This window comes from Misgurnus anguillicaudatus, chromosome 12, assembly GCF_027580225.2.
Source record: "Misgurnus anguillicaudatus chromosome 12, ASM2758022v2, whole genome shotgun sequence".
In the NCBI taxonomy this organism is placed as follows: Eukaryota; Metazoa; Chordata; class Actinopteri; order Cypriniformes; family Cobitidae; genus Misgurnus; species Misgurnus anguillicaudatus.
Genome location: NC_073348.2, coordinates 32,685,100 through 32,757,188, shown reverse-complemented (window position 1 = coordinate 32,757,188; position 72,089 = coordinate 32,685,100). Strand labels below are relative to the sequence as shown.

At 37.7% G+C, this 72,089-nt stretch overlaps 4 protein-coding genes and 1 long non-coding RNA gene across 6 annotated transcripts; 3 read left to right on the top strand and 2 right to left on the bottom strand.

The window, feature by feature from the left end:
• The first annotated feature begins 9,126 nt into the window (after positions 1-9,126).
• On the top strand, positions 9,127-11,142 carry ovca2 (OVCA2 serine hydrolase domain containing). The gene is made up of 2 exons (XM_055208013.2): positions 9,127-9,511; positions 10,477-11,142. The coding sequence occupies exons 1-2, from the start codon at positions 9,346-9,348 to the stop codon at positions 10,989-10,991; spliced, it is 681 nt and encodes a 226-aa protein (XP_055063988.2). The 5' UTR covers positions 9,127-9,345; the 3' UTR covers positions 10,992-11,142.
• Positions 11,143-11,367: 225 nt separating this feature from the next.
• Positions 11,368-15,532, bottom strand: LOC129446756 (uncharacterized). Its single transcript, XR_008645268.2, has 3 exons — positions 14,203-15,532; positions 13,410-13,537; positions 11,368-11,956 (listed from the first exon to the last, which is right to left on the bottom strand). It is a non-coding gene; the product is annotated as an uncharacterized lncRNA (long non-coding RNA).
• A 13,769-nt stretch (positions 15,533-29,301) lies between these two features.
• On the top strand, positions 29,302-47,223 carry smg6 (SMG6 nonsense mediated mRNA decay factor). The gene is made up of 19 exons (XM_073874433.1): positions 29,302-29,489; positions 30,194-32,408; positions 32,607-32,799; positions 33,184-33,294; positions 35,732-35,838; positions 35,924-36,002; positions 36,133-36,243; positions 36,790-37,002; positions 37,623-37,684; positions 37,777-37,922; positions 39,699-39,815; positions 39,966-40,138; positions 40,214-40,429; positions 42,696-42,863; positions 43,051-43,206; positions 44,912-45,056; positions 45,138-45,355; positions 45,557-45,638; positions 45,726-47,223. Exons 1-19 carry the CDS (start codon positions 29,399-29,401, stop codon positions 45,854-45,856), a joined length of 4,734 nt encoding a protein of 1,577 aa, XP_073730534.1. The 5' UTR covers positions 29,302-29,398; the 3' UTR covers positions 45,857-47,223.
• A 1,363-nt stretch (positions 47,224-48,586) lies between these two features.
• zdhhc20a (zDHHC palmitoyltransferase 20a) lies at positions 48,587-63,322 on the bottom strand. 2 transcript variants are annotated; one of them, XM_055208018.2, is made up of 14 exons: positions 63,164-63,322; positions 61,943-61,969; positions 60,815-60,909; positions 60,222-60,342; positions 59,881-59,950; positions 59,774-59,806; positions 57,985-58,105; positions 57,101-57,136; positions 54,466-54,598; positions 53,407-53,533; positions 52,609-52,692; positions 51,360-51,469; positions 49,214-49,261; positions 48,587-48,842 (listed from the first exon to the last, which is right to left on the bottom strand). In XM_055208018.2, exons 1-13 carry the CDS (start codon positions 63,279-63,281, stop codon positions 49,218-49,220), a joined length of 1,119 nt encoding a protein of 372 aa, XP_055063993.2. In that variant the 5' UTR covers positions 63,282-63,322; the 3' UTR covers positions 48,587-48,842; positions 49,214-49,217. The 2 variants fall into 2 exon arrangements, with proteins under 2 accessions (XP_055063993.2, XP_055063994.2); XM_055208019.2 differs by lacking the exon at positions 57,101-57,136.
• A 3,821-nt stretch (positions 63,323-67,143) lies between these two features.
• LOC129447100 (uncharacterized) lies at positions 67,144-71,151 on the top strand. Its single transcript, XM_055208693.2, has one exon. It carries the CDS (start codon positions 67,420-67,422, stop codon positions 69,904-69,906), a length of 2,487 nt encoding a protein of 828 aa, XP_055064668.2. The 5' UTR covers positions 67,144-67,419; the 3' UTR covers positions 69,907-71,151.
• Positions 71,152-72,089: the final 938 nt, after the last annotated feature.

Sequence of the window (72,089 nt, the reverse complement as noted above, 5' to 3'; positions counted from 1 at the left end):
TGTGGCTAAAACTGGTACTGCAATAACACAACTGGTGGCCAATACACAAAATGACAACATAAACATCAGTTGAGGGCTGCAACTCCACTTTTTAAATGACAATATCCTGGCCAGACCACTGTTGTCAGTGATATAAGTATTTGAAATGAAAATGATTTCTTAATGACTAGTGACATATCAGGGCCATTTTATGATTTATTGATATACATTTCTTACATACTGTTCCTTTAACCAACTAAGCAGACTGAACAGCCTGTAAATGTGTCTGTATTTAATATGTTGTGTACTGTATAAATTCAGGCATCGATCGTAATGAGGTTGTCCCAGTCAGTTTTAATAAAGCGAGATATTAATATCAAAGAACCCCAGCTGTTTTAATAGGCTACTGTATACCATCCCATAACTGCACTAACCTGAGCTATCAAACAGTGTAGTGAGCACTTATTATATGGCCAGGTGTGAACGCAAATAAAGGCCAGAGGGGAAGAGAGACTGAGTATAACTAAAAGTGACAGTTCACCCGGGCTGTCTGTATACGTGTATGCAAATGAAGCTGATGAGTGAGAGAGAGAGAAAGAAAAAGAGAGAGATTTAGATATCAACTTGAATGTACTCTTTTTAATTCCTGAGTACACATTCCCGGTTTTGTTCTGCACGATTAGGCAAATCATGTCATACCACAGGCATTAGAGCCACATAGGCAGCTGTTTCCTAATGGCACACCATCATAACACTTACGTAATCTCAGAAATAACACATCTAAAATGCTTGCTTTATATAGGCAGCATCTCTGCATGGCACACAATAGACCTCGGCATGGGAGACTAAGTTAAAAAAACTTACAGACTATATCTATATTTAATTTTATACGTACACTGTCAAAAGAAAGACATATAAGCTGTCAATGGGATGGTACCCTTGAAAAATGTCCTAATAGTGTATGCACCATTTAGGTACCCATTTGTACTTTTGGAAAGGGTACACGCATAACCGCACAGCTTTTGTCCCTTTATTTTTTAGATATACCCTATATGGTACCCCATACCCTACAATTGCTTGGTTATAAATGGATGAACCTAACCTAACCCAAAATGCTGGATTGTTTTGTGTATATAAACATTTTCTGTGTCCAATTCACTGTGTTTATCCTTCATTTTTACTTAATGCTACGGGTTAAAAATAACCCAGCATTTTTAAAGGGGACATATTATGAAAATCTGACTTTTATGATGTTTAAGTGCTATAATTGGGTCCCTAGTGATTCTGTCAACCTAGAAAATGTGAAAAAGATCAACCCAGTAGCTTAGTTTTGGTAAACCATTCTCTGCAAGCAGTAAAAAAAATAGGTCATTGAAATTTGGCTCTCCTTAAAGCTGTTTGCACTTGGCATTAACATGCGTTTTCATGGATCGGATCACAAGTGGACGACGTTAATGCCAGGAGTAAACGGTGTTCAAAACGTTTTGAGCTCATCGACCACTTTCAACCACATTCAGAGGTAGTTGAAACCCCTTTCGATCGATTGCTTTTGTATTGTAAACACACATGTGGTTGAATGTGATCGAACAGACACATTTATATAATCTGAAGATACTGAGCACAAAGTTTTACGTCTTTTCTGACTTCTGGCGCAAACACACTGCGAACAGCGCTATTTTTAGCCTTTCATTGATAAAACTAAAGCGGCTGATCTCCGCAGTTTCATCGAAAGTCGCGCGATTCTATTTCATCAATTGCGCTGAAAATTCAGAGAAAGCTCTAACATATGCATGTACAAAACACTGTGCAGCATCTTTACTTAATACACAAGCAGCGGACTCCGACATAATATTAGTTCGTGTCCATATAAACTCACCATTACTCCCGCTCGCGTTTAAATGACAGTGGAGAGACTCGCCCACCATCTTGACAGACCACCCCCTCACAGTATTCAGGACAGAAGCGGTCGAAAGTGGGCAAAAGAGACGGATTTAAATACCAGGTGTAAACATGATGTGTCTCTCTTGTCCACTTGTGATCCGATCGATGAAAACACATCTTAATACCAAGTGAAGAGTTTCGTTGCAAAACGAGATAACCACCGTTTTTTTAATTGTTCAGAAATCTCGTTTTTTGGTTGTGCATTCCAATTAATTTCAATCCAACTGCAGTTGGTTTGTTTTGACTTAAACCTTCATAACTTAAAAAATACAGCTAAGTAGCACCATAAAACAAAATAATAACATGATAACATAATAATAAACATGTTTTGACAAAAATGTTAAAAAATGGATTTATCTCGTTTTGCAACGAAACCCTTCAAGTGTAAACAGCCCCCTTGTGATGTCAGAAGGGGATAATATCGCCCCTTAATCTGCGCTATGCTACCCAGTCCCACGAAATTATGTACCTATAATCACATTATTTTTTTATTATTTTTCGTGATACTGTAACGAATTTCCACATTTTTTTTGTGATCGTATCACAGATTTCTGTTTATGTGTCATTGTCACGTATTGGTTACTCAACTGCTTTTTCTTATTTTCAAACCATTGTCGCTTCGGTTTAGGGTTAGATTTGGTGTTTGCGTTAGAATGTCACTTTAAGTTTTGGTTTATATTATTTTTTCGGATTTATTTAATTTCTGATTTTTAAACCATTGTCGCCTGGCGTTAGGGTTAAAGTTGGGTTTGGGTAAGAAAGTAATTTTATTTAAATCTAACCCTAAACCGAAGCAACAATGGTAAGAAAATAGGAAAAAAGTTCAATAACCAATACGTTACAATGACACAAACAGAAATTCGTGGTACGATCACGGAAAAACACAGAAATTTGTAACAGTATCACGAAAAAGACTCAAAAAATTACGTGACTATAGGTACGTAATTTCGTGAGACTCCAGAGGTCAGCTCATTTGCATTTTAAAGGACACACCCAAAACGGCACATTTTTGCTCGCACCTACAAAGTGGCAATTTTAACATGCTATAATAAATTATCTATATGGTATTTTGAACTAAAACTTCACATATGTACTCAGGGGACACCAAATATTTATTTTACATATTTAAAAAGTCTTGTGAAATGTCCCCTTTAAACTGTATTTACTGCGCTATTGAAATAAATTTGAATTAAAATTGAACAACTGATTTATAAATGTGGGTATTGTTAATATTTCATCTATGAATAATGGATGTATACCTGCTTCAGAACTTGGCCTAAATAAATAGGCAGTACAATTGATGTGCCCATGTTTTGAAACAATCCTATGATGCTTTAAAATGCCACCTGTGTACTCACAAGGGTTCGGTACAAAGCGAAAGTGTTTCTTTTAGTAATTTTTCATCAAAATGTAAAAACTTGCTCAAACGGACAATATTACAAGTCCCTATTTTTCAACCCTTCCCTCCAAACAACCTGTCACACAGAGATGTTTTACATCCCAATTTAAAAAAATCAAGTCCTCCCTGCATTCTTCTCTTTGAAATCTTGTTTCATGAATGCTGTTTCATGCCATGTCTTGCGTATTTGCATTCCAGGATCGGTCTTGGCTACAAGACCGCCTCATGAACTAATTTCAGACAGGGACCTGAGCTGAGATCAAACACTAAATCTTCGCCGGCGAATCCATTTGTAGTTAGTCGACGTAATTGACCAAATTGATCTTGGATCAGGCCAAACTTATTTCTGCTCCTCTGTTTTGCAGATATCTGAACATTCACTCAGATTTTGACAATCAAACCGACTTTGATTTCGGTTTTTAGCTTTCTGTCACGGCACAATCTCACAACTTAAAATTCTCAAACAACTAAATCAGACAAATCCTCGAATAAAGTTACCTGCAAACTAGATCATATCCATTCTAACCTGTCTGCCATCTTTGGACTGTGCCGTTTTGAACGCAAAGGATATCTCATCTATTTAACCTTTCCACCTCTTAAGGTTTTTCCTTCCATACTTTTTTGATCACAGACTGATATAAATAGCTGCGGTTAGCGCTAATTATCATGTCCTCTGGAAAGACTTTAAGTATGCTTCTAATTATCAGTCTAACACATTTAGTATGCGCACCCGGTTACAAAGTATGTAATTCTGCATTAAATATTGCAGTTTAAATTCAACATTCATATTACGTCACAGACAATCTTTTAAAACTGATGAAATCTGACAGCATTTATTGTGTTCAAGATGATAACAATTGCAATGTTACGTATTTGTGACTTATTCCTGCTGATTCCAAACTGAGCTGATGTGAACCAAACAGAGAGGTCACTCAGCAGAGGTGTAAATATTTCGTCACAATAGCTGCGGGGAATGGGAATACTGCATGCCACCCACAATGATAGCAGCACGGTACGATACAGACAAGCAAACCACAACAACAAATCCCCTCTCTTTGTGAGCAGAGTATTACAGATAGCACGCTGTGACACCTTTCTGTGCAAAATCTGCAGCTGGTGTGCGCGTGTGTGTGTGTGTGTGTGTGTGTGTGTGTGTGTGCGCGCGCGCGCGCATGAAAGAACGAGATTATAACCATATGGTTTATAATGGAGATTGATATGACTTTGGATTATAAAGAAGCTTTGTGATTGAAATGTGCACATGCAGTTACAAAACTATAATACTATAATGCTTATGATATTATGTTATACATCTGAATAAGAGCACTGCCCCAATTCAAATTAATTTTTTTTATATTTTTATATTTATAGTTTGACATATCTGTTGTATGATATTCATACATTTCTAATAATGTACATTAACTTTATTCACATGTCATACTGTGTTGAATTACTAAAATATTTTGTGTGACTAATATGGCTGGCATAAGTCTAAGGATCCGATAATTGTGATATCTTCTTTCAGCTGTCTATATTGTGTGAATTTTTTATTTATTTTTATTTGCATGTTTAACCAATGTAGTATTAATTGGTGTTCTTATTATAATAATTATAATACTCTTTCATTAGCATGGTGGAAAGACAATATTTTTATTTAAAACATTTTTACACAAAGATTTCATTAATATATAGAATTATTATTTAATTTTAACCTTTAAAAAAATGAGATAAACGAAATGCAATACAATTAATTATTGTTATTGAATAAATCAATTTTTTGTAAAAATCTATCCAAATTATAATGAAATATATTTATAAACAAAAAATTACTGTATCTGCAACATAATTTCACGGAAAGTCGTGTTATAATCACTAAAAATTTGATTAATTCATTTGTGTCCATGGCATGAAATTCAGCTTTTTTCGTACCTTGAGCTTTCTATAAATAGTTTCTCGTGTCCGTGGCACGGCTTTCTTTTTTGTGTCATTTTATGTGTTGTTTTCTCTTTGTTTTCCTATTTTTAAATCATTGTCACTTGGGGTTGAGGTTAGAGTTGGGGTTTGGGTTAGGATGTCTAAAAATGTAACAGAAAGTGATTCTAACCCCAAGCAACAAAGGTAAGAAAATAGGAAAAACTATAAGAAAACAATACATAAAATGACACGAAAAAGAAAGTCTTGCCACCAACACAAAAAATGTATTTCATGCCATGGACACAAATAAATTAATCAAAAATTTTCCGTGACTATAACCCGGTTTTCCATGGGATCAGTCTGTGTATATATAACTATCATAGGACTGTACCTTTTAAGAAAGTTGCATCACTCCGTCGCCATATTTGCAACACCTTTTGTTAGAACAAAACAAAAAAACTGTCGATTTTAAAATTATTAATACTTTCTATATTATATTTATATATCTTTGTTCACATTCTTTCTGGGGTTGCGTCCGAAGCTCTAAAATGCTGCCTTCGGATGCAGCATTCAATGGCAGGAATCAAGGCACCTCCAAATCTAATGTTTGGTCTACTTCCTGTCTCCTGAGATACCTTCATCATCTTGTCACACAATTCCATGCAAATAGCCGTGCGCGGGGAATGTGATTGGTCGAGCCTGGTCGAGTTCGATAAAAATAAAATGACGGCCAAAGAAGTTGCTGGAGCACAAATTTAGTGTAAATAATTACACAATAGTGTTTAATTTTTATACCTTTTAATTGCATTTCTAGCGAGAAATTGGTATTGTAGTATTCAAATACGTGATAAGCTATTGCAAAGCTGCTTTCTGTTTATATTTCAAACACATTCCATTACGCTGCCTATGAAGGCTGTCCATATGCGTCTCCCAGAGCTGCCTTCATGCCGCAAAAGTCATTGCTTTATGAGGAAGCGAGGCAACAAGTCAGCTGCCTAAGCTTTCGGACACAGCCTGGAAAAAGAAAGCTGTCTTTGTCTCTCTCTTTTTGTTTTCATGTTTGAAGTATTAAAGCAACACTATGTAGTTTCCATGTAAAAATGACTTACAGCTCCCCCATGTGGTTGAAAAGCGCAACAGTGCCTGGTATCAGACACTCTTCTGCAGGCAGGTGGAGGGGCCAAGCTGTGTTTCCGACCCTCCACCGCCACTTTCAGAGTGTGCTTGTAGCAGCTAGGAGGCTGCTCAGGTTGCAGCAATAGTACAATTTGTCCAGTTAAAAGTTGTTCTATCACTGAAATAATTTTAGAGACATTATTTAAAGGTAAAAAAACTACATAGTGTTGCTTTAACATCATTCAGTTATTGCAAACCATTGCAATATACATAATGCAATATTTACGTTTGTGATATTTCAATAATTCCAATATATCTTGCAACCGTAATTTAAAGTATTTTCATAAATGTTTATGTTTTCTCAGAAATTGCAAACCCTGTTTTAAAAAAATGTCATCAAGACATTGCATACTAAGGGGCAGTTTCCCGGACAGGGTTTAGATTGATCCAGGACTAGGTCTTGGTTATGTGGACATTTAAGTAGTTTTTACAAACATACCTAGCAATAAACTCGTCTTCATCTTAAGCATTTTAGTTTTATTTACCTAATTTTATGGGTGCCCTGACATTCCAATACAGATGCAGCCCTGCGATTCTTACCCAGTGGTCCATTTGTTTAATGACTGAGTATGTTTGCGAGTGACTGTGGAATCAAGTGTGCTTTCACAACCCTGTGTTCCTGTTCCTGTGAAAATCTGTGATCTCATCTGTATTCTGCACCGCCATTCCTGCAGGGTAACTTCCTCCCGCGAAGAGTGCGAATGGAGCACCGTCACCTGCCGCTAACAAGTAATATTTGAGAATAAATCACTTAAACAGCACTGGAAAGAGGGCTGGCCTTAGGGCCTGTTTTATTTATTTGCTCTCATTTGCGACACATCTTTCTGGTTGATCGTGGTGAATATTAAAGAGAGCGGCAGTTTAGACAGAGAACAAAAAACTGAGAGGCACTGTAGTGTTGGGACCCAAACAAGCTGTTGGTTGATGGAGGAGGACCCTCGAAGCAAAATTTTACCATGTATTGCTGTGCACTGGAAAGAAATAGTTTTTTGATGCGTAAAGGGTTAAAGGAAATCTGTGTATGATGAGAGTTAGGGTGTTTACAGGGAATGGCTGTTTTTTAAGCTGCTGTGTACTTCATTTGCAGAGACAAGACAATAAATGAGAGAGGCTGTATCCTTAATTAAACTTCTTTTCTTTTATAGCTACTAATTTAAGTTAACATGGCACATCACCACAAAACCCAGACTTAATTATAGCTTAAAGCATATGCTAAGTGTTAGTTTATGTTCTGGTGTGACAGAAACATTCATTTATTTTAGGGATGAGGGCCGTACCCGATACATACTTCAATTAGACGTATACAAGTAATAAACGTCTGTCACCTAAGCAATGGTAAAACTGGTCTCAGATCAGCAAATATATTCACAGATAAACTTGTGTCTTGTATAAGAAGGATTAAAAGATTCCCCAGGGTCTCTACACATTTTAGATTAATTGTCAAGTGCACAGGAGGCACAATCATCTAGAAAACTCTGTTACATCAACGGAGTGAAATAATCATCTAACCAAATTAAGAACCTTCCCCTGTAGGATAACATGAAATATTAAATTCATACAGATTTCTGCTAAACTTTCTCGACTAAGAGGCGTGTTTGTCTCACTTGTTATGCAAACATTTGGAAATTTGAGTTATGCATATTTCTTAAAATGTGGGAATACATTTTCTTGCACTCACCTTAAATAATCTAGCATTGCATTTTATATACATAGGTCTATTTTTATATCTTAGCCCATGCATTATGATTTAAAGGGGACGTATCATGAAAATCAGTCTTTTTCCAAGTTTAAGTGCTATAATTGGGTTCCCTAGTGCTTCTATCAGCCTAGAAAATGTGAATAAGATCAACTTAGTGTTGGTAAACCATTCTCTGCAAGCATGTGAAAAAAATATAGGTCATTGAAATTTGGCTCACCTTGTGATGTCAGAAGGGGATAATACGGCCCCTTAATCTGCACTATCCAACCACTTCATTGCTATTTAGTGCAAAGATCAGCTCATTTGCATTTAAGGGCACACCCAAAAATGACACATTTTAGCTCACACCTACAAAGTGGCAATTTAACATGTTATAATAAATGATCTATATGGTATTTTTAGCTAGAACTTCACATACGTAGGCCTACTCTGGTGACACCAAAGATTTATATGACATCTGAAAAAAGTGTGAAATGTCCCCTTTAACCAAACTGTTTAGGCTACTGTTTTTACCTAGAGACATCTTCTTAATCATTCTGCACATATTAGAATATTTACATATAAGTTATTTAAAGGTGTAACTAGCTGCTATTGTTTATATTATCATCACACTTGCACATGAAAATAGAGACTATAACACGCATTTCTACAGGGAATGGTTGACCTCTGGTGTTTCGTTTTGGAAGTGCACTTTTATTTCCGTTTTGTAAACGTATTAATAAAGCCCAGGGTAATGTCAACTTTATAGTCATACATCCAAGTTTATTGAAGTCTTACAGTTGAAGAAATATATAAAGCACTTAAAACTTTATAAAGCAGTATATAAAATATATAAAGCACTAAAAAAGCTTTAATGCTCAATCAAAGTGCTAGTTTGTTTAAACGGTCATTTTTTTATGTTAAAACATTAAAATCAGGTTGATAGAAACGCACTAAATTTATTAAATGCTAAACAACATTAACATTAATTTATAATCAAGCTGCGTTAAGTGCTCGCACAAGCGGAACTTTTAATCCGTGATGTTTCCACACGAACATGAATCAGTCGGACAAGTAGGAAGCATGTCAGGTTTTAGTTTCTTTTAAATGCTTTTTTTATATATATTATTTACAGTTGCTGTATCTTTTTTTTTTTTGTTTAAGTGTGGTAAACCGGAAACGTGTTTTCGTGGTCGGTTTCTGATACACGTGTACTGCTTGTAAATCATAAATAGATAACGTTAACTGACAGATCGCAATGTCTAAAGCTGCGACTCCTCTCCGCATTCTTTGCATTCACGGTTATCGACAGAATGGAAACTCGTTCCGAGAGAAAACAGGAGCTTTACGCAAACTCTTAAAAAAACAAGTGGAGTTGGTGTACATTAGTGCACCACACCAAGTTCCAGCCATTCAAAATGAAAGTGAGTATAAATAACCTCGGTTATGTACCAAAACCTAATGAGTTGCCTCGCAATCTAAAACCCAATTATATAAAAATGCTGTAACTTGGGGGCAACTTTCCGATCTCTCTGGCTGTTTCTCAATATGCGTTCTTCAGCGATCTTGCGTCCTCGTGTCTCGCTCTACGTCATCATTAACGGTCGAAGTTCAATTCCAATTCTCAAGAACGCATGGACAGAGGACGCATGAAAATACCCGGATGTGTTCTTGATATCGAGGATGCATCGAGTGCAGACTTGCTGAAATCGCTTTACGCCCCAGAAGTCATTGCGGCAAAACTTCCGAGTTCGTTCTTCGAAGGTCGCCTGGCAAGACCGATCTCCACGAGGACGCAAGTCCGTTCTTTGCGTTCTTGGAATTGAGAAACAGCCTCTGATGAAGCCCATACGGAAGTGACTTAAACTGCAATTCATCGACTGGCCGCTAGAGGCTGGGTCAATTCCCATAGACCCCTATGTTAAAATGGCCAATTTACAGCACAAATAAATGTGTTTACAGGCTGGTACAAAAAGTGTTTTTGGTCTATAGCCCATTTTGCCATTCATGAAAACTGTGAGGAGGTGGAATTTTTTGTAACTCATCGGTTTAAATTATATTAAGCCTTAAAGTTCTGCATAAATAAGGGCGTGTCCACTTGCGTCACGTTGAACTGCTACTGCTGTCACTAGAGTCGAGCTAGGCGGGCATGGTTTCAGCAACAAGCCACCTTAGCTTCACCCATTTTCGGTTATTCGTGAGGGATGCACTGTGACACGCGGCCAAGTTGGTGATGGCAGGGTCCGCCTACTATTGGCTTCAAAAAAGCTTTTCATAAACCTATGGGTGATGTTACGGACACTAAGTCCATCTTTTTTACAGTCTATGGTATAAACATTGATATTTATATGTATTTAAAATCACAGTTGTATCTTTCTTATTAAATTAGCCAATCAGGAGCCAGAGAGGACTGGTGGTAGTGATGAGGACCAGAGGGGCTGGTGGTTCTCCAATGTTCAGGCACGCAGTTTCAATGCAAATGAGGAATGTGAGAGCAGTCTGGGTCTGGAAGAGAGTGTGGATACTGTAAGGACTGCAGTGAAGGAACTTGGTTCCTTTGATGGCATCCTGGGCTTTAGTCAGGGCGCCGCCCTGGTGGCCATGGTGTGTGCCTTGCAGGAGCAGAAATTAGAGCCTGATTTTAATTTCCGCTTTGCCATCCTGGTTGCCGGATTCCGCAGCGCTTGTAAACAGCATCAGCGGTTCTACGAGGGGCCGGCAATCACGATTCCCTCCCTGCACGTGTTTGGACAGGATGATCGAGTAATTCCAGAGAAGATGAGTCAGGATCTACTGCCAACATTTGATGGAGCTCAAGTCCTTGTTCATCCTGGCGGACACTTTGTTCCTGCGGCATCATCGCATAGGCAGACTTACCAGGACTTTCTTAAAAAGTTTCAATGACAGAATTGAAGATGAAAATGTTTATAGAAGAATGGAATAAAGTAGATTAAATTATAAAGCATTGGAAATTAAGAAATCACTAAGTGATCTGTCACTGTTCTCAGGGTAAAGCTCACTGTAATAAAAACATTCAGATTTATGCACATTCAAAGGATTGTATCAGAGTCAATGCATGTTAAGCACCGTCACAGAATATGTGATATGTTTGTTTATTATCACAGTCAAGTCAAATTAATATTTATAGCACTTTTTTACAATGTTGAGTTGTTTCAAAGCAGCTTTTATGTGAAAGATGAGAAGAGAAACCACAGAAAGGGGAAAATTATTAAACAATTATTAAAAACATAACATGCCTTTCCATGTTACATGCAAATATCCCATGAAAGAATAAACAATATTTAAGAGCAGGAGTTTTACATTACAAAAGAACTTGCAATAATATCATAAACAGCAGTAAACAACTTATTTTCTTCATTTAGAATTAATAAACAAAAATCAATACTCTAAAAATATTTTTTGCATTATTTTACAGGTTAAAGTAAAAAGTTACATTTGTTTTCTTTGATTATTTACCGTTTTCATGGCTTAACTGAACCCATAAATAAACCTGCATTTTAATTTGTGGTGACTCATGCAGTACCACCAGTTTCCTGTGGGGGCGGTAGTGAGTGGGTGAATTTTTCCTTGCAGCTGTTTATCATTTTGATTTCTCTGTTAGTGTCTGTGTGTGAACTCACAGCAGAGTGGGAACTCTGTGTTCTCTTGTAGCTTAAAGGGAGTTTGCGGTCCAAGATTTTTTTATGCATGATGATTTCCAGATGTTTGCGGAAAGCACGCCTCTCTTCTCCCTCACTCTTTCCATGTAGCCAGAGCGTCCCAACACCTTCTCTTTCCGTTTAATGACCTGATCTCTCACTGTTCCTCTAAATATCTTACTCTGTCCCTGGCTCCATCTCCGTCCTATTCTTGTAAATGATAATGAAACAATTTAGTGTGAAAGCTCAGCTAGACAGGGATTTATTGTTTGAAGCCACCCACACTATGAGCGGTTAAAAGTCAAAGTGAACTCAAAACACTAAACACTTCCTAAACACTTTTCATTTGTGCTTTTTGATGCATCAAGGAACATTTAAAGAATAAGTAAATAAATAACTTTTTTAGGATGTTACTCAAGGAAGTTAGATGACATTTTATGTCAACTGCAATTTATGAATTGGGGTTTTGGTTGGCTGTTTTGTTTTTGGTCTGTGTGTTGATGGTGTGTATGAATACGGGCGGTTAGACAGACTCAAAGAGGAATGGATAAATCTGTCTGCAGGGTTAAGTGGTTGACAACTAGTTTGTTTTTCCATGTTTGTGCTTGTAATATATTTCTGATGCTTAAAGGTGCAGTGTGTAAATTTTAGTGCATCTAGTGGTGAGGTTGCAAATTGCAACCACCGTTTCAGTCCACCGTTCACCGAAATGTAAAGAGAAGCTACGATAGCCGCCACCCGTCAACCATGTCATTGTTGCAGACAACTTAATTAAAAAAAGTTTGTCCGTTAAGGGCTTCTGTAGAAACATGGCGGCACAATATGGCGACTTCCATGTTAGGGGACCCTCAGTTTATGTAGATATAAAGTCTCATTCTAAGGTAATAAAAACATAACAGTTAATTATAAAAGGTCTTTTATACACCACTGATAATATAGTTATGTATTTTATGTTGCATTTCTGTCAAGAGATCCTTATAAAAGTTTCACACTGCACCTTTAACGAAATATAAAACATTGGATTACCCTTGCACATCTTTATTCATATAGACCAGGGGTCTCCAACCTTTTTGTGAGCAAGGGCTACCACAATGGATAAAAAATCTGGAGGTTTACTTTTTGATATAGTCTACTCAAAACTTTTTTGTTTTACTTATTTTATTTTACTTGTTGATATGTTTTAGCATTGTTTAAAATGTTAACATACTTAAAAGAAACCAAGCTAATATAAAAAGTATGTAATACTCACAGACTCTGAAGACCACTGATATAGACTATTCATGTTGGTTAAAATTATTAGTGTATATATTTTGGTGACAATAAATTACCCTTAAGACCTAAATATTTTACTATAAAAGAAGCTGTAAGTATAGGTTTTTGACTTAACATCTGCTTAATCTGTTTCTTTGAAAAACAATGCTATAGCCGGTTTTTCTCTCTTTGAAATGCGCCTTTTTGTCGGAATGTCTGTTGTTGTGTTAGTCTGTGTGATCCAGCTCACTGCCAATTCACTCAATAGTGTATTGTGACAGCTCGGTTGCCAGTTATTACCGTAACTCAAATGAGACCTTCGGAGGGCGCAACCTCCGAAATGAGCCACAGACTGGTTTATAAAAATCTAATTTAAAAAATTGCAAAAGTAAAAATAAGCAGATAAACTTACTGTGTAAGAATCAATGCTTTCCATCGTCAGTTGCACTTCTGTAGGTGTCTGGCAACCCATGTCACCCAACAGGAGGAGGAGGGGGGCATGGTAAAATCATCTCCAATGTTTTGAATTTAGACTGCGCACTAGATGCCAATAATACATACTGCTCCTTTAACTGTTTTTTGTAATCAATAGCATCTGAACAGCTTGTTTTGAACTCCAAACACATAAAAACAGCATTTTTTATTCTTAAAATTGTTGTTTGATGTGGCTAGCAAAACATTTTCCATTGCATGGCAACACAATAAAAAGACAATTATTATTTCCCAGAAAGTAAGGAACTACTTTCATTTCATATTTTACTTATACTTATTTCAGGAATTTTTAAAAAGGACAATGCACTGTTAGAAATAATGGTCAAAATATGTACCCCTGCTGTCACTGGGGCAGTACCCTTTAAAAAGGTCCTAATATGTACCATTAGGTAGGTAGAGATATGTAAACATTTGGAAATAATATGTACCTTTGAGATACTAATAAGCTCACTTTGGCACAAATATGTACCTCTGAGGTACTTAAATAAACTCTTTAGGTACAAAGCTGTACTTTTTAAAAGGGTACAGTCCCAGGGACAGCTGTGGTACATATTTTGAAAATTTTTCTGACAGTGATTAGTGTTTTATTACACTTTATATAAAAAGTTTTGAATACGAATCAATATCAAATCAATGATCAGGCCACGCGCACTAAAGACCCCATCTTAAATATTTAACAGCCTATTCCGATTTGATTTAATTTAATTATTTACCTCTTTCTGTAAATCCCTCCTTTTCACGTTTGTTTTTTCTATTCTTCTCCATGCCACGTGTCTCTTTCCCCAGTCAAACACATGGTTTTGATAAATGGGAGACAAGGGAAGAGGAGAAACACAGAAACACCCTCTTGCCAGTAAGTTTTACAACAGCCCTGTGACTCCATCCTTTGGAATCCATGGACTTACACAACAGCAGTGGCCAAGGTTGAGTGAGATAGTTGTGTAAGTTTGGGAATGTCTGGGGAAGGGGGAGTCGTGTGCATTAGGCTGTATTTTGACTCTGGTCGGCCACGGCAGAAGACAAGATGATGCCAGCAACCTGTGTTAAACATAACAGGAGATGTTTTTTTTTAAATCTGTGGAATGAGGAAGGTGTGGTTTTGAGAATGGGGCGGAGCTACCAAGTGTTTTATAAAAGTATTTGGACTCTGTAGCCTACTTTCATCCTCTATTACTTCAAGTGACATTTTCATATCCAAGGAATGTACTCAAGGAACGTCACCAGATGTTTTCTCTGTTACTGCCTCTGGACCTTTATATTTCTTCTGTTGTGGGTTTGTAGGATAATCTGAGGAGTGATGCAGTTGGAGCAATGATAATCTTGGGTGCCTAGTATATCTGTCAACGTAACGTATGTATTGGGTCTTACAGTGACGTGTTGGCTATGGTCTCTTCTGAGGTGCTGCTAAAGTGATATATTTTAGGATCTTGGGGATTCTTTTTATGAGAAGTGGTTTATCTATCTATCTATCTATCTATCTATCTATCTATCTATCTATCTATCTATCTATCTATCTATCTATCTATCTATCTATCTATCTATCTATCTATCTATCTATCTAACTTTAGTTTTGTCTACTGAGAGCAACAGCAGAGGTGTGAATTATATTAAATTGAAATGTGAGGGTTAAATAGGTAATTATTTCATTTAGCTTAATTAAGAAGATATGAGCAGGAGAGAAGATGAAGAAATAATTATGTAAATAAAAAGCATGTAAATGTTTTTTTTTATTGAATCAGCAGACCTTTGATATATAAAGAAGCAAATGAAAGTTAATTATGAGGTTTTCCAAAGCAGTGCATCAAGCTTATATTAAAATAAATGTGTTATAATGAAGAGGTCAGTGTAAGAGCATTGCTTTAGAGGTGTGGCGTTGAAAGGGATTAGACTAAATATTTATCCAAACAAAAAAAAAAAAGATTGTGAGGTCACTCTGATGTCACTCTGTGATGAAGCACATGGATCCTATTTACATTCTAAAAAATGCTGGGTTATATTTTTGACCCAGCGTTGGGTCAAAAAGGGTCGAGCCCAGCCGTTGGGTTGAATTATCCCAGAAAATGTTTATATTTGACTCAATAATGTCTTAAAACAACCCAGCATTTTTTAAGATGAGAGTAAATATGGTCCATTCAATTACGGGCTGGGTTTGTCCCTTTTTGACCCAATGCTGGTTTGAAAATAACTCAGCAATTTTTAAAGTGTACAAATAAAGAATAAGAGGGTGCTCAAGGGTAATATTGGCATGCTATTGCACTCTTAGAAAGGATGTGTTAATTTTTTACACATCATTGTGCGGTAAGCTTTTAACACATTATGTGTCATTTTGTGTTGATTATAACACATGTTGTCTTAAAAGTAACACAAAATGTGTTGTTTCAATAATAACACAGAGATGGGTGAATTCTGGGACAACGCATTTAGTGTGTTGTCCCAGAGTTAACACTAATGTGTTGTTTTTAACACATTCGTTCTAAGAGTGATTGTCTTATTTTATTACTTTTATTTCAGTTTCTAATAATAGTAATTTGCATGACGTTCACAGTAATTGAGCATTAAAAATAAAAATGAGAAAAGTTAACCTATAGAAAGTAAGTCCTATAATGTTATAACATGACAAACAGCCCCATAAGGCATACTGAGGGTTTGTCTCGTGGGTTTCGTGACCGGGTTTCTTGGCTTTTTTGCCTTCCAAGGGTCAACAAGTGTTGTATAACCAAGCTACAAAAATTCTCAGGAATTTAGGACTTCCTCCAGCGAAGTGTGGTTTGAGTTACTTATTATTTATTTCCAGTCTGATCCAAACACACAGCTCTGCCGCTTCGTGGTTTTCCTGTTTATGTGGACTGTGTACCATGGCAACAGCCAAAAATCCATCTGTTTTCTACAGTCATGTGTACTTACATTCTTTTTTCAGTAATAAGTGATATCAGTGATATTATTAAGTTTTGGGGGAAGGAATACTTGTGGTTTGGCTGGTCCATCTGGTGCCTTTTTATGGGACAGAGTGGGGTCAATTGAAGGTGGAGCTGATAAACACTGATAAATGTTACCTTTATCTTTTTAAATTTAATGCATATATGGTGTTTGCTTTTGTACAATAGATAGGCAACTAAAATCTATAAAAGGTTTTTTTAGGACAGTACAATTGATGAACTCTTACACTTTGAAGATTTTAATATTAAAATACTTTGCTATGATTACTTATTAATATGTTATTGTCAGCACTGCTATGTCTCTCTATGAAGCTTTTGGCCCTGAACAGTAAGAGTTTATGTGCTGAGGTTCAAATATTAGCACATGGTCTCTTACTTGTAGGGAAAAGAGTCTCTACCATCAACCTTTTGTCACTTTGAGTGCCTGGATTTATTGATGTATTTACTTGGAAGATTTATTCTGATTAATTATGTTTGCATGAATCTTACTTGGGCAAACATATGATCTTAAAGAAAAGAGAAAATACAAATTTAAGGATTTTCTAGACTAAGCAAGAACGAAATGTTTAATAAAACCCTGACATCATTTGAAATAATGAAATAAAATATATTGTCTTCACATGCTTCAATTTTATTTAATGCCATCATTTAATTTTGCAAAGATTTCTGAGACTTTTCATTATTTTATCATGCGTTTCACAAAAAAATCTAGTGCATTCTGCAGTTACAGTCTCTATCCTCCAGAGGGCGACATATGACTGCTAAATATTGACTGAAAAAATACTGTTACAAGTCGCTGCAGTGCAAAATAAAATTATACGAGACAACCTTGTTAATTAAATATTTGTTAATTATTCAACTGAGTACACAGGGACACCTGCCCTACTATCACAGATGGCACTGCAACCAATAAAAAAACATGTTTTTTATCAAATGCAAAACATATTCTGTCACTTATTTGAAATCTTACTTTGCTTCTGCCTGTTCCACAGGATTTTTTTGTTAAAAGGAGCCTTCATTTGCATCCAGTATTAAAATGAATCACTTGGCCACCAAGAAACCTTCTGTATCGTCAAGGTACAGGGCAGAAATTACATTTATTAGAGCAGAAGATATATGAGGTTTCACATGCTTGCTAAAAGAGTTTAATATGTGTAATTTATCATTCATAAGAAAAAAAGTTTACAGTAAGTAAAGTTTCATCTAACAGTGATCTTTGTGTTAGGAGACTTTGACCTACTTTCTGAAATCAAATCATTCTGCAAATGCCTCCTCACCATATTGTCTGGTAACACACATAAAACATCATTTAGCCTGCTAGTAACAATCCTATTTGGTGCTTCTTGTTGTCGCTATAACACCTGCCCCTTGGCGACCATGGCTGTAGACTGTTACCACGCGCCGTCGCTACAGTAACAATCTAAAGCCACGGTCACCATGGAGACAGCAGAGGTAGGAAAAAGGAGGTGTTGGCATGGTAACTGGAAATAGTGCAGTCCTATTGGCTTGTCAGATGAAACGCCAAGCCTCCATAGCACAGGGCTCCCCCAATGCAGGCTCAGTTACACACAACTGTTTGCCGTCACAGCAGAGTATTTTTGATGCGTGTGTGCGCGCGTGTGTGTGTGTTCCCTTTCCAGCTTTAGCTCTGTATAACCATTCACTGTATCTTTACCGTCTGTTATAAATGTGATGTTGAGACACTGTATCGCTCTTTTTATACAGTAGGTCAGTGGCTGGATCCAGACTTCAGTAGCCATGACTGTAGACTGTTACTGTACTGTTGGACTCCATAATCAGTAAGCAGTCTAGAGCCAAGGTCATGAAGTACTGGCATAGTTTATAAAGACTCTCATTATAGGCATGTTGGGTAAAACCTGGAGGAATTCTGCAGAAGGAGAGATACAACTGATACTGCAATTAAAAAGAAGCAATTTAGGCAATAACAAAAACACAAAATCTGTCGAATCTACACAACACCAAGTAAAGCAAGTTTTATTAGTATAGACACAAAAGTGTACGAATAAAAAATTTAATTACTAAAACTTTTTAGATATTTATGGTATTAATTATATTGTGGATTCACATTAGTGTTATTGCATTAAAGGAGCAATGGTTGGCCAAGCAGAGTGTTCGGGGGAACATTGCTTCCCATGGGCACAGCTGATGGGTCAGTGACGTAGATGCCGGCTTGAACCTCTTTAAAACATTTCCTGTAAGTTTATTATTACCGTTAAATTAACCCGAAACCCCCTGATCTGATTCTCGGTGTCATTTACTGTATTCACTTAGTTAAGTTTTACAGGCAGCAGTCTGAAAGGCGGATGTTGCCGCTGTCCGTGGTGCTGAAACACCATATTAACTATTCAGACAACCAATTTAGCCTACCCATAGCAATCATAAGGTTATATTGAAAAAATATTGCAATTAAGCTGTTATTAAGCATATATTCATGTTAACCACAGCCTACTAGAAGCCGACAGTTGATTTGTTTGGCTGACGGATGCAACTTTGAAGAGTTTCACAGTTCACGTGAAGTGCACCAAAAATCGTTCTCTGGAATACGTTTTTAATATTTGTTTTAGCCTTTCAAAGTACAGTGTGAGTACAATAAGTGCAGTGTCGGCTATGCAAATTCAATTTTATGGTCATTTATGTCAATAAATAAAGGTTTTCTATTTGAATTTAAAGCAGATGCCCGCTTCATTTCGAAACACCCCCGCATAAAATTAAAATAAAGGTCTGTACTGCAGTGCGTGTGCGTGTGCGTGTGCGTGTGCGTGTGCGTGTGCGTGTGCGTGTGCGTGTGCGTGTGTGTGTGTGTGTGTGTGTGTGTGTGTGTGTGTGTACTGTCTCTTTAAAGGGTTACAGTAGGTGACTACGAATCATCTGCAAAGTGCGCAAGAGTGACGCAGACCTGACTTCAGAGCTTGAAAATACGTCATAGGATCCATATAGAAAAAAAGGTGAACGGAAACGTTAGGTAGGAAGGAAAACTCTACGTTCAAGAGAGGGAGGTGAATCTGTTGGATATAACGGCGATAATTAAAGGATGGAGGTAGAGGTACGAGGGCATGGACCGGAAGGGTTGGGTGGACTTTAGAAAGGTGTACAGAAAGATAACGAAAGTCGTCGAAATCCACGGATGTCACACATTGATGTTAATTACAAAGAATAGGGGTCATTGGATTCTTGATATTTTTTTTACATTAAAGTATTGGCATTCTACATAAAATCAGACAATAAATACACATATTTAAAAAAAAAAGATATTTAGCTATATTTTCCTAAATTGCCAATCGATAATAGACTGCAAATAATAATTCAATGAGTCACAAATTAAGTCTCTTCTTTATATATATTTTTAAACATGATTTAATCAACAAAAATTTTTTCCTTTTATCCTCGCCACCTGCTTTATTCATTTGTTCGTTCGCTTTAATGAAAGGAGCTTCATGCTGCCCACGTGCGATAAAAGTGAGTCACACTGCAGTAAGTTTCAAGTCATCTGCAATATGCCGTACAGCGTTTAATAAACTCGCATAAAAATTGTCTAATGAATATTAAAAACTTCTAAGACTTTTTTTGCACTGGAAATGTCACATTTGAATCATTCCCCCACGAATGAACAATTTGCCAATTTTAACCAAAGAGTATCAAATCCCACTTACCTGGAAATACGGGTCTCCTTGTGAAAAAATAGGATTTTAACGGCTGTCCGGTAGGATAGCTGGTGCTCCAGAAAGCCGGCTCGCTTGTCACCGGTTTACACCTAACTGAGTGAGGAGTTTAACCGGCCGGTTCCTCCTCATCTGAACGTCTCCACATAGGCCACTGTCTACATCACTCGTCTTCTTTTCCTGGTAGAAACAAGCAGCTCTCACCCGTTTCTCCATCTACCGTGCGCTTTTTATAGCGATCTGATAGTACTAGTAAGATGGAGAGGGAGGGGGACTCATTCACTAAAAAGCATCACCTACTCAACTACGTGCGTGCACTACGTCATTGACGGAATTTTGTCAACGGGGCTGCTATTTATAAAGACCAAGCGGAGAGGTTGGATTTTCACAATGATCCTGAAGCAGAGTTAAACGAGCAATGCTTTTTGTATATTTATATGTCCAATTCCTGTTCGTCCCTTTTCTGCTTCTGCCATGAAAAAGTAGTGGTTGATGTTTAACCCATTTATATGTGCATTTTGTGTGCTGTACTTTTAAATTCGATTTAGAAAAAACATTTATTCCAATTTAAGTACATCAATAACTTATAAAGCCAACGAAAGACTAAACAGGTGTTTATCTCAATGTTTGAGTCGTTCACCATATAGCGCGAGGGCAGTTTTGTAAACTGGTGGTTAAATTATGATTTTATATCGATATGAACAAGGACATGTTTTAATCTTGCACCCATCTGTCCCATCCAGTAGGATTTTTACCGTATCGCGCAATCTTTGCGTATCGCGTCGTTAAATAATTCCCAAACTGCTGCGTTTTCACATTACTTATTCAGATACGAGATAGACGTCATAACGCACAGAATTGTAAAGCCTCTTTAAATCGATACAAGTGTAACTCGATTTAAGTCTCTAGGTGCATCAAGATCACGAAAATACGCACAACCGGTAGTCTACGTCCTCATGACCAATTCTGGATAGAGATTTGGGGAACCCGGAGACGTAACGCTCGTTTGACACGCTCTCGTATTCTCCTCCTGGACGTGGGCTGATCGAGACCGCGGAATACACCGCGTGCCCCCGCAAAGGGTACGTCCCCAAGGAAGTTTGCACATTTTCGCACTTTTGCTGTGCTTTTTACTACCACCTTATGTACAATATAATATAAGTGAACATATTATTTGAATTGCATTATATCAAATTTAACATTTTCAAATACTCTCAAATTATTGTAAAAATATGTATACATTTGGTACCAATATGTATATTTTAGGTATTAATATGACTATTTAGGTATTAAGGTGTAGGCTACTTTACCACCAGCTTTTGTACTTTTATTTCTGAGAGTTTATGCTTGATCTTTACTGAGGTAATGTTTTAATAAGCATACTACAGTTTTAACTTTTTTATTAAACTTTATTAATTATTATTTTTTAATAAAGACATTATCTGGCCTGCATCAAAAACGTTGGTGTCAGATCTACCCGTTTATGGACATTGTAAAAATGTGCATAACAAATACAGTACTGGCTGTCAAGAAGTAGAAAATTACAGCTATTTATAACTGTTATAGAATATATTTGGTATACTTCCACCATAAATACACACAAAGATACAATTCATTGAACGCACACTGACACTATAAGGGGTAAGTTGTCACATCCTGTGTGTGTACACTCACCTAAAGGATTATTAGGAACACCATACTAATACTGTGTTTGACCCCCTTTCGCCTTCAGAACCGCCTTAATTCTACGTGGCATTGATTCAACAAGGTGCTAAAAGCATTCTTTAGAAATGTTGGCCCATATTTATAGGATACCATCTCTTGATGGAGATTTGTAGGATGCACATCCAGGGCACGAAACTCCTGTTCCCCAACATCCCAAAGATGCTCTATTGGGTTGAGATCTGGTGACTGTGGGGGCCATTTTAGTTCAGTGAACTCATTCTCATGTTCAAAACCAATTTGAAATGATTAGAGCTTTGTGACAAGGTCCATTGAAGCAACTGCCATGTGATTGGTTAATTAGATAACTGCATTAATGAGAAATTGAACAGGTGTTCCTAATAATCCTTTAGGTGAGTGTATAATAATGTTAGCTAGTGCCAATTACATTTACAGTACATGTACCTATTTGACATATTCATCAGTATGTGTGTTCCTTGGGGTCGGACCCATGACCTTTGCTTTGCTAGCACAATGCCCTACCAGTTGAGCTACAGGAATGTACATGAACCCATTATCATGTAGCTAAGTGTATTATATATGTGTACAGTAATTAGTGCTTATACTTATTAGAAATAATATGTTTTCTACAGTACTCTATAATTATTGCTGGCTGATCCAAAGTTACTTTGTTTGCCTGTAGTATGACTAATAGCTTTATTATTACAGTAATACAATCATTGAGACAGATCTGTTGAAAGGCTCTGATTTTGAGCCCTGAATCTTCATTGACAATTTTTTTTGCATCTGTATCTTCAAGAATTTGGACACTAAAAACAAAGCAGGTGCTAAAAGAAATGCTAATAGGACAATATAACATTTGCTTGAGGTTTAAATAGCTTTTTAAATGTTTTTTTGGGTGAACACATGTTATCCGCTTCTTTGAAACGCACCAAACAGATTGCAGGAAGCTCAATGGCAAATTCAAAATCTTTTTTTATTTCAGAGCCGTCGAGAGACAATAACTAAGCGAGACGCTGAGTGGGTCGAGTCTTCGGGAGGCTGCGTTTACTTCCGTTCTATTTTCAGAGGCCCATGTATCTCCTCATCAGGGCTTTCTTTTTTTGTCATTTCTGCCTCCTCTCTGCATCTTTTGCCTGTTTGATTCATATTTCTTATGAGTTTCATCCAGCTGTGATAAGTTTTTTTATTTTTGGACTGTACGCTTTAGACTGCAATACAGAATTATTCATTTTAAAAACATTTTAAACTCCAAATCCCCCCATTTGAAACATACTGTACAGTTGATGATCATAGATTGAAATTAATTAATTAATATATATATATATATATATATATATATATATATATATATATATATATATATATATATATTTATTTATTTATTTATACAGGTTGTTGGTGGTCGTGTGTGGGAATAATTTGCAATGTGCTGTCTGTTAAGCCTCCATAAAAGAAATAACTAGATGCTGTATTTTGTCATCCACTCTCTCTCACCCTCTCTCTCTCTCTCTCTCTCACTCTCTCTCTCTTACGTTGTCACTTCCGCCCACCCCGCTCATCCTGCTCTCTTCCTCCCTCTCCCGATGTAATCGCCCCCACAGAAACTGTCACCTCCCTCTCTCTCTTTTCTCTTCCTCCTTCTCGTGTCTCTCGTCGTTGTCGCTGTATTGTTCTGTCTTCCCACTTGTGCAGATGTTCTTCGGTTTGCAAGCAACACTGATAATGATATCTGAATTTTTGATGATTGATTCCGAACAGCGAGACTCACTGTCTGGAGTCAGTGACAGTAGCTCGGTATGCCCTCTGTCTTTTGTTTGCCTACTAACAAAATCTCGCTTTTCATTTTTTGTGTCTTGGTTGGTATTCACTGCACAGAATGCATTCAGATCAATATGAAAACCCCACAACCCTCCCTTACTTTCTGCTTCCCTTCTGTTCACCTCCACCCACCCAAAATGTCTATGTCTCGCTCTCTCTCTCTCTATCTCTCTCTCTCTCTGACTCATCCAGAAATCCCTGCATGCCTGAGCCTAGTTTGTGTCTTCTCTCTCTGATTGCAAGGCTGACTCGCATATAATGAGGTTTGCTGGAGAGAAAGAGAGAAAAAAGCATGAGGGAGAGGCAAGTGGGTTCTGATTGGTAAAACCCCCTCCACCCCCGCGTGTTCATTCACACACGCACACACATACCTTCAGTCCCCCTTCGTACACATACTCATATTCGTATTCCACCTGCCACACCCACCCCATCACCCAACACATGTAACCACGCATTTACAGATGCAGAAAGTTAAACATCAAAAGAAGTTCTGTCAATATATGTGTAACTACAGTGTGACCAAAAATGGTCCAGTGCACAGATGACTGTATTGTCACTACAGCAAATGAGTGTATTTGTGGGTGGAAATGTAGGTTGTGTGGTCCACCAACATAGCAGCCACATAGTGACACACGCAAAAGAAAAATCAGAATGTGCTGTTATTGCATTAAGGAGTTTTGGAGTTAAAGGAATATTTCACATAAATATGAAAATTCTGTCATTTCATATTATTCTAAACCTGAAAAGAAGATCATTTGAAAAATGATTTTACTCTAAGTACCCACTGACTTTTAAAGTAAATCAAATATTTGGAAGTCAGTTGGTACTGTCAAGTAAAGGTCTTCACGGGTCTACTTACAGTAGATCCAAAAACCGGAGGTCCGACCTTAGGGTCTAAAAGTTTCATGTGTCAGGTGAAACTCAAGTTCGGACATGGGTCAGGTATAATATTAGTGGCATTGGGTCTTGGGTAATATAAAATGAATGTGTTTTTGCCGAACAAACCCGAGAAGACTCGCACTATCTCACGGGTGTGCATCGAATCGTTTTCCAAACCCTCCTCCGTTTGCCAAGAACGCTTGCGACAACGTGTGGCTGGCGGTAGGTTAATTTGCGTTGAGATAGACCTGTCAATTAATTTTGAATGCACATTTTAGTGGTTACATGATGTCGTCGTCAGATAACAAAGGAAAATAAATGGAGCAGGGAGCCAAATCGGTTCTGAAGCCATGTGTGGGGATGCAGACTGCACACACGTTGGTGCCATTTACATTCGTGTCCAGTCGGGTTAAAAAAAATTGCCACTGGGTCGGATCGGAGTCGGGGCTAATTTTTCTCGGATTTTATCTCGAGTCTGGTCTGTCTTTTTACCTGATCTCACAAAGTACGTGAGGTGGTCACGCATTGTTTTGCTCAGTTTTGCGTTGTCACGTATTTCCGCCATTTTGCGTGCCCGTGCCGCGCATTTCTTTTCCGTGTCAGTTTCACGTATTATTCAACTGTTTGTAAAAATACTTTGCTGCCTTAAAATTTTTGTTAAATCAACTCAGATTTACAAGTCATGTCAACAGAGATGAGTTGTCACAACTTAGAAAATATTGTTGAGAAAAGTCAACTAAATTGTATAAGCTATAACAACTCACCTGTAGTTATACCAACTCATCTCAAGATAAATAATAGTAAGTTGAAATGACTTGTAAATCCGAGTTGATTCAACGAAAAATTGTAAGGCAGCAAAGTATTTTTTACAGTGTATTTTCTTACAATTGTCGCTTCGGTTTGGGGTTAGAACAACTTTCTGTTAAATAAAATGACATACCAAAACCCAACTCTGACCCTAACGTCAAGCGACAATGGTTTAAAAAGCATACGAAAGAATAGTATAAACCAATACTTAAAGCAACACTATGTAGTTTCCATGTAAAAATGACTTACAGCTCCCCCATGTGGTTGAAAAGCGCAACAGTGCCTAGTATCAGACACTCGTCTGCAGGCAGGGGGAAGGGCGAGGCTTTGTTTCCTACCCTCCACCGCCACTTTCAGAGTGTGCTTGTAGCAGCTAGGAGGTTGCTCAGGTTGCAGCAACAGTAAAATTTGTCCAGTTAAAAGTTGTTCTATCACTGAAATAATTTTAGAGACATTATTTAAAGGTAAAAAAAACTACATAGTGTTGCTTTAAAGTGGCATGCTAACGCAAACAGCAAATCTAACCCCAAACTGAAGCGACAGTTGTTCAAAAATAGGAAAAACAGTTGGGTAACCAATACGTGAATAAATGCGTGGCACGGGCATGTAAAATGGTGGAAATGCCACGCAAGGCTGAGCAGAATAATCTGTGACTATTTCACGGAAATTTGTGAGATCATGTTGAATTATTTATGCACATCGGGTTTGGGTAAAGAGCGATTCGGGTCATGTCTGGACGGGTACATTTCTTTGGACCCAAGAAGACCTCTACTGTAAAGTATGTGCTTATCAACATCATTTATCAAAATATGTTTTGTGTTTAACTAAAGAAACCAACTTAGAGGATAAAAGAAACATAAGGCTTGAGTAAATGTCAGAATTTTCATATTTGGGTGTACTATCCCTTTAAGAAGCTATCTGGTCTTACTTAATGTAGTCAGGTTGTTTCTTTATTCTTTAAAAATGTATTTGACTACGAAACCAATGCATTTAGATATTGCCACCTTACCTCTTTAATACATTTAACAGTGAATACTAACCACACACAGTATAATACACAATATTCACATTATACACACCATTAAACATATAATAATTTCTAACGATCGGTACATAAAAACTACAATTTTGCTCAATATAGTGAAGTATACATATATTGATTTATATGAGTCCAAAAAAATTATTTAACACCACTGAAATAAACATAAATACATTAGGTGTACTATCAAAATATTAATGAAATTTATAATCAGCCAGAAGTAGATTTAAATAACAGTACAACTGTATTATCAAATTTTATACTGAATTCAAAATGTTTCTTAGTGCACTAAGCAGCTTGCAAATTAAACACTTCCTTTGCTTTGTAGGAAGTTCAGTATGTCTGGTCTCTCTCTCTCCCCTTTCTCTTCTGTACATCCTCCTCCCTAGAGCTTTACTGTGAATTAAACATTAAAAAGCTTTCAGAGGTTTGGGGTTATTGGGATGCATATGTCATTGGCTCTAAACCTTCACTCTCTCTCCATTTTCTAATTTCTTCGCCTTTCTTTTTTTCTGCCTGGCTGCTCTCATCGCATTATCTCTACCTTTCTTATTGTTCTTTCCGCACCCTCCACCTCTTCATTTGATTCTCTCATATTAATCAATGTCTCTTTTTACCCATGTGTCACCTGGATCACTTCATACCTCTGTTCACTATCAACCACCTCTTCTCTCATTACTTTTAAAAGTTGGCTTCAGCCGATCACCCACCTCCCCTCTGACATCCCAAGGGAAAGCGGGGGAGAGAACGACGGAAAGGGAGGGAGGGATAAATGAGGGGGCAGGAAAAACCCCTGGTGTTCTGAATTCACCTGCAGAAAACTCCCTGCCTTTCCCACCTCCGCTTTACTCATCTGTATTCTGATCCTTTCTCTGCGCTCTCCCTCCCTCTTCCTACCTTTATATCCTTCACACCCCCTCCTCTGTTGGCCATCTGTATTATTTCACCTGCAACACAGTGCAGCACCCAAGCATCAATGGCAAATTACTACTTGACAATATGTACGTCATAAATGCAGTTTTACACTTTTTATGTGGTAATTCACAACAGTTGAGATGTACTAGATTAGTGCATAAACTGGTATAAAATTAAAAGACAGCTATTTAAAAGTACTGTTATGATGTGTACTGGTAATACTATAGTACTAAGAAGCTACAATAAAAATGTGTTGATGTTTTTTTGTGATGTACTATGGTAATTTAAAAGTGCCAAGATGTATTATATATTATATATCATAGTATCATGATAATGTCAGCTTATACTTTCACTTTATATCACCACAAACTATCTAACTGACAAAAATGTGTATTAATTTGAATTATAGGATACCTGAGTGCAACACATATGTAACATCCTACATAGGTCACGTGATACTGTACAGTTGAGAGGAAGATCTTCCATAAATGACGAATTCGGACAAAATTTGAGAATTAGGCGCCTGTCTCTTTAAATGCCTGGCTGATGCCATGTTGCTAGGGAAATGAAGCTGTTTACTCCAACATCAGTGTGAGCTGTTCGAGTCTCCTGCGTCCATGTTTTCTCGCGCTCTCTCTCTCTCTCTCTCTCTCTCCAGCGTTTTCTGCACTTATTTTTCAGCCTAATGGCACTGTTTTCCTCCTATTTGTCCCATGCTGTCAGAAAATGTAATTAAACAGGACCAGGCTAAGTTGTTATGATTTGCAGAACTGTCGTACGCTTCTCATAAATGAGGATGATGAGTTGAATAATAGCAAACTGATCAACCACATTTAAATAAAGCGCATTATCACTGAAATTCGCCTTTTTTCAGCTTGTATGTGTTTGTTTAGACATAAAGTTAACACTACAGAATTTAATAGGTAATGCAATATGTAATGCAATAAACAGGTCAACATAGCAGTTCAAGGAGACGTGAGAATGAAAAGATAAAACTATGCAGAGAAATGTCTGACGGACGTCCTTGAGGATGCACTCTATAATGCAACAACACTGACACCTCTGGCCATGCGCTGGAACTACACTTCAGAGTATTAACAAAAATATATATTATAACAAACGAAACAAAACGTTTTAAGATAAATGTGATAGTTATTGTTTTAGTCATATTTTAGCGATTTCAAGTGCTTTTCTTGTTTTGGTTTCCAGTTTGTCGTGATTTTTTCCCACTTCTCCCATTTACACACACACACGCAACCACAAAGCACATGACTCACAAGAATGACTCATAGTATCCACCTCTCTGTTCTCACTGAACCCTGCCATCCCTTAGAGAGAGAAAGAGAGAAAAAGAGACTGATGTAGTAGGTGATGGCTGCGTGAGACAGGGAAATATTTCATTATTTTCATTAAGCTGTCATCAGGACTTGATAGCTGAACAATATAATTGCTGGCTGTGAGGCTGTGTCCAAGCCAGAATTTTGTAATTTGATCTGTGATTTGCTTAGATTCAAGCTGTTATTGTTTTCTAAACTGTGTGTTTTAAATGATAATCGAATCTTCAAAATAAAACCCACAACCGAGTGACACATTAATTTCTGCTTTTTCCTCACTCAGAAAATGATGCTCCATTTCCCAGCACATCATAATAACCTGACTAGAAATAACATGTTTTTCACTGCAAGAGTTGTTAAAGTGAGAAGGGAGCCGGGTCTAATTAAAGTCAAGGGGAGAGCAATGTTTAGCAGTCTATTTTAATCACTGAATATACCATTCACTATAACAATGAATGTAGAACCTTGTTCATATGAATAATATGGTAAATTAATTTCATTTGATATTCAAAACTATGATTTAAGCCACTAAAACAATAATTGCATCATTATTGGCCAGCCATCTTTATAAAGTAATTATACTTCCATTTTAAAACATTAAATAATCCAAAAAAAGGGCTATTTTTTATTAGTTTGCATGATTAATATATCGATTCTTGTTTATTATGTGTATATCTATATTTGTGCATTTATTATTTATTTTTCTCAAGCCACTCCGACGGTGATTACGTCAGAAATTCCAAACGCGTTTTGATTGCGTTGAGGATTTTTGGCCCGACAGAGCCACCGTGTGTTTGTGTTTGGTTCCGACGAAAATGGCGGACGAACTGGAGCGAGTACGAATTACAGCCGCGGAGCTACGAGCAGAAGCGGCGAATTTCATTACACAGTGCGATAATGTAAAAGGTCAGAGTTTCCCTAAGTATTTTTGCAAAAGCAAGGACGACAATAGTCGGGCATGAGCTTAATTATGAGATGTAATTTAAAACTTACGGTTCAGTTTGCTAATGGCTAACTAGCATAACAGTTAAAAATAGTCTTCGCTCATGTGGGTTGAGCGGCGCCTGTTTTAAAAACCTTTCCCATCTTCTGCGCGATTTTTTTTTTTACAAACTTCACGTAAGCAGTCATTCCATTCGTACGTTTCTGTATTTGTGTTGACAAGGAAGTATTATGCTAACTATGTCAACATTGAAGGCGGCAACCTAAATTAATGAAGTACATTCATTAATACCGTTTAGCTTACTATAATCTAAGTATCACCAGCTTTCAAAACCCAACTCTTTATGTTCAATATTTACGATTGTTATTGCTGTCTATTTGAGTTCAGTTAATGACAGTTACAACGCTAGCCCTAACAGTAGGCTACATGTGCAACAGGTTAGGATGTCATAGCAACAGCGTCTACTAGTCTAGATTTTTTGATCACCAACAGCATACGTCTAGTGAAATATCACATTTTCTCCATACTTGAATAATAAATAAAACTGATGGATAATTTTGGTATTATAACAAATTAACATAATGCATGTGTTCCCTAAAATGACATGTATGGTAATTGTGATGGTGTAATTTACCAAGTAAAATTATTAAAACTCTTTTATTCCCAGAGTTCAAAGAGGAAGGTAAAAAACATCGTCCACGAGAGGGTAAACATCCAGACCTGCAGCGGTACAAACCTGGTTCTAGTCAGTCACGTAGACCCAAGGACAGCATTGAAGAAGACTGCAGTTCTGAAACTGACATCAAAAGGCCTGTCAGCTCACCTACAAGTACTGGGTGCTCCATCCCTGGTGTAGACAACACAGACTCAGCAAGTGAAAGTCAGCTGAAAACAAAAAATTCTAATACTAAAGAATACCCAAGTGGTAAAAATCACCAGCTTACAGACGAAAATGCTGTTAAAAGCACAGATGCACCCAGATCACCCAAGCAGTCACGCAAGATGCGCAAACCTGACCGTGAGATATATCAGCCAGGCGGTCGAAGGTCTCAGAGCAACAAAGAAACTGGGTCAAGCAAAGAACAAGAAGGGGTCGCAAAAGAGGAGAGAACGAGAAAAGAATCAGTGAAATCTGTAGAAAAAGATGATGATAAGAATTTACCGGTGGAGGAGGGGAGGGACAAAGAAGAAAAGAGAAGAAACAGACGAGGAAAAGATGGCAGAAAGAAGCAAGATCAAGTAAAACAGATTAAAGGAAGTATAGACTCCCCTTCTACAGAAAAAACTGAGCCTGATGTCGAGAACATCGCTGGGAAAGTCAGAAATCTTAGCATCCAGGCTGGAGTCGAATCGGAAGAAGGCAAAGAGGGAGGTGGCCGGGATGGCGCGAACAGGAGGAGAAAATCTGGTGGGGACGGACGAAGAGAGCAAGCAAGTGGAGGTGATGGAGGAGTGACGGAGGATAAAAGAAAGGAGAGAGGAAATGGGAAATCCAGAGCTGGAAATGAGAAGGGTAACAACCATACAAAGAAAGATAAAGGCGAGGGAAGAGGCTCTGAGACAGCTCTGCCTGACCAAAAAGTAGACGGACGACAACAGCGTAATACCGGAGGAAGGGACGGGAACCGCGACCAAAATGTGATTCACGATAAACAAAAAGGCAACAAACCAAAAGATAATAGAGGGGAGAGAGGGAAAACATCTGAAGGGATTGATTCCAACCGAGGTAACTCGGCTTCAAAGCGCTATTCTCAGTCCGATATCCGACGACCGCGCAATCGCACCTGCAGCACAAGTTCTGCCAGTAGTGGGGCTAGTATGGACGGGTTTGTTGAAGCTGAGATACTGCGGGGAGACGGCCAACAGTCAACTGCACGGACTGTGGAGAGGACAGTTGGACAGAGAGATTTTGTCCACGGAAGTCATATGCGCCCGAGGAGACGGACAGCTCGGACTTTGTCCTCCACAGACTCGCTGGAGGAAAATGAATGTTGGGAGAGAGAAGATAGAAGGGATGTTGAAGACAGCCGGAGCACAAACAGACGTCTCGCAGGGGGCAGTAGAGGTCAAAGATCAGTTGCCGCTTGTGGACGAGGAGGAATCTTGAAAGTTTCTTTGGACAAGCCTGCATGCACATCATCAGGTGCCAACGAACAGCAAGTGAGCAAAAAAGCTCAAAACCCTAGAGGTCGTGGCAGGGGCATCCTGATACTTCCTGCCCACACTGATCTAAAAATGACATCTGAGCCTAGGCCTCAGGTTAGCGGCATGAGAGGTGGAATGAGCCTTGGCAGAGGAAGAGGGGGCCGTGGTGGAGGGACGAGACGACTGTGGGACCCAAATAACCCAGATAAGAAACCAGCGTTGCAGTCGAGCCAACAATCCCAGCACGCTTCTCTCCAGCAGGCGTTGTACTTGCAACAGGGTGGATGTGGGCCCTTGCATTTCCTAGACACCGATGATGAAACTGCAGGAAGTCCTCCGGTTCGTCAGGGGGAGTATTTCCAAAATCATCAAGCTGCTGCGATGGCTTACTACAAATTTCAGAATTCGGACAACCCCTACTGCTATCCTTTACCAGCAACTTCCCCAAACACCCCACAGCGCTATCCGTACCCATATAATTTTCCTTACCAAATGCCTGCCGCTAATGGGATGTATCCAGCCACTGCTATGCCACCTTTTTATGGACCCTATGGGCAAGGTGGGCAAGGTTATCCTTCAGGTGGGTCTGCGCTCACTCCAGAAGAGGCAGAGGTTCAGGCCAGAGGAGAGATGGGAAAGTTGCTGCGGTTGACTGACAGTCAGGAGCTACAACTGAGTAACCTGCTGTCCCGGGATAGGCTGAGTCCAGAGGGGCTGGAGAGGATGGCCCAACTCAGGTGAGGGAAAAACTTAATTTGATATTCCATTTGGGAAAACCTTGAATGTATTTACACATTTGAATTTATTTTCTCCAAATAGATTAGTGACTTTATATTATATATTTTTTACATTTACTGGACATTATTATCATTTTACAGTAAAATGTAAGTATCGTTTCATTTTCTAACTTCATGCTCCTTCATGTTGTTTCTCAGGGCTGAGCTTCTGACATTATACGAGCGTGTGATTTTAACAGACATAGAGTTCTCAGACTCTCAAAACGTGGACCAGGCGCTTTGGAAACATGTGTTTTACCAGGTTATAGAGAGGTTCAGGCAGTTACTGAAGGACCAGACATCAGACACAGCCCCACATATCAAAAGCATGTTAATGACTATACTGGAAGAGGTATGTATACGCAGACCTTTTTATTATTTTGTACGTTTCAGATGGTTGCGGAGGCTTTTTTACAGATTGACTTACAAAAAAGTTTTTTAGCTTTACATATGACACTCTTGTGATCTGGCATTTTTGATGTTTACTATATCGTATGTGATCCTGTCACAGCCACTAGTTTTTATGGAAGTCAATAACAAATGATGAGATTAGGACATAAGTTGATTTCAGTCTTTAACATGACCTTACTCAGTTGATATTAAATATCTCAGATTTATATTATATAGAATGATTTTATATAAAAAAAAATGGCTTTAGCTGTGTTTTCCACATGTAGTTTCACAAATTGTTAATTACTGTATGGGGAAATAATGCAGTGTTTATTTTTTGCTCTAGGGGGCGGTATTCTTCGATTCACTACTGCAGAAGTTGCAGACTGCATTTCAGTTCAAGCTGGAGGATTACATGGACTGCATGGCAATACGAGCGAGACCTTTACGCAAGACGGTACACATCTAACAACATTATGTGCTCAGACATGAGATAAGAATGTAGTCCTTTGTAGACTTTTTTATTATTTGTAGATTGCTATGTCTTTTTTATTAGGTCCCAACCCAGTCCTAAGTGGCACCCCTCCCAGGATGTTTTAGATGTCTCCCTATGTATTATTATATACTAAAGGGATAATTCATCCAAACATTAAAATTCTTTCATAGTTTTCTCATCCTCATGTTGTCCTAAACCTGTATGAATTTCTTTTTTCTGATGAACACAAACTAAGATATTTTAAAAAATGATGATAAGCACACCATTGACTTCCATAGTAGGAAAAACAAACACGATGGAATTCAGTGGGTACCGTAAAATGTGTGCTTACCAACATTTACAAAAATATCTTCTTTAGTGTTCATCAAAGTAAAAAAACACATACAGGTTTAAAACAACATGGTGAGTGAATGATGACTGAATTTCATTTTTGGGTGAACTATCCCTTTAACTCATCAGCTTAGTGTGTAAATTATGAAGACATCTCCAAACATTATGGAAGGAAGCTGATGAGCTGAATAAGGTGTTTCATATATGGAGAAGGGTGCAACATAGGACTGGTCGGGAACCAGTGGTCTAGATGTTAATAGTGCTTTTATCTATGCTATAGTGTGTGCTACTGTCAATACAGATCCCATCACTTCACATCATTACTTTAAGACAATTAAATGGCAACTGATTTTTTTCAGTTTAGAAAAAGTTAAAGGGGACATATCACGAAAATCTGTTTAAGTGCTATAATTGGGTCCCCAGTGCTTCTATCAACCTATAAAATGTGAAATACATCAACCCAGTAACTTAATTTTGGTAAACCATTTTCTGCAAGCATGTGAAAAGATTTGGCGCCCCGTTTTGATGTCAGAAGGGGCTCCAGACTAACTTTTTTCACTAGGAGCACGGTGGCCCCCCAACTGAAAATTTTAGGGTCGCAACCAGAAAATTTAGGGGCACACACTGTAAATCAACATGCTAACCAAATATTCACATTTCTACTAATTTCCACTGTATGTCTAATAAATACTTTAATGATAGATGCAGAAAGTACAATGTGTTGTTTTCAAATTCAGTGTCACATCACAAAAAAGGTCAAATTTACTGGTCGCACATGTGCGACTGGATGTAAAATTCAGTGGCACACTCTCAAATTTTGGTGGCAGTCTGGAGTCCTGAATACCTCCCCTTAATCTGCTCTATCCAACCACGGCTCTGCCATTTAGTGCAGTGATCAGCTCATTTGCATTTTAAAGGACACACCCAAAACGGCACATTTTTGCTCACACCTACAAAGTTTCAATTTTAACATGTTATTATAAATTATCCATATGGTGTTTTGAGCTAAAACTTCACATATGTGGGTGATTCTCACGAAAACTTGGTTTTGTAAATGTCAAGCATTAAAATGTAAAAATTGCTTAAATTTACTTTTTTTCCCACCAGACATTGAAAAACAAAGTCTGGAGTAAATGGGAACATTAATTTAAAAACGTTTACTTATCATTTAACACTTTTTGTAACATAATTAAAAAAATTAGTCCTAAAAAATCTCATTACCGCAACAGTCAGAAAACATCAACACTGACATATTTTCAAAATGACATGACAAACCTGAAAGAACATAATTTGGAGATTCTGCACATGCATTTAAAATCAAAGTATTATGCTTCTATTAATTAAATTAACATTTAATAAGCATCTGTTGCGGTAATGATAATCAAAATGTCGTGTAAGCATTCTGACAAGACAATATTTCAAATTAACTGTAAAAAAATGATCTTACCTGGTAGCCATCTTGAAGTAACTGGTCCATGTGCTTGGTCACTCAAAATCAAACTTTATTAAAATTCTGTATGTGTGCTTAAACTGTTCTCAAAAAGTGTTGCGGAGGATGAGAACATCAGGCATGGACACATCATTTCCTAATTTTTCTTCATTATTATTATACATGAATATTCAGCAAATATTTTTTCTGTCATCTAAAGTAGTCTAGCAAAACATCCATTTATTTTTTTTCTTAATATTTTTGTGTTAATTTGATTAAATTACAACATAACGCATGTTCAAACACAGCCGGACACATTGCGGTAATGAGAATTTCAGCAGAAAATGAGATAAAATTTACAATTATAAATTCTTATGTTGAAATCACACATTTTGCAAGGTAGAACACAGTATTGTGTTAATTCTGATGCTTTTTAATGTTACTATATTACACATTTTAAAGCTAAAATCATTAGTGCCGTGGTGTTTCAATGGTTTTGTGAGAATCACCCGCGTACTCTGGGGACACCAACGATTTATTTTACATCTTAAATAAGTCTTGTGAAATTTCCTCTTTAAAAAGCAACAGGTCACACAGACGCATTTACCCATCATGATTTCCCATAACCTTGTGTTTCAGGTTAAGTATGCACTGATCAGTGCCCAACGCTGTATGATCTGTCAGGGAGATATTGCGAGATATCGTGAACAGGCCAGTGACTCTGCTAACTATGGGAAGGCACGCAGGTATGTTACAGTAAATGAGCTATGTTTTGCTGTTGTTATATTTTCTCATTTAAGCATTTAACAACGAGTATCTTGTTTTGTGCAGTTGGTATCTGAAAGCTCAACAGATTGCTCCCAAAAATGGTCGACCATACAACCAGCTCGCCCTGCTAGCAGTTTATACGGTGAGACCACCAGTGTACTAAACTAGTTTAGTGGACACCTACTCACTTTGCAAAGAAGTTTCAGAAATTTGTTGAAACACTTGAAACTTGAAAAGTTAAACAAGAACTTTTATTTTTTCTGTTTGTCTAGAAGCGAAAGCTGGATGCTGTATACTATTACATGCGCAGCCTAGCGGCGAGTAACCCGATCCTTACAGCCAAAGAGAGTCTGATGAGTCTGTTTGAGGAAGCCAAACGCAAGGTACATGAGAGAATGATTCGGTCTTAACACTTAACACTCGTACAGGAGGCATTACCTGTTTGAAAACAAAAACTGAGCAGCTTCTTGTGTCCTAAAATTTGTAAGGAATTTTTAAGCCGTTGTCAACACTGTTCACAAATCTGATTTGTTTTTCAAAAACTGATCCCATATTTGTACTTTTTTGCTTCCTGTTTTAATGTTTTTAATTCAAAATAGAGTCATATGCCCTTTTCTCACATACATTACAGAAAATACACGGAAAATGCATCTGGATTTGTCCGATGTCATTTAATTTTTGGTTCATTCACACTGCCAATGATTCTCCAAAATCTGCATTCACACACATACCATACAGATCCCATAAAGACATGTGACGTGTTTAAAGTCCTGCACTTATTTTAAGATATGCCATAACATATCCAGGTATCTCATGGCAATGTTACTAGGTCCTCTTTCCCGGAGCGATCCCAGAACATTTACGGGATAATTTTCTTGGTATTTTCTGGGTGCTGTGTGAATGAGGTTATATTTGTTTGTCTCTGCCAGACTGACCAGATTGAACGTAGACGGAAGCAGGATTCAGATGTTGGTACCCGCGGTACACAAGGTCATCCAAGTGGGCGTCGAGGTGAGGACACTGCCCGTGTTGAGATTTGGATACGACCGAGCGGACAACCAGGAACATCTCGTACAGGAGGCAGCGAATCGGGCAAAGACTCTGAGCAGGATGGAGAGTTGGGCACTTTAAGTGCTAGTGATGTGAGTACCTCCAAGCATACTTGTTGTATCTTTACAATATGCCCCCCCCCAACCAGACACTGTTGTAAGCCTCCAGACTTGTGGCTCAATTTGTGGTAAAATCTTTCCGCATAGCGGTAAATAAAGGGTATGGTTCTTTCAAGCAAAATTATACCAGTAAATGTGTTGCTTGATTTTAGAAATTCAATGTTCACATTTTTAGGAGCCCAAACAGGTGTGCTCGTACACATATGCGCGCATCCAGAAAGCCAAAGAGGTCATCACGCGCTGTTTCCCACAGATTGAGACTATGAGTCACCCATCAATAGAAAATAAAGGGCATCAGTGGGCCGCGGTGCAGCGTCATCTTCGTAACCTTGGATATTTGCCCACGTCAGTGTTAAATACACATTAACGCTTCAAGAAAGCTCACCTCCTCACCCTCAGTTTGTCATTTACAAGTGTTTTGGGATTTTTTCCCCCGCTTTTGTCTTTAAGCAAGACAGTGATGTCATGAGATGGGAGCATTAAGTTCATAAAGGTGCTTGTACTTTCGAGCTGGTTTAAAGGGGATAAACATGACCTTTTTTTCCGTAAACACCCCAATTTAAATAAAACTATTTCTGTGCTTTTGTTTGCAGCTCAATAAGCGGTTTATTTTGAGTTTCTTGCACGCTCATGGAAAGCTCTTCACTAAAGTAGGGTAAGTCTTTATGTTTAGAGGCCGAATCAACTATTCTTTTAGAAATTATTGTCGTACTTATTTGGATGATGTGTTGTGTGATTGGTTCTCAGGATGGAGAGTTTTCCTGCTGTAGCCAGTAAAGTGTTGCAGGAGTTTCGGGCCCTCCTCCAGCATAGCCCTTCACCCCTCGGCAGCACACGTATGCTGCAGATTGTCACCATCAACATGTTCACCATCCATAATGCCCAGATCAGAGGTACAACCACAAGTCAGTCAGGTCCCGTATAGCTTAGTGGTAGACCATTGCATTAGCAGTGTAAAAGGTCATGGGGTTTAACCAAGGGAAAAAATTTATACCCAATCCTTGAAAGTTTGTGAATCTGGGGGAGAAAAATTCAAGGCCATGGGAAGTTTTTGAAAATATACATGCATAGATACAGGTCATTGAAAGTGCTTGAATCTATTTTATGTAAGAAGTTTTCTGGAAAAAATCCATTTTATTCCCTGTGTGGGTGATTCTCACGAAAACTTGGTTTTAAAAATGTCAAGCATGAAAATTAAAAAATTGCTTAAATTTACTTTTTTTCCCACCAGACATTGAAAAACAAAGTCTGGAGTAAATGGGAACATTAATTAAAAAACTTTTACTTATCATTTAACACTTTTTGTAACATAATTAAAAAAATTAGTCCTAAAAAATCTCATTACCGCAACAGTCAGAAAACATCAACACTGACATATTTTCAAAATGACATGACAAACCTGAAAGAACATAATTTGGAGATTCTGCACATGCATTTAAAATCAAAGTATTATGCTTCTATTAATTAAATTAACATTTAATAAGCATCTGTTGCGGTAATGATAATCAAAATGTCGTGTAAGCATTCTGACAAGACAATATTTCAAATTAACTGTAAAAAATGATCTTACCTGGTAGCCATCTTGAAGTAACTGGTCCATGTGCTTGGTCACTCAAAATCAAACTTTATTAAAATTCTGTATGTGTGCTTAAACTGTTCTCAAAAAGTGTTGCGGAGGATGAGAACATCAGGCATGGACACATCATTTTCCTAATTTTTCTTCATTATTATTATACATGAATATTCAGTAAATATTTTTTCTGTCATCTAAAGTAGTCTAGCAAAACATCCATTTATTTATTTCTTAATATTTTTGTGTTAATTTGATTAAACTACAACATAACGCTTGTTCAAACACAGCCGGACACATTGCGGTAATGAGAATTTCAGCAGAAATGAGATAAAATTTACACTTATAAATTCTTATGTTGAAATCACACATTGTGCAAGGTAGCACACAGTACTGTGTTAATTCTGATGCTTTTTAATGTTACTATATTACACATTTTAAAGCTAAAATCATTAGTGCCGTGGTGTTTCAATGGTTTCGTGAGAATCACCCGTGTAGTGTAGGATAATATCATAAAAATTCTAGACTTTTTACACACACGTGCTAAACTGTTCACTTTAAATGCTTATATCTTCTGTATGCGAATGTTGATTCATACCAAAATGTTTTTTACATAGTTGTGTTTGACACATGAAAACGTATGTAACTGTTGTTACCTAAAAAGGGATCGAGACGCTGCCTTTCCCTTACCATACTTCCTGCATCCCTGTAATTCCGTTTTTGGAAATATTTCAGATAGCGATATACTTCCTGGCTCCCGCTTCACCCTGTCTTTGTCGTTAAGCCTCACCATTGGTTGAATTTGATGTACACATTCAGACGCACTTACCCCTGGAGGCGTCCCTAAAGTGTCACCGCAGTGACACAGCGCGAGTTCCCTGAAAAGGGAACTGTAACAATGTATCTTTAAAAGTAACATGATAACCTTGCTCTCACTTGAAATGTGTCCCCACATTTAGTCTTTAAATTTGAGGGTACTGGACCTGAAAAGTCCTTGAATTTGAAGTTAACTAAGGTGTGGGAACCCTGTATACCACATTTGCACTCTAAGTTGCTAAGTCTTTGCCAAATGCATAATTGTCTGTCTTTTCTGACTTAGCTCAAGGGCAAGGTGAAGCTCGGTCCGTATTGGAGGAGCAAACCACATCTCTAGGTTTGGCTATGTTTGGTCTCCTAGTTCAACGTTGCACTGAGCTCTTAAAAGAAACGCCTGCCGGTGAGTGAACCTGTTTTGAACTTAATAAGCTGCCTTTGTAGTAAATTGAGCCTCGCATACAATCATTTATTTATAAGACATACTTTACATATCTGTTACATCAGTGCTGCCAATTTGATGTATTAAATGAAGGTCCCTGTCTTTTACCAGAGCCTATCCCAGCAGAAGAACTGGGCGAATTTGACGAGATGGACGACGAAGGGATGGTACGCGTCTCCGCATTCCCGTCTGACCTCAGAGAACTGCTGCCCAGCATTAAAGTCTGGTCTGATTGGATGCTCGGTCACCCGGATCAGTGGAATCCTCCACCATGTAGCATGCAGTGAGTTCAGTTCTTCTCACGCACTTGTTCATTTGAAACTTAACTAGGTGATCTAAACTGTGATGTCTGTGTGCAGGGGAGTCCAGACGTGTGGCAGTGCCTCGCAGACCTCTGCAACTCTCTGGCACGCGTGTACGACGGCGAGGCTCCTTTGTATAAAGCTGACGCAGATGGGGAAGGAGACGAGGAGCTCAGAGTCTTGCAGCTGGAGGAGGACAAAATGCTGGCTGGTTTTGTCCCGCTGCTCGCCGCCCCACAGGACCCCTGCTATATAGACAAAGGGATAGATACGGTAATACACAAAGCATCTACTACATGATGCCTGCTTTTTTAATCTCACAAAACATACATGGAATGAGATCACATTTTAAAATCTATATTGAACCTCCGAATAGACCTACAAAGATAAGACTTTACAACTTGTGAGGAATTATACTAAATGTATTCCTTAGGTTTATTTTTTTCGGGTTATTTTTTATTTGACAAAGTAGATAAAGCTATGCTCCAGCCAAATATCAATATTACCCCATAATTTACTCACCCTCAAGAGTCCATCATCTTTCAGATAAACACATTTGGAGTTATTTTAGTAAATGTCCTTGCTTTTCCAAGCTTTATATATAGAAAACAGGGATCAGGGAACAACTTCTTACACTGCAAAAAAAGATTTTCAAGAAAAAAAAATCTTAGTATTTTTGTCTTGTTTTCAGTAAAAATATCTAAAAATTCTTAAATTAAGATGCTTTTTCTTGATCAACAAAACGACCCAAGAAAATAAGTCTAGTTTTTAGAAAAAATCTGCCAATGGGGTAAGCAAAATTTTCTTGAATTTAGTGTTTAAGAAAAACTTTCAAGATTTTTTTGCTTACCCCATTGGCAGATTTTTTTGCTAGTTTTATGCACAAAATCACTTGAATTTGATATTTTTGGACTAAAAACTAGACTTATTTTTTTGGGTCATTTTGCTCATCAAGAAAAAGCATCTTAATCTAAGATTTTTTTAGATATTTCTACTGAAAACAAGACAAAAATGCTAAGAATTTTTTTTTCGTGAAAATAATTTTTTGCAGTGTTGTATTTTTGTCTTGTTTTCAGTAAAATATCTAAAAATTCTTAAATTAAGATGCTTTTTCTTGATAAGCAAAACGACTCAAGAAAATAAGTCTAGTTTTTAGACCAAAAATATCAAATTTAAGTGATTTTGTGCATTATTTACTTACATTACTTAAATTTGTTATCTTTGGACTAAAAACTAGACTTATTTTCTTGGGTCGTTTTGTTCATCAAGAAAAAGCATCTTAATTTAAGAATTTTTAGATATTTTTTCTTGTTTTCAGTAAAAATACTAAGAATTTTTTTCTTATTTATTTTTTGCAGTGTGACTTTCTTACTTAGTATTTTTGTCTTGTTTTCAGTACAAATATCTTAAAAATCATAAATTAAGATTTTTTTTTTTTTTTGATAGCAAAATGACCTAGGAAAATTATGTCTAGTTTTTAGACAAAAAAATTAAATTTAAGAAAATTTGTGCTTAAAACAAGCAAAAAATATCTGGCAATGGAGTAAGAAAAAGTTTCTTGAATTAAGTGTTTATGAAAAAAGTAAACTTATTTAAAGAAAATTTGTCTAATTCCATTGGCAGTTTTTTTTACTTGTTTTAAGCACTAATTTACTTTAATTTTATATTTTTTGTCTAAAAACTAGACATATTTTCCTAGGTAATTTTGCTCATCAAGAAAATACATCTTAATTTAAGAATTTTTAGACATTTTTACTGAAAACAAGACAAAAATCCTAAGAAAGTAAGTCATTTTTTGCAGTGCAGAAGTAATCTACATGGCTCAAATTGGTAATAAAGGTCTTCTTGAGTAATCGATGCGATTTTGTTAGAAAATATCCATATTTCAAACATTATAAACTGTAATAACTAGCTTCCAGTAATGGCACCATTGATTCATGCGAAAGTTTTAGTGCAGTAAGCGTCCATTGCGACTCAGGATTCGTGTGAGTTCAATATGGCATTGTTACCAGAAGCTAGTTATTATAGTTTATAAAGTTTAAAATATGGATATTTTTCTTACAATATTGCATCGATTACCCGCAGAAGACCTTTATTAACCCATTGGAGCTGTGTGGATTACTTATGTGAAGAATGGATTCACTTTTTGGGTCAGAAGTTGTTTTCCGTTTTCTACTATTATAAGCTTGGAAAATCTCTTGAAAGATGATAGACGTGTATCTCTGATTGTTTGAGGGTGAGTAAATTAAGGGGTAATTTTGATATTTGGCTGGATTTTCGCTTCAGGATAGGACCTTCAGCCGGTAATTGAACCCAGGGCACCGAAAGCACATCGATGCAACATGATTCTTCAGTATTTTTTTTAAATGCGTGAGCACATAAGTGATATTTTCTGTGACCCTTACTACAAAAGGTCAGATTTTGTTGCTTCCACTTACCCTCACAAGATGTTTTGGAACATTCTCAAATCATGCTGGGAAACATGAATCATATATTGTTGCAGACTTTTTTGAGTGCTTATCGTCATTCTGTATTGCAGGCCATAGCGGCCGACTGTAAGAGGGTGACCGTACTGAAGTACTTCCTGGAGGCTCTGTGCGGGCAGGAAGAGCCGCTGCTGGCATTCAAGGGTGGAAAGTATATTTCCATGGCAACGCCATCGCCATCCAAAGAAAGCACAGAGAACAAAACCCAGACACAAGAACTGGTACAGCAAACTTTTGATTAAAGAGACTTTATTATGGTTATTATTTATTCATTGTCCTCCATCAGTTCTACTGCGCTTTTTCCCAAAAAGTTTCTTTGTGTGTTTTTCCAGTAACCGAGCGGGACAGTGTGCATGGTTAACTTTCTGAGTAGAGCAATGCTAATTCTGTTGTTGTTGGTTTTTTCAGGAGGATGATGTCATTGTGGAGGAATCGTCTCTCTCGGCATCTGAGGGAGAGATGGATGGAGACGGAAGTGAAGATGATATCAAAGAGCTGAGGGCGCGCCGCCACGCTCTCACACACAAGCTGGCACAACAACAAAAACGCAGAGACAAGATACAGGTTTCTCAATATTTTTTACTTTTATTGATTACTCTCTAGGCTTTTTTTTACATTGATTTGTTTAGCAGATGCTTTTATCCAAATCAATTTTGGCTTAAAGCAAAACTCCAGTCAAATATCAAAATTACTCACCCTCATACATATGTCCATCGTCTTTCAGACAAACACATTTGGAGTTATTTTACTAAATGTCCTTGCTTTTATTGCAGTGTATAAGCTTGGAATTACTTTCTGTCTTAGTGTTTTGTGTCTTGTTTTCAGTATCAAAAAATCATTAAATTAAAATAGTATTTTCTCGATGAGCAAAATGACCTAGGAAATAAATATACAATTTAAGTAAATTTGTGCTTAAAACAAGCAAAAATATCTGCGAATGGGGTGAAAACATTTTTCTTGGAATTAAATGTTTAAAAAAAACGTTAAAGGATTAGTCAATTTTCTTTAAAAAAATCCATATAATTTACTCACCACCATGTCATCCAAAATGTTGATGTCTTTCTTTGTTCAGTCGAGAAGAAATTATGTATTTTGAGGAAAACATTCCAGGATTTTTCTCATTTTAATGGACCCCAACACTTGACAGTTTAAATGCAGTTTTAAATTCAGTTTAAAATTGCAGTTTCAAAAGACTCTAAACGATCCCAAACAAGGCATAAGGGTCTTATCTAGTGAAACGATTGTCATTTTTGGCAAGAAAAATAAAATACAGACTTTTAAACCACAACTTCTCATCTTTCTCCAGTCCTGTTACGCGCCAGCGTGACCTCACGTAATACGTCATCACGTCAAGAGGTCACGGATGACGTATGCGAAACTACGCCCCAGTGTTTACAAGTGTGGAGAAAGAGGACCGTTCCAATGTCAACTGATACTAATTTAAGAGGCCATGGCATGAAAATCTGACTTTTTCCATGTTTAAGTGCTATGATTGGGTCCCCAGTGCTTCTATCAACCTAGAAAATGTGTAAAAGATCAACCCAGTAACTTAGTTTTGGTAAACCATTCCCTACAAGCACATGAAAAAATAGGTCGTTGAAATTTGGCTCTCCTTATTATGTCATAAGGAGCTCTTATTATAATAATACCACCCCTTAATCTGCACTATCCAACCACAGCACTGCCATTTAGTGCAAAGAAAAGCACAATTGAGTTTTAATTGCAACAAACCACCATCATTGTGATCAGTGTTTGAATTTCATCAGCTCATTTGCATTTTAAAGGACACACCCAAAACGGCACATTTTTGCACGCACCAACTAAGTGGCAATTTTAACATGTTATAATAAATTATTTATATGGTGTTTTGAGCTGAAACTTCGCATATGTGCTCTGGGGACACCAAAGATTTATTTGACATCTTAAAAAAGTCTTGTGCCATGGCCCCTTTAATGTCTTTGTGTCCGTTTATTGTTTAAAATGGTCCGCAAATGTGCGTTTCATATGTAACACGTGACCTTTTGACATCATTACACAATTACGTGAGGTGGCGCTGACGCGTCAAGGATGACTTTTAAGACATCCATGCGTAAATGTCAAATGTTAATGTGCTCACATTGGTGACATCATCATCACCATGACAGTTTAGTTAAATGGTCTTGTTGGAAGCATTGATCTTTACTTTAAGAATACTTCTTTAACAGTTGCAAAAAACATTTTCATGACACGTCACAGAGCTCTAAACAACTCTTTGGTTTTGCTCTTCCAGGCGGTTTTGCAAACTGGTGGGCAGCTGGAGATCGAGATCAGGCCTTTTTATTTGGTGCCCGACACTAACGGCTTTATCGATCACCTTGACGGCCTGAGGAAGCTGCTGACCTGTGGGATGTACATCCTGGTCGTGCCCCTTATTGGTGAGGCCATATCTGATTTATTTGTAATTGTTTTTTTTTTCTCTTTTTTGTTTTTCACATTTTTTTCACTCTCCTTGACAGTGATCACAGAGTTGGACGGCCTGGCTAAAGGGCAGGAGAGTCGTGAGGGAAACGGTAATGACGCCCACATCAGGCAAGTGCAGGAGAGGGCCAGGGCGGCAGTGATGTTTTTGGAGAAAGCATTTGAGTCTAGAGATCCCAGCATCAGAGCCCTCACCAGCAGAGGAAACACGTTGGAGTCCATCGCCCTCCGCAGCGAAGACACTTCTGGACAAAAGGTGTGTCCACATTTAAAAAAAATGTTTTCCTTTTTTAGCCATTATTTCACATTTTGAATGCATATAAAACCGTTATGACTTTTCTGTTTGCTGTATGCATGTATTACATAAACAACCTCTTTTAAAGGTTCATTTCAAGGTTCAAAAGGCACTTTAAAATCTATTTTAAGGCACCCATTAATTGTTCATCTGTCTCTGCAGGGTAACAATGATGATGTCATCCTGTCCTGCTGTCTGCACTACTGTCAGGACAAAGCCAAGGACTTCATGCCTGCTGAGAGAAGTCAGTGACTTACACTTTACTTGTTAATCTAATCGATCTCGTTAACCTTAACCTCCCTCATGACCGACATGTCTTTTTTTTTGACAGACGGTCCAGTGAGGTTACGCAGAGAGGTGGTCCTGCTCACAGACGACCGTAACCTGCGAGTCAAAGCTCTCACACGCAACGTTCCGGTACGTGACATCCCCGCGTTCCTGAGCTGGGCTAAAGTGGGCTGAACCGCAGAAGGGATTTACAGCTGTACACACCAGTCGTCCTCCACGGCAAGTTCGGAGGAAGTGATGTCAGAACGGGAGGATGAATATAAAGGGGAAATTACAACAAGCTGTCAGGTTGTCAGAGATAGCGAGACATCAAGCCACTTAATAAGAAACATGCATTTTTTTCCCTTAAAAATGCAGCGTGCAGAGATGGCAGCTTGCTTCTGAGAGAAAGAGAGAGAGAGTGGGCAAAGGATGGAGGGGTTTGAAATGGATTCGCTGATTTAGGGTTTAAGTGCAGAGAGATACGAATGCACGCATCTCATTGGTTGTAAGTGTGAGAGTAACCAGCGTCAGCTGTTTAGCGTGTCGGCTTGTAGTGTTTGCGTGTAATCGCACCGATCGAGTGGCCGGTTGTGCTGCGGATGAATTCATTCCGGTTCGAGATCTCTCTTTATGCAAGTAGGGACCTTAATCTGTTCTTAGACAGCCTGTAATGAGGCCAGAGCTCCAGTAGGGGGCAGTTTGATGGGATCAGGGGTATAGTGAGCAATTATGCTCGATCTGCTCTTGATCTATGGCCTGGGTGGCATGTTTGTTTTTTTATTGCATTGTTTCATCGCCTCAGTGCATGCTTTGTTTGCTTCAAGCAGGATTGTTTTAATCTTCTTTGGTTTTTACTTGTGTGTTTTTTTTTGATTCGGCTAATTTAAAGTTCTCAATGTTTTAGTTCGTATGTTTCATAACATCTTTTTTTTACCTGGCCACTGTATCATTGATCATACATAGTTTCAAACTAATATAAAGTAAAAACTGAACTGGTTATGTACAAACTGGTCTGTACACAGAAAATAAAATCACCTGGTAGCTTTAGTTGCCATTTTTTTAACAAATTACTTGTTTGAGCTCTTTGACGGGTTGGGACATCTTTCCATTACAGCTGTCATTTTATATTGGTTGATGAAATCAAACATCGTCTTTCTGATTTATCCCAAGGTGCATTTTGTTTCATGGATATTAAAAATGTTAATTGCTTGATCATCACAAACAGCTTAGTGACAATTTGTGGGTCATTCACGTTTATTAATTAGTGCTTCATCTCAGTGTTATTTGCATAGTTAAATATTACGGGACCTATTTTTTTCCTGTTTCGTAATCCATTGTTGTGTGCACGTAAATTACAATTTATTTTGAAGCAGCATCTTAACTACACGTTGATGTCTAATTGTAAAGAGGACTTTGTTTTAAATGTTTGATAAATATGTTTTCAGGTTTGGTCTGTAGATGTTGCTGTTTTTCATTAATGACAAATACAATATCACTTACAATGTTTTGAACATTTTAACCCCAGTCACTCAAAAGCAATAAATTCATATTTAGACATTTGTGTGCATTTGTATTCAATATGTTTTTACTTGAATCATACAATATTCCAAAATTGTGTTTTACAATGCATACACTGAATACTTGATTATTTCATATAATACAAACATTAATATTAGTTAGATTTGTAAAATTTGTGCAAACTGTTCAGATTTCAGAAACATCTTTAAATATAACATCATGAACCGAACCGGCCTGCAGGGCGAGTACAAAAAAGCAGCGAAAATTCTGTACAAGCTTGTAAATCGGACAAAAAGAAAAATGGTCCTCCAGTAATATTATGCATTAAGCTATAGATTAATGAGTTCCATAATGAGCCGTTTTTGGCATAATCCTCATCATAAAATGCGATTGATGCATCCGATTAGTATTTTAAACCACAGATTTAAGTACAATGATGTTGCTATGGTTACATCAGCTCCGGTTCTGTAAAATGCTGATGTGAGCTATATCAATTGGCAAATCACTTTTCAAATATTTTTCACATTAACATGCAATAAATAAAAAAATCTAACAGAATCAAAATTAACTGTAACATATAAAAGACTTCATGAACATAAGACCTGAAATGGCAGGACAAAACAGCCTGGTTTTGTTAATCCTCATCGTTCTTACAAAGCAGAGATGTGTATTTTTCATTGTTCCTATAACAAACGTGAGGTCAAAATCCCAAAAAACAAAACCAGCAGAGACCACAGCAGACTCCTCCCACTTAAGAAAATATAACAGCACAAATTTACACCGAAAACACACAATTATGTGAAATAAACTCGCTCAGCTAGTGTTACACATAGGAAACTATTGCTTCATAGGTGACAACAGAAAGCACTTCTTGTTTCTTGGCCTGAGATTTCAACGTCACATTTCACACCAGCTGCTAAACAAAGCTTAGAGTAAAATGCTGATAGGGATGAGGTCAGAAAAAAATGTGTCTTTTAAAAAGACCTTAATAAAAAGAGAAATTAGTGTTGATGAAAGAGTAAAGCGAATGTTAAAGTGGTCCATTCAATATCAATAAATACAATAAAGACACTTTCTATCTAGGTCTAGTGAATGCATTCGATGGGCTCCAAATAACTTGTTGACTTATATTTACTATTCATCAGTTACCCAGGACGTTGCTACTGCATGTAGTAAACATAACTCTGTTACTTTGGATTAATACATTCGAATCAAATACTGCATTACATGTTACTTCCCAATCTTTCCTCAAAAATCCCTGGTGACAAAAAGTCACCACATTACCATGTTTAACTTTTGGAGTAGTATTAAAGGTTAACCAACAATAAATAACAGATATACTATACAACAAAAACCTGAAGATGAACTTAAGGTTTTTGGTCAAAAAAATCAAGATCTGGAGAAAACATGTCTAAGTATTTATTACCCATCATGAAATAAGAAAAAGTTGAAAAGTCGTTCAAATTCAGTCAATGTTTGGTGCAAACAACCTGAAAGTCTGTGCTGATATTAACGTAGTTGAAATACAGCGCCCACGCTGCAGGTCAAATCCGTACAGATGAGATAATGCTGCTGATCTTAAGGCATTATATCTGAAAGCTATCACATGAGGTCTTCAAACAAGTGCATCCTTCAGAGGAAAACCAAATGCGCATTGTTCCTAAGAGAAGAACAGAAAAAAAGATCATGCTTTAAGGGTAAACAAACACCAAGATCATTACTTTTTAACAAACAACTTTTAGATTCCAGGCATTTCAAATTTTGCTTCTAAAACGGCATTGAAAATGCAACCGTGCCGCTTTTCCTCCGTTACAACGCGTTTGGGCGACATGTGCCGCTTTATTTAAGCTACATTAAAAATAACGTATTTGTGCGAGCAAAAGAAACTTGAAGATTTTCACTTTGATGGAAGTGTATGTGGACTGAGGCACTTTGACTTACATCCTTAATGTTTAACGGATGACAGAAAATCATACTTATTAATACAAAGCCCACTGACACGATAACCACTATGCACTGACTGAGACTCACCTGACTAGGACTCGTTCTCCATTGTAACAGAAGCAGCGTGACATCCCTCTGGAATACAAACAGACACAATTCAGACCTTTATAAAAACACATTCATTTCCACACATTTTAGTGTAATAAAGTCAGTGTCATTTTCAGCCGGTTACATCAGGGTAATAATATGGTGCGTATTAAAGAACAGTGCTGCTGAATAAATAAGCTCGAGGATGAAAGGAAATCATAAAAATTGTAAGAATACCCTGTGGTGTCTTCATAAAAAACTAAAATACAATTTCTACATCCCAGTTTGCCCTAAAAGTATGTACTGTTTTCGTTAGAGATGCAACAAAATACATGCATTCGATATCAGTTGGTAAAAAAAAATTTTGACCCTTAAGCTAGAAGTATATGTAAGGGGTCCACTTACAGTGCGCGTGAGGCAAATTTCATCATCAGGGTAGTGCACGCATTCAGTACGTGGACCACCGGATTTTTGTAACCGCACTTTTTTTTTTTGAAAGCAGAGGGTCTGTTCTTTCATTTGATATATAAATGTTGTATTATACATATGTTTATATATTTTAAGAAGAACATTTTCTGTAAGGCATTAAACTTTTGTGAAAATCATGAAAAATGCTGGCCCTGCGCTGCAAAAAATGATTTTCAAGAAAAACTGTTCTTAGTATTTTTGTCTTGTTTTCAGCAAAAACATCCAAAAATTCTCAAACCAAGATGCCCTTTCTTGATGAGCAAAACGACCCAAGAAAATAAGTAAAAATTATTTTTAGACCAAAAATATTACATTTAAGTGCATAAAACAAGCAAAAAAATCTGCCAATGGGTTAAGCAAATTTTTCTTGAATTTAGTGTTTAAGAAAAATGTTCAAGATTTTTTAGCTTACCTCATTGGCAGATTTTTTTGCTTGTTTTATGCACAAAATCACTTATTTTCTTGGGTCGTTTTGCTCATCAAGAAAAGCATCTTAATTTAAGAATTTTTAGATATTTTTACTAAAAACAAGCCAAAAACACAAAAAAAAATTCTTGGAAATCATTATTTGCAGTGTAGCTGGCAACTTTAAAAAAAAATGCTGGCGAGAAAAGAGTTAAACATCGGTATCGGCAAAGCAATTTAGTATCGATGCATCACTAGTTTTTGTTATAAGTAAGTATACACATTTTAGTGCAAATCAAAAAAGTATGCAAATATCGAGACATACTAACATGCAAGTGTAATGTTTACTATATGTGACCCTGGACCTAAAAAAAAGTAGCAAGGGTATATTTGTAGCAAAAGCAAAAAATACATTGTATGGGTCAAAATAATAAATTTTTCTTTTATGCTATAAAATAGGATATTAAGTAAAGATCATGTTCCATCAAGATATATCATAAATATATCAAAACTTTTTTTTTGTGAGTGGATGCAGTTGCTAAAGACTTTAAAGTTAATTTTCTTAAAGGGCACCTATTATGCAAAATTCACTTTTACAAGGTGTTTGGACATAATGTGTGTTGACAGTGTGTGAACACAACCACCCTACGATGAAAATTCACCCACTCCTTGTTTTTTAATCCCTATTAACTTAAAGCAGTCTCATTAGACATGCGTTTTGATTTTCTTTGCAATGTGAGGTCACATTGATAAAGCCCCGCCCACTAACAGTTCTGCATAACCATAGATTCCACCCTCAGCAAGTTGTACTCTGTCCAATAGATACTATTGTCTCAGACTTTATTAATCAGATCTATTTTACTGAAAGCACTCACTGTATTTTTGTAAGGAAGAGAGGAGCTGTGGCTCATTTGCATTTAAAGGTACAGACATTAAAACAGCGCGTTTTTGCTCCCACCCAAATAGGTGTATTTTGGAGATGCTATAATAAATGATCCGTGGGGTATTTTGAGCGGTAATTTCACAGACACATTCTAGGCACACCTAAGACTTAGATTACATCTTGTAAAAAGGCTATAATAGGTTATAATAGCACTTCTGGATTTTTTACAGGAAACAGCAGACCAATACTAGAACACGTACTTCAGGGATACTAATTTCAACATATTACAAAGTGGGATATAATAAATCTAATTTTGCATACTATTTATAGCGGATAGTATTCAAACTGGGACACAGGTAATGTTCTCTAGAAATAGTTGTTGTGACGTACCGATGTTTGCACGACTGCCGTCTTTGGACTCCTCAGAGTGCGTATCGTTTCCTAGGAGATGATTCTGTGACTCACTCAGAGGTCTGGGGTTTGTCTGTCCATCAACTGCGCTGTTACCATAACAACAGTTATGCCATCAGTCACAAAACACTTACACCACCCGAAAATAAACCTCATTCCATTAAACTGGTAATGTTTCTAGGGAAAATAGTGCTTAAAAAATGCTTGGAATTCATTGAAACACCACGGCACTAATGATTTTAGCTTTAAAATGTGTAATATAGTAACATTAAAAAGCATCAGAATTAACACAATACTGTGTTCTACCTTGCGAAATGTGTGATTTCAACATAAGAATTTATAATTGGAAATTTTATCTCATTTTCTGCTGAAATTCTCATGTGTCCGGCTATGTTTGAACATGCGTTATGTTGTAATTTAATCAAATTAACACAAAAATATTAAGAAAAAAAATAATGGATGTTTTGCTAGACTACTTTAGATGACAGAAAAAATATTTACTGAATATTCATGTATAATAATAATTAAGAAAAATTAGGAAAATGATGTGTCCATGCCTGATGTTCTCATCCTCCGCAACACACTTTGAGAACAGTTTAAGCACACATACAGAATTTTAATAAAGTTTGATTTTGAGTGACCAAGCACATGGACCAGTTACTTCAAGATGGCTACCAGGTAAGATCATTTTTTTACAGTTAATTTGAAATATTGTCTTGTCAGAATGCTTACACGACATTTTGATTATCATTACCGCAACAGATGCTTATTAAATGTTAATTTAATTAATAGAAGCATAATACTTTGATTTTAAATGCATGTGCAGAATCTCCAAATTATGTTCTTTCAGGTTTGTCATGTCATTTTGAAAATATGTCAGTGTTGATGTTTTCTGACTGTTGCGGTAATGAGATTTTTTAGGACTAATTTTTTAAATTATGTTACAAAAAGGGTTAAATGATAAGTACAAGTTTTTAAATTAATGTTCCCATTTACTCCAGACTTTGTTTTTCAATGTCTGGTGGGAAAAAAAGTAAATTTAAGCAATTTTTACATTTTCATGCTTGACATTTTTAAAACCAAGTTTTCGTGAGAATCACCCACATACAAATCAATAAATAATCGTGGTTTAATTTATCCTCATGACTGTAGTATTAGACTGTACTGTAGTTTCTCATACACTAAAATAAAAGCAAAATAACTAGAAAAAAATTAAGACTGTAGTTACCATTTAATGGATTGATGTTCAACATTGCCTTGTTCTGAGTCAGTGTTGACTAGTCGAGTGGGGAATGTGTAGCCATCTCCCAAACTAGAGAAAGAGAAACAATAGCTTGTGCTATCATAACTTCCCAAAAACAGTAGACAGGTTTTTCATGCTATTAATAACACAAGACTGGTAAGTCACATGAACACATACAGCTAACCTGCTGCATTACAATCTCCAGTATTAATATGTAAGCCAGTCTGCAAAAACCCACTTTAAAGGTGCAGTGTGTAACTTTTAGAAGGGTCTCTTGACTGAAATGAATATAATATACATAACTTTATGATATTATGCATTGTCTGAAAATAGTCCCCTGCTATTGAAACTTACCAAGGGGTTTCGGGCACAACATAATATCTTTGCAAGGCTGCAGCCAAATTCCTTGATTATTACGCCAGAATGAGATTATAGTTCCTAGCCATATCTGCCTAGAAAATCGCAACTTTTAATTTTCTGTCAGTCTTAGTACACGATGTAACTACAGAAGAGTAAATTTTTAAATAGGAAAAATATTGTAACTCTTTGGTTATTTTTTAGTGTGATGCTAACGGTCTAATCAGATTCAATGGATTATGCTAAGCTATGCTAAAAGTGCTAGCGCCAGACCCGGAGATCGGCTTGATGGCTTCCAAAACTGTAAAAATCAAGTTTTTAACTTTAGAGGAGCTGGAAAATGAGCCTATTTTAAGAGACTTTTTGGTATAGCTGACATGGACAAAAGATAACAGTTAAACAGATGGTAAAAAAAAAACATTTTACCTGCTGTAAATTGGTAAGCACCAGTATTTCTTCTGGTCTCCAAACACCTGGGTAATATTCTTGCGAAAGCCCAAAGTGAAACCGTTTTTGTCCGGGCCATTTCTGAACACTGGCGCCCTAAAAGCCTCTACACGAAAGAAATGAAAGATGAGATTAAGATCTTTAACTTTTTTTACACAACAGACACCAGACATCTACCACATACCATCACAGAATCAAAGCTTTCATTGTGAGTACACTTCTATTAGCTTGAATTTTCTTAAGTCACATGTGACTGTTATAGATAAGAGATAACAAATAAAGACTAAACTTAAAAAAGTGACCAAAAACAAAGAATACAATACAGGACTAGAATTCATTTGGCTTAAGAACACTTAAAATTAAGCACATGTGATGTTCAAACTACTTTCATGACACTGGAGTAGGGTAGCATGATATATTGAACCAAATTTAAAAGCACAAATATCTCAATACTGTACACACATTGCAAATATTTTTAATACTTCAAAATGTTTGGCCAAAGTTTTTGGTGAGAGACATGTGACACGGAGAGACTGATGCTTTCTTTTCCCTGAAAGAAACATGCATGTTGTATTTTACAGTTTTTAAATATATTTTACCATGATTCAAACAGACTATACGAACGTAAATGATTATTGTATCGCATTGTATCAACTTATCACATATTTCTTAAAGGGATAGTTCAACCAAAAATAAAAATTCTGTCATCATTTCCTCACCTTCATCCTGTTAAAAACCACTATAACTGTCTTTATTTAGCTGAACACAAAAGAAGATTTTTGAAATCAAGCCAAAAACAGGAGCACTATTGACTTCCATAGTAGAAAAGAAAAATACTATGAATGTAATACAAAGAAATGTATACAGGTTTGTAATAACTTGAGGGTGAGTAAATGACAGAATTTTTATTTTTGCATGAACTATCACTTTAAATTGAGAGCAGAAATGAACTCCCAACCAAAGTCTGCTGTGATGACTAGACAGCTAGAGCTAATTTAATCACAGAAAAAAAAGAGAAAGTGAAGGGGAATCACTTGCCTATAGTGGTTCTGTTTTTTGCCACGAGCCAGAGGTGATAGCTGAACAGTGACAGGACGCTGATGAAAAACATGGCCGCCACAAAAAAGAGGAACAACACGTGGAACTTTGCCTGAGTGTTCGGCAGCTGATTCTGTTAAGCAAGACACCAGAGATGTGACAACGACACAAACTCAGATCCTGCGTCAAACAAATATCAGTGTAGCTCAGCTTGTATAAAGCTACAATGACCTACTGACACAAAAAAAACTGACAATACAAATGGTTACAAATGGACAGCTGATCTGTTTAAAGTGCACCTATTATGACCATTTCTACAAGTGCAATGTCTCAGGTGTGCTCAGGTTGTGTCTGTGAAGAAAACAGGGTACAACTAGCCTAAGGGTGATGCAGGACTGTGGGCGGGGCTTTATCAGTGTGACATCACATTAACAAGAGAATCAAAACAGCATGTCTAATGAGACTGCTTGGGTTTAATGGGGATTAAAAAAGTGAGTACATTTTCTTCATTGTAGGATGGTTGTGTTCACAGACTGACAAAATACATTTGTTTAAACACCTTTTAAAAGTGGATTTTGCATAATAGGTTACCTTTAAATGTGAAGTGTGTATTTGTATTTTGATGCATTAGGATTAAATTATGATCAGTGTGTCTGGACACTGCAGTGTTTACAGTTGTGTTCAAAATCATTCAACCCCCAATGCTGTTAAGGGTTTTAGGGAATTTAGTGTACATTTGTAATTGTATTCAGAATGAAATCCTACAATGACTTCTTAAAGAACCATATGCAACTAAAATGACATCAATTGGTTTTGTAATATAGTAGTAAATGTTTCTTTTGTGAATTCTTCATTGACACAATTATTCAACCCCTTAAAGAACTACCACTCTGAAGAACAGAGGTTCATTGAAGTGTTTTCAATCAGGTATTGAAAACACCTGTGGATGTCAGGGAACAGCAATAAAGCCTAATAAGCACCAATTAGGCAGCTTTAAAATGACTATGATACTCAACTCCTTCTAAACATTTACTGGTGTGGTTACAAACATGGTGAAGTCAAAAGAATGGTCCAGGAAGACAAGAGAAGAGGTGATTAATCTTCACAGGAAGGGCAATGGCTATAAGAAGATTGCAAAGATGTTAAACATACCAAGAGACACCATAGGAAGCATCATTCGCAAATTCAAGGCAAAGGGCACTGTTGAAACGCTTCCTGGTCGTGGCAGAAAAAAGATGCTAACTGCGACTGCTGTGCGCTATCTGAAGCGTAGAGTGGCAAAAAGTCCCCGTGTGACTGCTGAGGAACTGAGAAAAGATTTGTCAGATGTGGGTACTGAAGTTTCTGCTCAGACAATACGGCGCACCCTGCGTACTGAAGGCCTCCATGCCAGAACTCCCAGGCGCACCCCCTTGCTGTCTCCAAAGAATAAGAAGAGTCGACTGCAGTATGCCAAAAGTCATGTGGACAAACCACAGAAGTTTTGGGATAGTGTTCTGTGGAAAATTAGAACTGTTTGGGCCCATGGATCAACGCTATGTTTGGAGGAGGAAAAACAAGGCCTATGAAGAAAAGAACACCTTGCCTACTGTATAGCATGGTGGGGGGTCAATCATGCTTTGGGGCTGTTTTGCTTCTGCAGGTACAGGGAAACTTCAGCATGTGCAAGGTACCATGAATTCTCTTCAGTACCAGGAGATATTGGATAACAATGTGTTGCAGTCCATCACAAACCTGAGGCTTGGGAGACGTTGGACCTTTCAACAGGACAATGATTCCAAGCATACCTCCAAATCCACTAGAGCATGGTTGCAGAAAAAAGGCTGGAACATTTTGAAGTGGCCATCGCAGTCACCAGACTTAAATCCGATTGAGAACCTCTGGTGGGACTTAAAGAAAGCAGTTGCAGTGCGCAAGCCTAAGAATGTGACTGAACTGGAGGCTTTTGCCCATGATGAATGGGCCAAGATACCCGTAGATCGCTGCAAGACACTTGTGTCAAGCTATGCTTCACGTTTAAAAGCTGTTTTAACTGTAAAAGGATGTTGTACTAAGTACTAAGATTGAATGTCACTTGGGGGTTGAATAAAACTGAAAATGATGTGAGCACAGAAAAGACATTTGTGGTTATTTCATTATAAATGTTATGTTATATTTGTCTTACCTACACATGCCTCTTTGATGTAATTGTAAGCAGGATGACTGAATGATCAAAATCAATGTCAAACCGGCCAAAACAATCAATTTCAGTTGGGGTTGAATAATTTTGAACACAACTGTATGTTGTAACGTTGATCATAATGATGTAATTATAACTTTAATAATAACACCTATAACTTGAATCATGAAATTGTACAGCTACAACTACATTCCCAAAATCATTAAAAGTTACACACATCACTTTTAATAGCTTATGCAAAGTTGTTCAAAATGGTTCACTGGCTACACATGCGTCACTTTCTTTGTTCACCAAAAAATAACCATTGTGCCACCAAAAAGTGTTTGCGTTATTAAAATATATAATTTTGCAACAACGATTTATTTTTTGACAGTGAGAAAACAAAGCAACAGTGTAACATCACACCAAACCAACGCCTACAGTGACAACAGAGCAAAGCAAGCAGGCCTGTTTTACCTCCGGGCATTGCTCTAAAGCCCTCCGTCTGCAAAGCTTCAAGCAAAGTGTTAAAAACACAGACAGAATGTTAGGGGCACAGAAATCCCTTTGCTTCAATATATGTGACCCTTGACCACAAAACCAGTAATAAGTCGCATGGGTATATTTATAAAAACATCGTATGGGATAAAATTATAAATCGTTTTAATTCCTAAGATTCCTAAAATTGACCCTTTGATTGGTTTTGTGGTCACATGTCACTTTCTCAAACAGGTGCACGTACAAATCACATTATGCTTTAACAACATGATTTGACTGCAATATAAAGTCACGTTGCCAACACAACAATTTCAGCACCGATACAATTAACTGCCTACAGTCAACGTTTTTGTGTAATAACTGATCAACTGTATAATTTAGACATATTGTGCTCTCACAACTGACTTTCTGCTAGCTCTTTCACATAATCAAATAACTTCTAATTATTTATTTATTTTAGTAAGTACACTGAAAAAAATGATTCATTGAATTTAATCAATTCCTTCAAGGAAAGTGGCCGCAACCAATTTATTTAAGCTACATTTAAAAATAAAAGATTAGTAAAGTAAAATAAAATATAAAACTTTTGTTTAAATGTAGCTTAAATGGGTTGATTGCAGCCACTTGCCTTGGAAAAGTTTATTGAATTCAATGAATAATTTTTTTCAGTGTAGGTGTGTATAAACATGATCATTTAAAGTCATTGAACACCTTCACAAGACTCTGTTTACCCTAATTTGGTACAATATTCCTCACTTGATCCGACAGCTACAATTATCACTGTAAAACATTATAAGGTGCAAAGAGTAAAAGTGTGAGAAATTAAAGGAATGGGTTTTACCAATGTGGATGTGTTAACTTACTGTCCAAAACTTGATAAAGTACTGCAATACGGTGGCGGAGATGTAGACGCAGTACAGCATGGAGTACGCCAGAAACAGCACAAAGAACTTATAGTTGGAGAATCCGATACAGTTATTAACCCTGAAAGTAATGAAAACGGTGAAAACTGTCAAATAAGCAGAAACAAATCAAGCCAAGGTCATCATATTCACCCACCCAAAAACCACTAAAAAGCAGTTCTGCTTTAAATTAGTAGTTAACCACTTTTTCAAAGGTCCATCAAAGTAAGAGAATTACTGTGGGTTTACACCAAACGCGAGTTCAACAATTTGCCCGAGTAGATAGCATACAAAGTCAATGCAAAGACATGATTAGACGCATCCTCGCGTGGGGCGATGTGAATTACGCGATATGGGTGGCGTGATTGCTGCAAAAACACGCGCTATTGTCTTCGCCCAAGTTGAAAATATTCAACTCGAGCGAAAAATTCACATGACACGAAATTAGATCCCGCGAATAATGTAGAGCGAGTAACGCGATGCCCCACGTTTGGTGTTTGTACGTAGCATTATGCTGGGTTCACACCAGCCGCGGTAGAGGCGTCAAGCATGAGTGATTTCAATGTTAAGTCAATGTAAAGAAGTATTTACGCGCATCTGGAAGTTTCGCGGCACGAATGAGGCGTTTAGCATGGCACAACATTCAGGCGGAAATTCGGGTCATGGGAGGGGCTTCTGCGCCTCCCATTCCTGTACTAGAGTCATTCACGCGTCTAGTACTAGTGATGGGAGAAATGAAGCTTTTCGAAGCTTCGAATCAATTGAACCAATTGCTACGAAAATTGATTCAGTTTTTCGAAGCAGTTCGAAACACCACACACGCTGGTGCCCCCTGCTGGTCAAAATAGTGTAAAAGCAGATATGTCCGAACATTTTACACTTTTTTTAAACAAAATAATAGCAAGATTTGTATTAAAATATGTTTTAAAATTATTTAACTTAATTAAGACATAAAAAAAGTCTATTATGTGTTTTTAGTTTTATTTAGGGCAAACAAATCATTAAAACTAACTACCCTATTAATTATGCACATTTTTGTCATTAAATCTGTTTATGAACAAAAAGTAGACAAAATGGCAGTGTTATTAGTCAGAAGGATAAATGTTTAATGAACTTTCATAATAAAACTGACCCGAGTTCACCTAAACATATTAGACACTGGTCATGTGATCAACTCCCCCTAGTGGTGAACCATCGGATTTTCGAAACTTTTCGAAACAGTTATGACGTAATGAAGCCTCGTTTGCTAAAATCACGTGACTTGGGCCAGTCTGAAAAAAGCTCCGAACCACTGATTCGAAACAAAAGATTCGTAAATGTTTCGAAGTCTCATGAAGCAGTGCTTCGAAAACGACCATCACTATCAAGTACGCGAATTAACGCGCGAATGATGCGAATTGAGCGTTGCCGCGGGAAACGCGCAAGTTGAAAAATCTGAACTTTGGCGGAAAACCGCGCCGCATTAACCAATCAGGAGCTTGCTCTAGTAGTGACGTGATTACAGGAAACGAGCGGAGTCGCATGACACGAATTTCCGCGTAAATGTCTCAAATTACTAGAATTTCACGCGCGAATGAAGCAAGTAAACTCAAAATGTTTACGTGTCCAACTACGTGGGAATAGCGTGCTTTTGCCGCCTCAACCTCGTTTGGTGTGAATCCAGCATGTAAGAGGATTAAAAAAATCCCAAACCTAGAAAATCTGAGGTCATTCATACTTCTCATCAAAAAATAAAATTTAAGTTACATACCAGGGACAATGGTGATCCATTTTCAGGACACATCTGGAAAAACAAAAGTGATGCAGAAATAAACATAAGAAAGATTTTACAACATGATGCATTCTGCTAGAACTCACTTGTCGCAGGTGGAGCAGTGATGGCATCTGTCTGGTTTAATCAGCTGACATCTGTCACAGTAACGGATAGCTGGGGAAGATGAAGAAGTCGTTATTCATTCAACAGCATCCTGCTTCTAATTGCAAAATATAAGAAATGTTGATTATTGATGGAAAACCATTCACAATTAAGCAGACAGAAATTACAATGCTGTCATCACTGCTAGATTTTTAATGCAGAGGACATTTTAAAAATATCCTACTGCATTTTATGTAAGCCATAAGGTACGAGAATCAATGACTTATTAAACGTATTAAATAAAAATGTAGATAAAGTTATAAAGGAGTAAATATCAGCTCACCTCCAGAGCCTGTGCGTGTATATACAGGCAGATCTCGGGCCACTCTTTTCAGGATTTCCTGCTGAGTCTCTGGTCTCTCCTCCTTCTCATACAGCTCTTTTTCTGCCTTAGGGAGACAGAACTAGGACGGACAACAGGATGTTAAATAGATGCTTTCCTGATCTTTAACTCGAAGCATACGAGCAAAAACAAACACAACCACAATTCATAGTTTGCTATATTTTTTGGCCTTTTCACCATCTGCACTGACAGCACCAATGGAGAGATGACAGGAGAGATGATGACATGAACAAGACCCAAACCGAAAATACCCACATAAGCACCACAGCTTGTCGTGTCAACGCGGGTGCACGAGCCGCTAGGCTACACCTCTGCACCACAGGAAGCTAAATACTAAAAAAAGATCTAGGTTTTATACCCTCCCTCCTCCTGCTCTCCTCTTCTCTGTCATTATATTCTGTGGTAATGAAACTACAGAGCAGTACATTTAACAGCTTCCATTACTGCCCTGCCTCCAGATGTGAGTACTGAAGCTCAGTCTGTCTGAAAGAGAGAGAGAGAGAGAGAGAGAGAGAGAGAGAGATAAAGAGTACCTCTTTGGAGGGGCCAATAGGCTTGGAAATGATGGCCTTCCAGTAGGACCACATGAAGATAAAGAAGAAGATGTGAAACACTATCAAATAAATAACTGCAACAGAAAAAAAAGAGGAAATACAATCATTTTTTCGGTCACTCCAGTGCTTCGTACTTTAACCCACAATAAAAGTTCACAACACAAATGCAAAGGGGAACATCAGTTCACTTTGGTATGGCAAAACATGTGACTAAAAAGAGAAGGAGGCTGGATTAGGTAACTGCTTTTGCAATACTTTGTGGTTGGTAAGTCCTGTTAACTGGGATACATTTTCCCCAAAATCATTATGAAGAAAAAAATTAAATATTTAGCATTTAATTTGTGTTAATTTTCTTTAAAAAAAAAAGCATATAAAACCAAAGTTCACATTATAATAACATATCTGTAAAACAACTTTTTTCGCTTTTTTATTTTATTAAGGACTATTACCTACAAATGATGTATACACACTTTACAAATCCATCAATATATATTACAATAATGAAAATTTTAAAACTATAATATTTAGATTACAGACATTATACAAATAAACCATAGCTTAAATGTACTGCAATTCGCTTGGGATAAAAGCATCTGCCAAAACCATAAATGTAAATGCAGAAATAAGAAATTGGGAGAAGGTCACTCTTTATTTAACCCCTTAAGGGGGTCTTCATGAAATAATGTCATAAATCTAAATAAACTCCAAATGTACCTAAAAAGGTTTAATTTCCCTCATACAAAATATTATTTTTATTCAATGAATTATTTTTGTGATGTTCAATGCGATTTCAACTTGAAATTTGGATCAGAACTACTTGAGACTTATGCCTTCATGTTTGCATTATTACTTTTGTGAAACATTTACATTTTTATAATTTTATTTATTTATGGAATTATTTTTATTTATTAAATAAATTTAAACTGCTATAACAATTTATTTATTTAATATTTTCACCTCCTGACACTTCTGTGAAAACCCCCAAATTCGAGTTATATTAATTTGAAGATGTATATCACATGTTCACCCCCCCCCCCCCCCGCACTCAAAGGGTATTTGACCACCTAAGGGGTTAAATTAAAAAAAATTTGCATTTTTTTCTCTTACCTTGTTCCTCAGTGTTAGTGATTGTATCTGCAGAGAGAAAGTAGCCAAAGGTTAATCATCAGCAATCTCATAAAGAACAATAGGCATCATTTACAAAACCATCTGCTGAGTACTGGGATACCACTCATGCTTTCTGTAGCTTCCCAGCTCTCACCAGCTAAGCCCGATCAGCCAGTATGGCCGGGGCACTGGGTGACTGGTACTGCCATCCGGCAGCATTCTGCCCATACAATACCCTGGTTGCCAAGACAACCCAATGAATGACTGACAGCTACATGGTATGTGGGCACAGTCTGTGCAATCTATGACATTTTTTTTACGATAAAGGTTAAAGATTGCTCACACATAAAGGTGGTGGTGAATAAGGAAAGGATTTTAATATATTACAGCACTTTAGTTTACTAGGGCAGTAATCACATAGGAATGCACAATGAAGCGAGTGTATTTGGAGACTGATGGTAAAGTAATAACTGGGCGGAGTTAGCTTGTATGTACAGCTCCCTATGAAGTGGTTAACAAAAGCTCAAGTTGAAGACTTGAAAGAAACCCTACTTTTATTAAACACATTCATGTCTGCACATATCTGCGTAGCTTTACTTTAAATGTTTATAAATATGGGAAATGAATGTATAAACTAATTTTAAATAAATGAGTTTAAGATGAAATTCAATGTCAGAATGAATTCACTGCTCTACATTTCATTCATCAGCTGGCCAATGATGACAAACAAAATGTTGATGATTAGTCTGAGTCTTCCTGGTAATAAAGTCACTAAAGTTATCAAGTCTACCTTTAGATTCAAATAAAAGCGGTGTATTTAATTATAATAATAATAAAAATAAATCAGTCTTTTAAGTAAAGTTAAGACATAACTCATATTACCTCATAGATATTTTTCTAAATGAACTAACGTTATTCTCCAAAACCTGCTCTTAGTAAGTATCAAAACGTTTTGAACATCTTGGCATAAGACTCAGCTTTTATCTGTTTGACAAACTGTAAAATTGTTGAAATCACACTGCAGACTTCACAAACACTATTGACTTCCGATATAAATTATACATATATTTGCATACGTAGTAACCAAGCGGTTTTACAGCACTAATATCTGGTACCAGTCAGTCGCAGTCACTTCCTGCCCATATCACCATTCCAGCAACTAACCAGCGACTTTTAACCACTGTGACATACTTAACCAAACAAACTGGGATGTAAACTTACATATACAGAGCTCCATCACGTAAGCGTAGTAGGACCAGCCCACGATCAGGTTGATAAAAATGACAGGTATCCAGGATAAACCCCGTTGACAGCATCTTACTGCTTGAGAGGGCGCCATCTTTAATCCGTCCGACCCTCGGGAAGGGTGCCAGTGACGTCACGGAACGGCACGAGGCAGTCCGAGCGACGAGCGCGAGGCAAACAAAGATCTTCACACCAACAGCGTATCAAGTCTCCATTATCGATAAATTAAACGATGTTTGACGTTAAATTCAAAATGTAGCTTTATAAAATTCATTATAAATTAATGACTGATAAAATTACTTCTTACCTTTCTCTACGTCGGATTTTTGTTTAGTGTTACATTTAGTTTATTTTGTTTACAGTAACTCAACATATCAAGAAATCTTAAACAAAATTAAATCGACAGACATTGATTTTATCGAGTCCATATGTTTAATAAAAAGCTACTGGACATACTGTGCCTGCTTTAGACACAAATAAATAACAACAAATAAATCGCTGTGTTTTACCATAGACTGTAAAAAATAGGATTTTACTGTATTTATACTCTATTTATTATATAATGACCTAGATTATGTTATATTAATCGTACAAAACGTTATTTGCAATTTTATGTCCGGCCAGTAGAGGGAAGCAGCACAGTTGTTTTAAATGGCCGTTTCTCAATGGAAAGGCTGCATCCTCCGAAGGTCGCATTTGTAGGCTGCATAGATCATATAGATGTGTGTCTTTTTTCAGAATATTAACAATTATAACGTTGACTGTTATTCTTAGTTAATCGTAAATTGTTGTAATATGCTTAGAACTTGCGAATGTAATGCTCAGTTAACTTAAATAAACAGGATTGATGACGTAACGAGCCTGCATATGCGACCTACGGAGGCTGCAGGCTCCCGATTGAGAATGTTGGCGTTTCACGTTTCATACTCTATCCTTCACCTTGTGTTAATAAATAACCTTTGTCATTAGAGTTTTAATATATTCAATTAAATGTATTCGCATAATTTGCATATATAAGCTCAGTAACATTAACACAACAGCTCACGGGTAAGCGCCCCAATTTTATTAAACTTCTTATCATAAATCCACAGTTTTTTAATATTCTGAACATGCAAATGAGCAACAAGGTCTTGTATTTATTATGTTAAGGTCACTTTGTTGTTACTGTTTAATATTTACATTTACTCTCCTTTCAGATGAAGTAAATATAGGGCGCGGATTGTTTATACCTCATTAATATTTAATAAGGTAAGTTCAAAGGCAATTTATGATTGGTTACTTAAGACTGCACAGTACAGCGTGCGTGGGACACATAAATCAATAGGCTGCATAATGTGTATAGGTGTCAGTGTAAGGATGTAAAGATAATATTATCCAGCTGGAAATTACTTAGAAAATGACTGATATCCTTTGAAATGTGGTCCTTCTAATTTTTGGATTATGTGGAAAATTGAATGTTTGTTTTGTGTTGTTGCCAGATGTGTTGGATTGCTCTGTACTGAATGTAGAGAATAGATGTTTTTGTCCTCATTTCCCCCGTCTCTGCTCTTTTCTTTAAGAGGTTTAGAGAAGTGAGCTTGTCAGAGAAGTAACAGCACCAAGAACAAAGAATAAATTGTCTGTTCATACTCTTGTGATAAAGAGATCTTGTGCTGGGCCTGATTTAGATGTCTTGCTTGTGATAACACACACACACACACACAGTTTTTTAAGGTTCTCTATTTGCATGACAAAATTGTGTGCATTCGCCACATTGTTTACAGCTACATACAAATAAAACAGTGAAAATGGTAAAAATAATGGTAGAGACAAAGACAACAACTCAATTCAGATCACTTTAGTCCTACATTGCGGTAGAGAGACACTCTGTGCTGAGCTTTCTTTCTTTTTTGTTTGATGTAATTCGTCTAATAATGCATTATTCCAGCTTGTATGTGATCTTTCGATAGTTATAATCACCAGTCCCTTATTTCTCATACACATATTGTTTTTTACAGATATAAACAGTTTGATGTGTTGTTATGTCTAGTGAGTCTTGTTTACTGAGCCCAGCACCACTTGGGGAGAGAATTAATTTATTGTTTTGTTCTGATGGGTTGAAGAAATGAGGAAAGATGTCTTTGAAAAAGACAGAGAGAGAATACTAAACAGATAATAACTGAAAAGGAAATGGATGGATCATGCAACTACTAGAGGTATTATTTTAGATAAGGTATAAGTTGCAGTTCTGGCTCAACACCCACTTGATCCACAGAGGGGACACGTGCAATTTAAATGGCAATGACTATTTAAAAAAAATGTATATACAAGAGGGCAATGATGAGAGCAAAATGAGTTGTGATGACTGGAGTCCTCATGTCAATAAGATCCTAGAGAAATGTGTGAAGTGTGACACAACTGAGCAAAGCGCGAGCCTATAAGTGGGTGATTATCACGAAAAGCATGAAAATGTAAAAATTGCTTAATTTTACTTTTTTCCCACCAGACATTGAAAAACAAAGTCTGAAGTAAATGGGAACATTCATTTAAAAACTTTTACTTATCATTTAACACTTTTTGTAACATAATTAAAAAAAATTAGTCCTAAAAAATCTCATTACCGCAACAGTCAGAAAACATCAACACTGACATATTTTCAAAATGACATGACAAACCTGAAAGAACATAATTTGGAGATTCTGCACATGCATTTAAAATCAAAGTATTATGCTTCTATTAATTAAATTAACATTAATAAGCATCTGTTGCGGTAATGATAATCAAAATGTCGTGTAAGCATTCTGACAAGACAATATTTCAAATTAACTGTAAAAAAATGATCTTACCTGGTAGCCATCTTGAAGTAACTGGTCCATGTGCTTGGTCACTCAAAATCAAACTTTATTAAAATTCTGTATGTGTGCTTAAACTGTTCTCAAAGTGTGTTGCGGAGGATGAGAACATCAGGCATGGACACATCATTTTCCTAATTTTTCTTCATTATTATTATACATGAATATTCAGTAAATATTTTTTCTGTCATCTAAAGTAGTCTAGCAAAACATCCATTTATTTTTTTTCTTAATATTTTTGTGTTAATTTGATTAAATTACAACATAACGCATGTTCAAACACAGCCGGACACATTGCGGTAATGAGAATTTCAGCAGAAAATGAGATAAAATTTACAATTATAAATTCTTATGTTGAAATCACACATTGTGCAAGGTAGAACACAGTATTTTGTTAATTCTGATGCTTTTTAATGTTACTATATTACACATTTTAAAGCTAAAATCATTAGTGCCGTGGTGTTTCAATGGTTTCGTGAGAATCACCCAAGTACATAATGTATATAATATACTGATTACATATGGGAATTTTGTTTGTGTGTGTTTGTGAGAGAGAGAGAGATTCTCCAGAGATTGTGGGTGGTTGGTGGATGTAGACAAAAGACAAAGTAAGAAGATTGAGTCTGGAATCGAACCTGGGTCGCCAAAAGTGCATTTGCACCATATGTTGAGGCACTGCCCACTACACTACCAGCTCAGACTATTTAATCCTAGACAGTTCTCATGTGTACATCAGTGGGTCCGTACAGAAATTCAACACATGTGCTTGGAGTGGTAACATCTTTTGTTTAGATTGATATTGTGAGTTTGTAAATTTGATCCTCTAAACAGAAGTGACTGTCTTGTTCTCTGTTCCATATGCAGGAGAGATGCTGATATAAACAGAACAGAGTCACAAATATGAAGGATAAATCTGAATGAGTAACTGGATAGAGAGACGGATGAACACTTAGCTGGATGAAAAGAGGGAGTGGATGGAGAGAGAGAGAAAGGGAAGGAGGAGAGTGTAGCATGATGACAGTCCCTGGCTCCGCTCCATTGCTGACGAAAGCTGCTTAGACCCTCAGTTGCCATGGCGACCAGCTGGAGCAGCCAGAGGAGAGTAGCAAAGAGAAAGAAAGGGAGGGCGGAGGCTAGGGAGGGAGGAACAGAGCGAGAGGGAGAGAAAGAGGGAGCGCTTGAAAACGAGCAATAGATAGAGGGAGGGAACGAGAGTGGAGACGGAGATAAATACGTAGTGCAAAAATATTCTGCAGAAATTTAAAAGCAAGAGGTAATTGTTTATTTATTTTCATTGGAACTGGTTTTTATTTATTTAATTGTGAGGTTGCAAAGAGAGAACGCGTGCGTAGACGGTCAGATCGAGACGAAGGTGAAGACACACTGCAGTGGAGCTGGAATATGGATGCACAGTCTGAGAGCTGTGAGCCGCCGCCATGTGACCCGCAGCCTCCAGGTAAAATCAGGAAAGCCTTCAAGCTGTTCGGCAAGCGGAAACCAGGCAGCAGTGTCACCAGCATCTTTTCCATGCGTGGGAAAGGAGATGGAGGCCCTAAATCACCGCCGTCGAGGAGCGATACTCAGGATGGATTAAATGAGCCTACCGCCCCAGAAGCAGAAGCAGAGCAAGTGGATCTTGACCAGGAGGAGGAGAGTCAACAGGAAGATGCTCCGATGGGCGAGTTTACAAGTGAGAACATGAGGCAGTCCATCTCCTCTCTCACCTCAGCTAAGTCTCTGAGCTTCCTTAATGTGCTTCGCAAAGGCAGACGAGGAGTAGCGGGAGAACGGCAGGCTCAGACCGAGTCTCAAAGGCCTGGACGGCAACGAAAAGGCCTAAAGGGATTGTTTAGTAATGTACGCTGGCCTGGTAAAGAAAAGGAGGCTGAAGAGGAAGCTGAACCTGGTCCTCCCCTTGTTGCTTCCCGCTCCAATAGCGTTGAGATTATAAAGGAAAGCCTCACATTGACACCTGGTCCAATTCCTCGCACTGTGGAGGACAAGCAACAGGAAGAACAGCAACAGCTTCACACACCACAAGAGGGCCCCACATCATCAAAGGACTCTTTAAAGGTAAGCGAGGCAACAATACCACCAACAAATGAACGTTTGAGCACACTGCTTGGAGATATCTCATCAATTTTAAGCTTTGATACGTTGACGCCATGTGGAGATATTGTAGCAGACGTTGAGGCAGAATGGGTCAAAGCCAGCAGTCGAATGGGTGGAGATACCACGCTGAAGGTGGATGATTCTGACAAAACTTCTTCTGCTTCAATCAGATCAAAGCCAAGCCCTTCGCCTACATCAACTTTGAGCCCCACATCCTCCAAGCCTTCCCCTACTTCAGCTGCCAAACCCATCCCTTCACCTATCATTTCAGCTACCAAACCCATCCCTTCACCTATCATTTCAGCTATCCAACCCATCCCCTCACCTATCAACACAAAACCCATTACCAGCCCTTTACCAAAACCCACAGTTTCCTCACCAACATCCTCTCCATTGACCAAAACGCCACAGTCTATTTCATCTGCCCCTATTTTTCCCACTCAATCTAGCCCTCCTGCCAGGCCGACACCAACCCCAGCAGCTACGCCCATAGCTCAGCCTGCACCAACACCAATACCTTCCCCAATAGCTAAAGACACATCTACCCCGATTACTCACTTCACTCCAACACCCACTTTATTCTCTAATACACAGTCTACACAGAGTGCTACATCAAGCCCCACCGCTAAACCTATTACTTCCCCGACCAAACCTGCCCCGTCCCCTAAATCTAGCCCTGAACTCAAACCCACCACAATTACATCATCTAGCTTCACAGCTGCCTCCATTAACAAACCTATCCCAATCTCAACACCTGCTCCTCTCTCAATCTCTTCCCCAACTTCTGAATCCTCCCCTCCGCCCTCAAAAAGTACCACTCCAACCTCTGCTGCTGTTATCAAAACAGAAGTTGCCCCGACCCCTGTTGCTAAACTCACCCAAGCTCCAACTCCTGCATCAAAACCAACTACCTCTGCAGCTAAACAACAACCACCACCATTTATTATATATGGTAAACCTCCTTCAACCAGTGCACCAAGACCAAGACCAAAACTTATAACAACATTTGGATTATCAACAAGCAGCAATACCGCTCCTATTACAAGGCCTGACCCGAAGCCGCCAACGGGACAAACTACAAAATCCATCAACCAAAGTGACAAAAATGCCCCAACTGTAAGGAAACCCTCTATCTCTGATTCCTCTACTAAACCACTATCTCCTGTTAGCCACACAGTGGCTGCTGTGTCATCAAACTCTTTTCAGAGAACAGAAGAGGAGAAAAGCATGAGTTCAAGGAAGGATTTAAGAACTGATACACGAGACTCTGTGGCTACCCAAAGCATCACCAAACCAGTGAAGAGGGGCACCGCAGTCAAGCCCACAACTCTAAGCAAAATACCTGTAAGTGGCGGAGGCAGACCTGCAAAGCAGCAGCATCGAGAGGCCCAGCCCAATGGAGATGACGACCACTCCAATCTTTCGACACCAGTAAATGAAGAGCAGGGTCAATTTTCTCTTTCACGGGAAAATAGCAGCAAGGAGACCCTCAGTGATATCTCCACAGAATCAGGCGCTGTCACCCCAACCCCCGGTCAAGAGGACATTTTTGACCCCAACCTTGGTTTGCAGAGTTCGGCATGCGGTGCAGCGGGTGCCACGAGCTTGTCCCGGGAATCAAAGATTCCAGTCAAACACGGAACCACTCCAACCTACCATTCAATGCAGGGAAGGACAGAGGTTGCACGTTCCAGGATACCCGTGTCCAAAGTGCCCGTCCGCCGGACCAGCAATAAGCCTGCACCAACAGCTACAGCTGCCAACCCCAGAAAATAACTCATGTTCTTGTTCGGTTCATGTCGAGACCTAAAACATTTCACTGGCAACTATTTTCTCAAGATCTTTGATATACAGTAAGCCTGGTGCAAGCCTTTTGCAGCTAATTTCTTCCCAACTGGATTGTTACGGTTATTCGAACTCATTTGCGTCACACGGTTACCTTTTTGTATCAACTAGATGTTTCCATTCATTTCATCATTGCACAGACTATTTCTTTGGATTTAACCCTGTGTGCCAACAGGAACAGACGGCGCACACACACACAGCCCCTAAATGTTTCCCATGGCAACCTGACATGCAAATTAAAAAGCAGGCACTAAAGCACAAGAGCCCTCACCTGCAATCAAAAGCCACGTAGGCCTTCTCTGTAGAAACAAGAAAGGCTGTCCATTATCTCTGGAGAAGAGCATCAAAATGATCTGTAATGGTTTTGTGGTACTTAAAAGCCTCAGAGAAGAAACAAGCAATCTAACACGGAGTCTTGTGGGTTTTTATTCAGGTCTACAACACCCAAAGGGCGCAGTATCATCCGAACGGTGCTTTTCTTTTTTGGCCTGCCACACTGGAAAATATTGTTATAGAGAAATGAAGGCTCTTTGTAGCCTTTGTTACTTTAAGATTTTCTTGTCTTGACTTTTTTTTCAAGTGAACTTTGTGGATCAATGTTAGTCCCCCACGTGTTGTATGCAAATAAACAGAACCTCTCAACGTGTACAGTTGACGCCAAGACAGGATATTCAGCGGTATCTTTCGAATGTATGTAGCAGAACGCATGCCCTTCTTTCTCGACCACATGAGCTCAGTTTCTGTCTCTCCTCATCGTCCTTTTCTTGCTGTTTTTGAAACACTGTGCCAGTCAGCTGTCTGTGTATATAACGTGCCATCAAAGACTTGTGGATATGAGGACATGATTGTTCTTCCTGCCTGCAGTGAACATTGTTTGAGACTTCTATAATAAGTCCGAGGACAATATAGGTGATGTTTCACAGGCAGTTGGTGTTATACAGTACTGTAGGTAAGCTACTGTAAGATTTTGTGGATGACAACAGTGTCCTGGTTCGGATGGATAGATCATTTGTTAAGTTGCCGTCACATGGACATGTTTAATAGAGGTTTATTTTTGGGTGTCTGTGTGAGTGCGTGTATGTGGGTGGATCTTGATGTTACACTGTTTCCTATTTAATCAAATAAAATGTGATTATACCTACGATAGAATGGCTTCTTGCAAGATGTTTAAAAGTGATTGAAGCAGAGACTGAATTAGCAGGAGGGTCCTATTGCTATTTTTTTACGAGCTGCATTATGTAACCATGTTAGACATGGTTAGCTTTTCACTAAAAACCCCTGCCCCCTTCCTCCGCAGTGCCATGCTGTTGTGTTGAAAAGCCCACTGACCTGAATAGGAAAACACATGAATGTCAGCGTTCCCGGTCAATGGGCTGTATGTTAAGATGCTCCCGACACGCAACCATGCAGCCTTGTACTTTCTAATGGTGAGTTAGGATTCTGTGTAGTGCTGGACTTTAGCCACATCAAGCATTTAAAATTTATTTGTGGAGGGAATGAATGAGGGTTGGCGATGGGTAGAATGAAAGGACAGTGGGCGCACAGAGGGAATGGAGAGGAGACAGAGAGGAATTGTGATAGAGATGGAGAGAGAAAATGGAAAGGGAGGGTGAGGAAAAAGCCCATTGTGGTTTTATCACAGCTGCGTTTTTCGACGGCCATGACATAGCAAGAAAGGATACTCAGAGACAGCATTTAGTATTTTATAATAGCATTGTTCAATTAAAGCATTTTTTAATATGGATATGCTGCAGGTACGATTACGATAGATACATTAACACACTTGGTAGATGCCTTTATCCAATGCATTACAAGGTATACGTTTTTTCCAGGATGGGTGTCCCCTGGATTTGAACTCATAGTGCTGCTAACGCAATGCTCTACCACTGAGCCATACAGGATCACAGTAGCAAATAAAGCTAATAAAACTAATGCAATTGATATTTTTATGTCTCCATCCCGGGGATAAAAGCAGATAAGGGAGGAGTTGTGGTTTTCTGACAGAGAAAAAGATAAACAAAAGATGGATATTAACAGATGGATATTTGTCTGATTCAGAGCTCAGGGCTTTCAGTCTGGAGGAACACGAGGACTCACAGTGTGATCAACCACAA

Coding starts and splice junctions, on each gene's coding strand:
- ovca2 (XM_055208013.2), top strand. CDS start 9,346: ATGTCTAAAGCTGCGACTCCTCTCCGCATTCTTTGCATTCACGGTTAT. Junction 9,512..10,476: donor TCCAGCCATTCAAAATGAAA/GTGAGTATAAAT, acceptor TTATTAAATTAG/CCAATCAGGAGCCAGAGAGG.
- smg6 (XM_073874433.1), top strand. CDS start 29,399: ATGGCGGACGAACTGGAGCGAGTACGAATTACAGCCGCGGAGCTACGA. Junction 29,490..30,193: donor ACAGTGCGATAATGTAAAAG/GTCAGAGTTTCC, acceptor TTTTATTCCCAG/AGTTCAAAGAGGAAGGTAAA. Junction 32,800..33,183: donor TAATGACTATACTGGAAGAG/GTATGTATACGC, acceptor TTTTTGCTCTAG/GGGGCGGTATTCTTCGATTC.
- zdhhc20a (XM_055208018.2), bottom strand. CDS start 63,281: ATGGCGCCCTCTCAAGCAGTAAGATGCTGTCAACGGGGTTTATCCTGG. Junction 52,693..53,406: donor TGCTTACCAATTTACAGCAG/GTAAAATGTTTT, acceptor CTCTTTCTCTAG/TTTGGGAGATGGCTACACAT. Junction 51,470..52,608: donor GAACATCAATCCATTAAATG/GTAACTACAGTC, acceptor TTATGGTAACAG/CGCAGTTGATGGACAGACAA.
- LOC129447100 (XM_055208693.2), top strand. CDS start 67,420: ATGGATGCACAGTCTGAGAGCTGTGAGCCGCCGCCATGTGACCCGCAG.